General features: G+C 32.4%; 1 non-coding gene across 1 annotated transcript; it reads left to right on the forward strand.

Annotated features, from left to right (window-relative positions):
* Positions 1–31,497: 31,497 nt before the first annotated feature.
* LOC139903200 (small nucleolar RNA R71) lies at positions 31,498–31,604 on the forward strand. The gene has a single exon (XR_011778040.1). It is a non-coding gene; the product is annotated as a small nucleolar RNA R71 (small nucleolar RNA).
* The last annotated feature ends 40,485 nt before the right edge of the window (positions 31,605–72,089 follow it).

A 72,089-nucleotide genomic window follows, 5' to 3' on the forward strand; every position in this document is an offset into this window, starting at 1 on the left:
GTCTTTAATATTTAGTCCAACATCACGATTACTTCGGCTTAAATAAGCATAATAATAACTTAGCTACGAGACATTAATTTAAAAAGGTTGAACATAACTTACAATGATTATTTATCGCGTAGTGTTACACGGACAGAGTTTCGACTTACAAAACCTTAAAACATTCGCTACAATAACCTTATTATTATTAACTTAATATTAAAATTATAATTATAAAATATAAATATAAATATAAATGAGAGAGTGAGAGATCAGTGATGATTGAGGTGTATCAAACTCGGCTGAATTCGTTCCAATATATAGCACTTTGCCAGACATCTGGACTCATGCGATCGCATGAGGTTTCTTCTTCATAGCCATGCGATCGCATGGCCGCCTGGGACAGATCACATCAATTTGTTTTCTAGTTTGCCGACGTTTTATTTAATAATATAATATATAATTTTATATAATTATATATATTATATTATATTCATGTGCATAGTTGACTTGTAATTTTAGCTCCGTTGACTCGCGCGTTGATGCTCGGTTTATGCCTTGGTTCCGGATTTTCGAACGTTCTTTTGTACAATTAGATATCTTGTACTTTACGTCTCGCGGCTTGTACTCTTGTAATTTTTTAGACGTTTCTTATCAATAAATTGAACCACTTGGATTGTAACTCGTACTTTTTAGCGTTTTAGTCATTTGCATCTTCAAATCGTCGATTCTGTCTTTTGTCTTCACCTTTTATTATTTAAACGAATATCACTTGTAAATAGAACAATTGCAACTAAAAGCTTGTCTTTCTTAAAGGATAATGCTATGAAATATATGTTCATTTTTAGCATTATCAAATATTCCCACACTTGAGCGTCGCTTGTCCTCAAGCAATATAGAACTTGAATATAACTTTACATGAATCACTTCTTTATTCTTCAAACTTTGTACATCAGTGATTTTAATACGGTGGTATGAACAATGATAGTAACATTGTGGTTTACAGTCCCACATGACTATGAAAATTTACACCCTTAAGGAAATTAGATCTTTATGAAAACATTTGATCTTTTGAAAATTCATTCTAGCTTTTACCCTAGATAAGTTTTTCGGAATAACCCTTCACCGGTTTTTGCAAAATGTTTCTGTGAGTTGTGGGTTTCAGATTTGAAAATTTTAGCTCAAAACTTGCTGTTTTGTGTCACCCACTTGCTAACCTTGTATTAGGAAAGCAACGCGTCAAGTTTACTTCTTCCGTATATTACCTTTCGGTAAACTACCGTCCGGTTGTAAAGGAAAGCGATGAACAAGCAACTTTTAAGGCAATGTCTAATGACATGCAGATGTTCATGGTCCACAATGTGTCAGATGCAGTTACTATCCTTTGTATGAGCAATAGCAAAGATCACCCTATAGTTTTTCGGTCTGGTACAAGGTCCTGTCTTCGACCATGCTATGCAATCACCGTTCTTACGGTTGACACCCGATTTGGTTCTGGTGACCTAATGAATTCCGGTGAATTCCTAGGATTTTACGTTCAATGGTAATGAACGCATTGAAAATAGGTTTTCAGAAAACAAATCATTTTGTAATTTTGATCAAAATATTTTCTCGTTCGAGCTCGAGTTTAGATATCATTGAATTCCATTAGTTTGTAATTCTCAATCTTTTAAAGTCAATCTCAAGGATTGAGTAATATCCGGCTTAAATGCTGATTTTTAATTTTTAAGGACATTATCCTTTCTAGGGGTCTGATTTATTAGTCTTATCAAGCGAATTTGTACGGTGCCCTCCCCATTTTATGAGACAGATCCTCTCATGGTTAGGATAAGTTTGACCACTTGGCAACCATGTTTGATGCTGAGGTCCGTGGATTTCCTGCTGATTTTAGAGATGACTTTTCTAGATTTTTCGTCAACCTACAGCTGGTCTGGACGACAACTTCCTGACCTAAATCAAGAAGCGCATGTCTTTTTCGGAAGACTTTACTTCCTTATAATGATGGAATTGATTCATCGTGTAGATCCATCTTTCTTTTAAATATATTACAGTAAATCGGGTAAAACTAATTAGTATCATCCAGATCAAAAGTACTTGCAATAATCTTGTACAAATATATGTGATATATGTTTTAAAGAACTTGGTAAATTTTTCCCACACTTAGCTTTTATTTATTTCTTTATTTGCCTTTTTATTCTCTTCTATTCCATTTTTAAATGAATTCTAGCATTTTGGGTTGTTTCTCAATTTATGTCCTTTCCGAGTTAACAATAATTTCGATATTAACACCTAGTTTTATCGTTCATAAATATGTATAAACATGATTTTGAATTCATTTAGTTAAAAAAATTTCAAAATTTCACAAAATTTGGCAATTAAACTAAGTATATAAATTAAATGTTTAAATCAAAAGAATTTAATCTCTTCCCACACTTAAGATCTTGCAATGCCTTCATTTGCAAGAAATCAGTAACAATTTAAATTATTGAGGGTGATTAGCGTAGAAAAATAATCAAATTTTACCAAAGTTTCCAAACATATTGTTGTTTGTTTGAATGATAAATGGTGCATATCATTTATTCATTCCTGCAGTTGTTATTTCACATTTATTTTACATCTTGTCGCCAAAATTAGTTGCTTTTGCTGAACTTAATGCCAGTCTTTGAAAGTTCGCTGTTTAACCATGTTTTGTATAATTCACAATATACATACAATACAAATATAAACATGCATGGTAATTTGAAATGGGACTTAATATCCCACTTTCAAATTATAACTATGAAATATTAGTAACAAAATAATAAAAATGTTAAAAATTACATAAAAATATCAAAATATTAAATGTTTAAACATAAATAGATAAAAATGATAAAAGATAAGAAATCACCAATGGAACTGTATCAATCTGAATATGGATTCCAGTTCATGTTATAGCTTGGGTTCCATGGCTCTTTGTAGGTGTTCTGATAGGCTTGGTTGGGGTCGTATAGGTTATAGGGCGGTCGCATTTCAGGCTGATATGGTGGATAGTATGCAGGTTGAGTCAGAATGTAGTTTTGTGGTACCTGATATGATAGATGGCTCATGATTTGGTGCTGATGAACGGCCCATCTATCATGCTGGCATCGCCTGGATTGTTCGTATTCATCCGTGGCTCTCCACTCTTCATACTGACGATGCCGAGCCTCGTTACTCATTTCCACCTCATCTATACGCTGGAAAACATCAGTATAACTATCCTTAATGACATCCCTAATGTCATCTACTTCCTCCATCTCCTCGTCCGAACCCCTCTCTACCTGTGGTCGAGGACCCTGATATGGTATTGCCCTATTATGTCTCCTTAACAATACATGTGCCCCATGATAAACCGATAAACCTATAGTCTCGGTTTGTTCCTGAACCACGATCATTGGACCTCCTTGTTCCCTATCTACACCTAAATACTCTCTAATGAGAGTAACAAAAATTCCACCTCCTATTATTCCCCCCTCCTGTATACCTTCCACCATTTTGGATAAATAATAACCAACACAGTAGGGGATGTTAACAAAGCTTCTGGGTCTCGAATACACTTAAGGTAAAATAGATCATGTAACGTAATCTTTTCCTTATTTATACCCCGTTGTGTAATCGAGTTCGCTAAAAACCTATGAATTACGAGAAGCTCTGCCCTGTCAATATCTAAATAGGAATGTTTTCCACCCCTCCTAAACTCATTAAATCTTGACATACGCCTCCATATGGCGTTACTGTCAAAATCTCTATCTGCCCTATCACCTTCATAAATCAAAGTTGTACAATCAGGTGATAATAAATCAGTGGGGGTGTAAATTTGTAAGGCCCTAGCCATGTCCATCATGGACATCCTGTACATCCTACCTCCAAGCAAAAATCTAAGGAAACTCTTATCTTCTAATATAGATACATCAGTATTTATTGCTATAGTACTCATTAGTTCAACACACCACTCCTTATATACAGGTCTACGGGTGGTAAATAAACGTTCCCAGTCAGGAAAAGTAGAGTTCCCATACCTTTGGATTAGTAACTACCTAACTGATTTAGCTAGGTTGACTTCTTCCAAAGGTCTCCAATCTATTACCCTTGGTACTTCCACATTTTTGGTGTTCTAACGACCCGTCCTAATCCATTTGAACGAATACATTACATTTGGTTACATCGCGAGGTACTTGACCTCTATATGATACATTTTTACAAACATTGCATTCGTTTTTAAAAGACAAACTTTCATTACAATGAAAGTTGACGGCATGCATACCATTTCATAGTACATCCAAATATAATTGACTTAATAATAATCTTGATGAACTCAACGACTCGAATGCAACGTCTTTTGAAATATGTCATGAATGACTCCAACTAATATCTCTAAAATGAGCAAATGCACAGCGGAAGATTTCTTTCATACCTGAGAATAAACATGCTTTCAAGTGTCAACTAAAAGGTTGGTGAGTTCATTAGTTTATCATAATCATTCATTTTCATCATTTTAATAGACCACAAGATTTCATATATTGTAACGCGTAACTTGCGAATTAAAATTCATTCATATGGATTGAACACCAGGTAACCGATATTAACAAGATGCATATAGAATATCCCCATCATTCCGGGACACCCATCGGACATGATAATTTCGAAGTACTAAAGAATTCTAAATTCCAGAATGGGGCTTGTTGGGCCCAATAGATCTATCTTTAGGATTCACGTCAATTAGGGGTGCACTAATTCTCAAAATTAGTGATGTTCCCTAATTCTTAGATTACCAGGCTAAAAGGGGCATATTCGGCTTCGATCCATTCAAACATATAATGTAGTTTCAATTACTTGCGTCTTTTTCGTAAAACAGTTATAAAAATAGCGCATGTATTCTCAGTCCCAAAAATATATATTGCAAAAGCATTTAAAAAGGGAGCAAATGAAACTCACTTAATGTATTTTGTAGGAAAAATACATATGACGACATTGAACAATGCAGGGTTGGCCTCGGATTCACGAACCTATATCATTTATATATATATATATATATATATATATATATATATATATATATATATATATATATATTAATACATATAATCGTAATTGAACAATTTCACATATTATAACTTATTTTATATATTATATATATTTAATTTGTGTATATATATTTATAATGACAAATATTAATAAATTTTTAGTTAATATTATATTAAAATACTTAATTTGTTCTATATGAGTATCTATAAAAAAAATGTTAATGTGATTAATACTTACTTATAGGTAATATTATTAAAAGTATATTTTTATATACGAAATGTTTATTTGGTAACATAATATCAATAATAGTAATAAGAGTTGTTTTTGATCATCATGATAATACTACTAATAATAATAACTATAAAAATAATAATTTTACAAATAATAATAATACAAATATTTATTTTAATATCTATAATGATAATAATACTACTAATAATAATACTAGTACTTATGATAATAATAATAATAATAATAATAATAATAATAATAATAATAATAATAATAATAATAATAATAATAATAATAATAATAATAATAATAATAATAATAAAAAATAAAATTAGAATACAACCTTTGAAGAACAAACTTTCTAAAAAAAACGCCATAGACCGGGCTCGAACTCGAGACCTCTCGCTCACCCACAACACCCCTAAACCAATGATCTGTCTATTTCTTTTCTGATTTAATTACTATCCAAATCCTTTTAACTCGTTATTCGGCCCAGCTAACAAAATAGGAACTCGACCCATCATCTAAGCCCAAACTAATAGTCTATTAACCCGTTTAAGATTTATGGCCCGTTAAGAAATAAGAAAACCCAAAAAAAAATTCGTGGCCTGTTTGATTCTTACATGGAGCTCGACCGAATACAGCAGCCAACTTAATATCAATTTTTTTTTCAACAACGTGTCACAGTTTCAATTCCATATTGCTAATCATTTATATCTTGTTAATTCATTCTATCGCCACCACCATGATTATCTATCATCTTGTACTAGAAAATATAGGTAGTTTTAAGAGAGTAGCGGTAACATAATACTCACTTGATGGTTTCGTTTGGCAACAGGAAAAATAAATAGATAGCGTGGGGTTTGTTGGGTTTTGGTTTGAAGATGGTAATGGTGGTTTGGTGATGTTTCAATCAAAACAGAAAAAAATAAGGTACGCAACAATCGAAACATACGAATAGAAACTTGTTCTCATGGTAGTTGTGGTTTTCTTTAAACAAAACAGGAAATAAAAGTACGGTAGCTTTGATGATTTACGAGCAAGTTTAGGAGCAAGAGAGAGAGAGAGAGAGAGAGAGAGAGAGAGAGAGAGAGAGATAGAGAGAAGAGTAAGAAGGTGATGGTGGCTGAATAGTGGAATTCAGTAACCGGATTGAAACAGAAGTAAATAGCAGTGGTCGATGGTGTTTTAAAATGGTGACTAAGGTGGTGGTTTTTGATTACTTCTATTCAAAATAGAAACATGGTAGTGATGGTGTTCATGATGGAGATTTAATGAAAAGAGAGAGAAGAGAGAGATGTAGGGTTGTGGTGGTCTTTGGTGGCCGATGTTCAAGAGAAGGGAGTAAAGTGATGGGATATGGTGGCCGCCGGTTGTAGAGTATGGTGGTTGTTCAAGAATGTGAGGTGGTGGAAAGGTGGTTGCCTATTAAGGTGGCTATGGTTATTCTTGTGATCCTTCATATAGTTCATAAGTCTATATATATAATATTGAAAATGATATTGTAGTAGTGAAAGTATACGGTAATGTCAAACCTCAAGTGGAGTGTGGCGTATCAATTAACAAAGGAAAATAAAACAACTTGCATTAAGAAACAAAAGTGATGAGGTTTTTACTGGTTCCTTTCTAATCTATCTACTTATATGTATCTATATATTAGAATTTTATATAATATATTAATAATTATTATAATTATAATATAATAATAAAACTTTAACTCAACGTGCAACTTATAGAGTACAGTATAGCCGCCTTGTACTATGTCATTTACGGACTGAGTATCGTCCACTATTTGAAATTAGGGCGGATAAAAGTTCTCAGAAAAATCCCATATTTTTAAATTAACTATATTTATTTATTTTGGTCATTATGGTATAAAATTCGGTCATTAACTATTAAATAAAAATTACATTAATTATTCACTCTCAACCCCAAGTAAAAATATAAAAAGTTTTAAAATTCAATAAATAGTTCCTAAATACATTTTTAATAAGTCTTTAATTTGTAAAACTCATTTTCGGATCATCGTTTATTTTAAAATAATATAATTTCCTTTTTAATTCGTTTACTATCAATTGAATGACAAATGAGCGTTTCCGTCGTTTACTAAATAACTTCAAAATTTCTTACATATATATATATATATATATATATATATATATATATATATATATATATATATATATATATATATATATATATAACATACTTTATATATTCACTTTTATAATAAATTTTAATATATCTTATATTAATTTATATATTTATTTATAACAAATTGTATATTGTATATAATAGTTTATTAATATTCTTATGCATAATTATTTATATTTACTTATTTATATATATTTATCTATTTACAAATAATGGTTCGTGAATCGTCGAAAATGGTCGAAGTCAAATGATTTCATAAAAAAAAAATTTCAAAATTTTGAGACTCAGTATTACAGACTTTGCTTATCGTGTCAAAATTAAATAAGAATTAAGTTTAAATTTGGTCGTAAATTTCCGGGTCATCACAGTACCTACCCGTTAAAGAAATTTCGTCTCGAAATTTGATTGGAATGGTCATGGCTGACAAAAGGTACGTTTTCATGACGCATACGAGTTAGAAATTAGAGTTTTTATCATCAGTGAGTAATATGAATAAAACAATTCATTTTTGTGAAGAGTACGAATGAAGCTATCACAAAAGAGTGAAATGAATAAATGCAAGTTCGACTTAACTGGTGACGTAGTCACGGTTGATTTTCGGAATTTAAGGGATTTAAAGAAAATCTTTGAAATCTAAAAGATTTGATTTTTCGGCGAATAAGGAAATTAAGATCTCTATAATTAAATACGATGATCTGCCTTGATTACTCTGTCTGATATTTCCATTATAAATTAAAATTTCCCGTTCTATTATTTTCACCATTCCTATACCTTCTTTATTAGTTCATACATCCAAAAGATTGTGAAAATGCTTAATCCAGTTCTAATCCTTGATATTTTCCTGATTATCACCTCTGTCATCCTTCTTTTCAATCTTCCACCAGAAAAATTTGTTTACTTCTACTATTATCTTGGGATGATACCATTCTTAATTCTATCGTCTCTTTATATTGCTATTCGTATTAATATCTATGGTTTGTAACCTCCGTGTTGTTATTGGGCTTTATATTTTCTCTTATATTTCGATGTCCCTGCTTCTGTCTCCTATAATCATTGTCATCCACAGTTAACACTCTCTCCTATTTGCTGCGATTTATACCCCCATTTACACTTCGAAGCCTTATGCTCTATTTTCTCTTATATTCATTAAGCACCTCGTGTAATAGTCCAAAATTCGTGGGTATGGAGTTTCGAATGAACATGGCTAATGTTCTATGAAGGAAATCGTAATGGCACAATCTTGATTTGTCAAATTACCGGAATACCTCGGAAAAGACCGAATCATCAAGAAAAATATTTTTTTGATATGTTTAGAGGTTAAGTAGAATTCAAGAGTCGTATAACATGGAACATGATGACGTTATGATCTGTGAATCATCATGTTCCATTAAAAACTCGGCATGACTTACTGTAATATAATCACATTGATCAAGTGTCATTATATTATACTAACTCATGCTTCAGTTCCCAACACTACTTCAAAAACATTCATATTTTGATTCGAATTTTTCAGAATTTAGAAACAAAAACAGTTTCCTTTCTGATGTAACACTCATAACGCGAGAAGATAAATGATTTTGGATAAGAATAGTTATGAAAATTTCTTCAGAAATATGGAGGATATTTATAATAGAAGATACGATAATATCTTAAAATTTTAGAATCAAATTGTGATGAAGAAATTCATTCACGATGATTTAGAGCAATTAAGGAGCAAGATATTCGCTAAAGATTTCATCAGAATCAGAATCATCAAGATTCTTTATGTATAAGTTTAGTCCTTGTGATTAGGGATGGCAATGGATCGGATATGGATCGGGTGAGGCCGTATCCATATCCATATCCATTTATTTTTTTTACTTTTCATCCATCCATATCCATATCCGTCGGGTGAAGCGGGTTAATGGATAATTATCCATATTCGTTTAAATTTATTTTATTTTTAACAATTATAAGCGGTGGTTCACTAAATATATGATCAAAAGTAATATTTTTAATAGTTTATGCAATCGAAAGTCACATTTTACTAATCTATATAAAAAATATTCAATAGATAACCTATTAAACGTGTAAAGATATCGACATCTAAGTTGCTTACTTTTAGTTACATGGAATCACATTTGAACCACCAAAGTACGATAAATACATTTAATTATTTAAACAAAATAAAATATAAGAAGAAAGTTATATTTTTAGAGAAAATATAAAGAAAGATGAATATGAATATAATTAATAAAATATCACTACATAAATGATACTAATTTGAGTGATAAATTTATATATTTAGTTATTTCGGGTGAAAGCGGGTTCATCCATGGATGAAATTTTTTCATCCACATCCATATCTATATCCATTTAGATCGTCCATATCCACGAATAATCGGGTGGATCGGATGGATATCCACTGGATCGGGTATCCATTGCCATCCCTACTTGTGATTTGTCCACGGCCTCCTTCATGTTTTACTCAATCCGTTTTCCAGTTCCAAACCTTCTATTTTTCTGAGCTTTGCCAACACACTATTCTTTATCATCAAACTTTTTACTGTTAAGGTTGTTTATAGTTTTTGCTGCTTCATCAGCATTTCGAGAACTATTCCGCAGTTTGGGGTGTTTTTCAGAAACTTCACATTCGAAGTATGTAAGTCCGTTATATGTACACATATAACTGTTGGCGTAGACATGCTACGAGATTTCAAAATACTGATTGCTAATTCCCGATGATTCGTATGGCAATTCTCGTTACAAGATGCAGATGAGTATATGATAGGGTTTCAATGAATATAATGGGTTTTCAAAAAGACTTAAGCCAATGAGTAATGAGGTTGCTGGTAAGTTTACTGCTAATGTGGTGGAATATAAACGGTTCCACTGTAACGATAATGAAGGGCGAACTTATATATCAAAGTTATTGTAGAGTTCATTCGAATGAAAAGTCGAAATTGATTTACTGAAGCTGTGACAAAATTGCCTACTTTGGAAAGGGATTGCAAAGTTATTTTCGGTAATAACAACGCCAAAAGAGCTTGCACAGATTCGGGTTAAACGTTTACTCAAGTTTCGAGTGTTTTCAGGTGCATAACTATATGCATAAATCTTTCCTTCCGTAGATGATGTGTGGTTGGTTCATCCTTTCGTTTAAGGTGTTTTCAAGAATCATGAAAGGTTTGAACGCAGATTGTAATCGTCAAGATACAAATGAGGTTTAAGATGAAATTAAGTGGCAAACTTGAAGAGATGTTTAGTTTCATATGTTATAATCAATATTTTAATTCATTTTATTGTCCAATGTTAGTAGTCCACAGTTGATAGTCCACAGTTAACAGTCCAATAATTCATATATAGCTTAATATATAATATTCGAATTAATTAATACGTATCGTGACCCGTGTACATGTCTCAGACTCGATCACAACTCAAAGTATATATATTATTGTAGAATCAACCTCAACCCTGTATAGCTAACTCAAGCATTACTGCATATAGAGTGTATATGGTTATTCCAAATAATATATATAGATGCGTCGATATGATATGTCAAAACTTTGTATACGTGTCCTGATATTTAAAGTGCGTAAAATAAATAACAGAAATTAAATGACGATAAATAAAATTGCGAGAATATAAATTGCGATAAATAAAATGTAATTAGTTAGCTAGGAACAGTTAGCTAGGACTTTGTTAGCGTGGATTCTTAACAGAATTTCTCATAGTTAATTTGTTTGTTTCTAACAAATTTTATTTTGTCCAATGTTTTCTTCATTATGCCACTTGTTGGATTTTGATAAGTCAAAATCCAAATATGAAATTGAATGAAAATGGTTATTCTGTGTTAAACGGATACGTATATCTGTGGATGTAAGTAGGGTGGTAAATGACTGTTGAATCAGATTCGAAGAATGTACAGTGTAACTTATTAAAGTAAAATCTAAATATTCCTCGGGTATTACCTACCCGTTAAAATATTTTCACCATTAACAGTTTGCACAAAAGAATTTTGATTACAACGTTTATGAAAACATATATACATATATATTTTCTTCAAACGTAATCATGGATTTAATGAGTCAATGTGATATTAAACTCATCAGATTTACGATTAGAATTATGATACATAATCTCAAAAACATTAGAGTTTACATAATTGTCATGTAGAATGAAGATAGTCGATGTAGAACGATATGTAAAACGGAGATCATACAACGAAGTACAGATGTTGATATTGAGGCGTGTGATGTTGAAACTTGGTTTATTGGTGGTACTGGTATTAATGTTGGTGGTACTGTTGGTGCCGGTGATGTTGCTGAAGCTGGTACGTTTTGCACCATATTTTCCAAGGCTACAACTCGGGCGCGAAGCTCGTTGACTTCTTCGATTTACTCCGGGATGATTGGCGGTTGGAACAAGCGGATGAATAAGATTTAAATTTTGGGATATCATATAATCGTTGTGAGATATCCTGGAAATGAGGGTGAATATGGTGTTTCGGATTGGTTAGCCGGTAAGTGCTTCAGGTTCTTCACCAAGAGGTGAATTCGGTTGGTGGAAGGGATCGCTTTCTTCGCGTCTCCATTGATTAAGTTGACTACGAACCCATCAGATGAATTGGGATGACTGATTGGTTGATTCATTCTGGTGACGCTGCTTCCGGAGCTTAGGTGAATATCCATGTGGGATTAGATGTCGGCTTCCGAAGAACTTGAACTAGTGACGAGTTCCATTTCGTACGATTGAATAAAGATTTTTCGATATGAAACGATTTTTCAGCTATCGGATGGTATTCTAATCACATAGGATATCTATATATATAGAGCAAAAGATTGCGTAGATTACGGAGAAAATTACGGAATATATCAGGCAAAGTTTACAGTAACAGATACGCTAAGATATGAATTAACAGATACGCTAAGATATGAATTTTGTCTATATACTATTCATGTAATCAATGCAGTAAGATGTGTCTAGACTAAGAATGATAAGCAAATGATTCCCTAAGAATGATAAGTAGGTAATTTTCGACACGAAATGATAAGCACAACTTTTGACATGCAGACACGGTCGAAGTCCAGACTCACTAATGCATCTAAACATCTATCAGTTAGACACACTAATGCAAGACCTGGTTCGCTAAGACCACCGCTCTGATACTAACTCTAACGACCCGTCCTAATCCATCTGGACGAATACATTACATTTGGTTACAATGCGAGGTACTTGATGAAATGTCCCATTCTTATTGATTAAAAACGTTCCATATTAATTAATTTCGTTGCGAGGTTTTGACCTCTATATGAGACGTTTTTCAAAGACTGCATTCATTTTAAAACAAACCATAACCTTTATTTCATAAATAAAGGTTTAAAAAGCTTTACGTAGATTATCAAATAATGATAATCTAAAATATCCTGTTTACACACGACCATTACATAATGGTTTACAATACAAATATGTTACATCGAAATCAGTTTCTTGAATGCAGTTTTTACACAATATCATACAAACATGGACTCCAAATCTTGTCCTTATTTTAGTATGCAATAGCGGAAGCTCTTAGTATTCACCTGAGAATAAACATGCTTTAAACATCAACAAAAATGTTGGTGAGTTATAGGTTTAACCTATATATATCAAATCGTAACAATAGACCACAAGATTTCATATTTCAATACACATCCCATACATAGAGATAAAAATCATTCATATGGTGAACACCTGGTAACCGACATTAACAAGATGTATATATAAGAATATCCCCATCATTCCGGGACACCCTTCGGATATGATATAAATTTCGAAGTACTAAAGCATCCGGTACTTTGGATGGGGTTTGTTAGGCCCAATAGATCTATCTTTAGGATTCGCGTCAATTAGGGTGTCTGTTCCCTAATTCTTAGATTACCAGACTTAATAAAAAGGGGCATATTCGATTTCAATAATTCAACCATAGAATGTAGTTTCACGTACTTGTGTCTATTTTGTAAATCATTTATAAAACCTGCATGTATTCTCATCCCAAAAATATTAGATTTTAAAAGTGGGACTATAACTCACTTTCACAGATTTTTACTTCGTCGGGAAGTAAGACTTGGCCACTAGTTGATTCACGAACCTATAACAATATATACATATATATCAAAGTATGTTCAAAATATATTTACAATACTTTTAATACATTTTGATGTTTTAAGTTTATTAAGTCAGCTGTCCTCGTTAGTAACCTACAACTAGTTGTCCACAGTTAGATGTACAGAAATAAATCGATAAATATTATCTTGAATCAATCCACGACCCAATGTATATGTATCTCAGTATTGATCACAACTCAAACTATATATATATATATATATATATATATATATATATTTTGGAATCAACCTCAACCCTGTATAGCTAACTCCAACATTCACATATAGAGTGTCTATGGTTGTTCCGCAATATATATATATATATATATATATATATATATATATATATATATATATATATATATATATATATATATATATATATATATATATATATATATATATATATATATATATATATATATATATATATATATATATATATATATATATATATATATGGGTCGACATGATAGGTCGAAACATTGTATACGTGTCTATGGTATCTCAAGATTACATAATATACAATATAAGTTGATTAGGTTATGGTTGGAATAGATTTATTACTAACTTTCACGTAGGTAAAATGAGTAGTTTTTATCAATCTTGTTTACTCGCCATTTCTTCGTTTCTAATCCGTTTTGAGTGATTCCAGTGGCCACGGTTTCGTATTGAACTTAAATTTATGAATCTAAATAGAAAAAGTATAAGTTTATAGTCGGAAATACAAGTTACAAGTCGTTTTTGAAAGAGGTAGTCATTTCTGTCGAAAGAACGACATCTTGATGACCATTTTGAAAAACATACTTTCACTTTGAGTTTAACCATGATTTTTGGATATAGTTTCATGTTCATAAGAAAAATCATTTTTCCAGAAGTATAGCTTTTAAATCAAAGTTCTTATTAGCTTTTAATTATCTCAACCAAAACAGCCCCCGGTTTTACTACGACGGCGTATATCCAGTTTTATGGTGTTTATCGTGTTTCCGGGTTTTAAATCATTAAGTTAGCATATCATATAGATATAGAACATGTGTTTAGTTGATTTTAAAAATCTAGTTAGAAGGATTAACTTTATTTGTGAACAAGTTTAGAATTAACTAAACTATGTTCTAGTGATTACAAGTTTATAACGTTGAATAAGACAACTTTTTATGTATGAATTGAATGATGTTATGAACATCATTACTACCTCAAGTTCCTTGGATAAACCTACTGTAAATGAGAAAAATGGATCTAGCTTCAAAGGATCCTTGGATGGCTTGAAAGTTCTTGAAGCAGAATCATGACACGAAAACAATTTCAAATAAGATTTCCACTCGAAATAAGATTGTTATAGTTATAGAAATTGAATTAAAGTTTGAATATGATTATTACCTTGTATTAGAAAGATAACCTACTGTAAGTAACAAAGGTTTCTTATCTTGGATGATTACTTGGAATGGATTTAGAAAACTTGGAAGTAAACTTGCAATCTTGGAAATATTCTTGATTTTATGAAACTAGAACTTTTGGAATTTATGAAGAACACTTAGAACTTGAAGATAGAACTTGAGAGAGATCAATTAGATGAAGAAAATTGAAGAATGAAAGTGTTTTTAGGTATTTTTGGTCGTTGGTGTATGGATTAGATATAAAGGATATGTAATTTTGTTTTCATGTAAATAAGTCATGAATGATTACTCATATTTTTGTAATTTTATGAGATATTTCATGCTAGTTGCCAAATGATGGTTCCCACATGTGTTAGGTGACTCACATGGGCTGCTAAGATCTGATCATTGGAGTGTATATACCAATAGTATATACATCTAAAAGCTGTGTATTGTACAAGTACGAATACGGGTGCATAAGAGTAGATTTGTTGATGAAACTGAACGAGGATGTAATTGTAAGCATTTTTGTTAAGTAGAAGTATTTTGATAAGTGTATTGAAGTCTTTCAAAAGTGTATGAATACATATTAAAACACTACATGTATATACATTTTAACTGAGTCGTTAAGTCATTGTTAGTCGTTACATGTAAATGTTGTTTTGAAACTTTTAGGTTAACGATCTTGTTAAATGTTGTTAACCCAATGTTTATAATATCAAATGAGATTTTAAATTATTATATTATCATGATATTATGATGTACGAATATCTCTTAATATGATCTATATACATTAAATGTCGTTACAACAATAATCGTTACATATATGTCTCGTTTCAAAATCATTAAGTTAGTAGTCTTATTTTTACATATGTAGTTCATTGTTAATACACTTAATGATATATTTACTTATAATTTAACATAATTAACCAAGTGTATCAATATATTAATATGATTCATATGTACCTAGTAAGACGTTATAACGATAATCGTTATATATATCGTTTTCGAGTTTCTTAATTTAATAGTCTCATTTTTATGTATATAACTCATTGTTAAAATACCTAATGAGATACATACTTACAATAAAATCATGTTAACTATATATATAACCATATATATGTCATCGTATAGTTTTTACAAGTTTTAACGTTCGTGAATCACCGGTCAACTTGGGTGGTCAATTGTCTATATGAAACCTATTTCAATTAATCAAGTCTTAACAAGTTTGATTGCTTAACATGTTGGAAACACTTAATCATGGAAATTTTAATTTCATTTAATATATATAAACATGGAAAAGTTCGGGTCACTACACTTGACCTCTATATGATACATTTTTACAAACATTGCATTCGTTTTTAAAAGACAAACTTTCATTACAATGAAAGTTGACGGCATGCATACCATTTCATAGTACATTGATGTTATGCGAGGTGTATACAAAATAGTTATAATTTTTACAAAGAAATACTATTAAATACGATACAATTTTACACAAGATATTTATTTATTTATAGAATGGATATACCTAAACCTTGCTACAACACTTATAGGCAGTGTACCTAATCGTACAGTAGTGTAGTTTTTAGTAAGTCCGGTTCGTTCCACATGGATCTTAGCCAAGTTTAACGCTATATTTTTAAAACTATATTTGTAAAAATATAAATATATATATAAGTAGTATTATTATTATAAAAGGGGGTTTTTACCGTTTAATGACCGGTTTGTGGATTTTAAAACTTTAGTCGCAGTTAAAACCTAATGTAAAATATTAAAAATAAATATAACTTAATTTAAAGCGTAAAGTAAATAACGATAATGAAATTGCGATAAATTATAATGCAATAAATTAAAGTGCGATAACTAAAAAGTACGATAATTAAAATGACAATAAATTAAAGTGCGATAATTAAAAGTGCAATTAAATATGAAATAAAGGAATTATGCTTATTTAAACTTCCGTAATCATGATGTTTGACGTGTTGATTTTAGTTTTATTACCATGGGTTAATTGTCCTTTGTCCTGGATTATTCAATATGTCCGTCTGGTTTTTGTCCATAACAGTCCATAAGTCATAAATATAAAGTGCGAGTGTCCTCGTCAAATTATCCTTATATCCGAAGTCAAATATTCCAACTAATTGGGGACTTAAACTATAATTACACCAAGTGTCCTTGTATATAATTCACCCCTGTTTTAATAAGTCCATTGACTATTAATCCATTCTCGTGTCCGGTCAAATGAACGATTATTAGTACTTATAAATATCCCGCCCATCGTGTCCGATCGAGTGTATATGGTTATTTATAGGTACGTCCAATTGTAAATCTTTATATTAAATTAACAAACTATCATTTAATTAAACAAATATAAAGCCCATTAATAGCCCATAGTCTAATTTCCACAAGTGTCGTTCTTTTGTCCAAACCCTAATTATGGTACAAAGCCCAATTACCCCGTCTTAAATATTTAGCCCAACATCACGATTACTTCGGCTTAAATAAGCATAATAATAACTTAGCTATGAGACATTAATTTAAAAAGGTTGAACATAACTTACAATGATTAATAATAGCGTAGCATTACACGGACAGAATTTCGACTTACACCCTTACAACATTCGCTAACATACCCTTATTATAAAAATTAAAATTATATAATATATATATATATATATATATATATATATATATATATATATATATATATATATATATATATATATATATATATACGTGAGATTGAGAGATAGAGAAAAAGGTGTAAACATTTGATCAAAAACTGCGAAATTTATAGGATGTCACTTGATTCTGTTCACCATGCGATCGCATGGGTTTATAACTGCCAGGCCATGCGATCGCATGGTCCCCTGGGACAGCTCACATTTGGTTGTTTTCTTCTTGCCGACAGTTTTATATAATATATATATATATATATATATATAATTTTAAGAATTAATTATATATTATATTATATTCATGTGCATAGTTAACTTGTAATTTTTAGTCCGTTGCGTCGAGCGTTGAGAGTTGACTCTGGACCCGGTTCCGGATTTTTGAACGTCCTTTTGTACAATTTAATATCTTGTATTTTGCGTTTTGCGGCTTGTACTCTTCTAATTTTGAGACGTTTCTCACCAATAATTTGAACCACTTTGATTATACTTTGTACTTTTTAGCTTTTTAGTCGTTTGCGTCTTTAATTCGTCGAATCTGTCTTTTGTCTTCACCTTTTATTATTTAAACGAATATCACTTGTAAATAGAACAATTGCAACTAAAAGCTTGTCTTTCTTGAGGGATAATGCTATGAAATATATGTTCGTTTTTAGCATTATCATACATCCAACTATAATTGACTTAATAATAATCTTGATGAACTCAACGACTCGAATGCAACGTCTTTTGAAATATGTCATGAATGACTCCAAGTAATATCTCTAAAATGAGCAAATGCACAGTGAAAGATTTCTTTCATACCTGAGAATAAACATGCTTTCAAGCGTCAACCAAAAGGTTGGTGAGTTCATTAGTTTATCATAATCATTCATTTTCATTATTTTAATAGACCACAAGATTTCATATATTGTCACGCGTAACTCGCGAATTAAAATTCATTCATATGGATTGAACACCTGGTAAGCGACATTAACAAGATGCATATAGAATATCCCCATCATTCCAGGACACCCATCGGACATGATAATTTTGACGTACAAAGCATTCCAAATTCCAGAATGGGGCTTGTTGGGCCCAATAGATCTATCTTTAGGATTCCCGTCAATTAGGGGTGCACTAATTCTCAAAATTAGTGATGTTCCCTAATTCTTAGATTACCAGGCTAAAAGGGGCATATTCGGCTTCGATCCATTGAACCATATAATGTAGTTTCAATTACTTGTGTCTATTTCGTAAAACAGTTATAAAAATAGCGCATGTATTCTCAGTCCCAAAAATATATATTGCAAAAGCATTTAAAAAAGGAGCAACTCACTTAATGTATTTTGTAGTAAAAATACATATGACGACATTGAACAATGCAGGATTGGCCTCGGATTCACGAACCTATATCATTTATATATATATATATATATATATATATATATATATATATATATATATATATATATATATATATATATATATATATATATATATATATATATATATATATATATATATATATATATATATATATATATATATATATATATTAATACCTATAATCGTAATTGAACAATTTCACATATTATAACTTATTTTAAATATTATATATATTTAATTTGTGTATATATATTTATAATGACAAATATTAATAAATTTTTAGTTAATATTATATTAAAATACTTAATTTGTTCTATATGAGTATCTATAAAAAAAATGTTAATGTGATTAATACTTACTTATAGGTAATATTATTAAAAGTATATTTTTATATACGAAATGTTTATTTGGTAACATAATATCAATAATAGTAATAAGAGTTGTTTTTGATCATCATGATAATACTACTAATAATAACTATAAAAATAATGATTTTACAAATAATAATAATACATATATTTATTTTAATATCTATAATGATAATAATACTAGTAATAATAATACTAGTATTTATGATAATAATAATAATAATAATAATAATAATAAATAAAATTAGAATACAACCTTTGAATAACAAGCTTTCTAAAAAAAATGCCATAGACCGGGCTCGAACTCGAGACCTCTCGCTCACCCACAACACCCCTAAACTAATGATCTGTCTATTCCTTTTCTGATTCAATTACTTTCCAAATCCTTTTAACTTGTTATTCGGCCCAACTAACAAAACAGGAACTCGACCCAATCATCTAAGCCCAAACTAATAGTCTATTAACCCATTTAAGATTTATGGCCCGTTAAGAAATAAGAAAACCCAAACAAAATTTCGTGGACTGTTTGATTTCTTACATGGAGCTTGACCGAATACAGCAGCCAACTTAATATCAAATTTTTTTTTCAACAACGTGTCATAGTTTCAATTCGATATTGCTAATCATTTATATCTTGTTTATTCATTCTATCACCACCGCCATGATTATCTATCATCTTGTACTAGAAAATATAGGTAGTTTTAAGAGAGTAGTGGTAACATAATACTCACTTGATGGTTTCGTTTGGCAACAGGAAAAATAAATATATAGCGTGGGGTTTGTTGGGTTTTGGTTTGAAGATGGTAATGATGGTTAGGTGATGTTTCGATCAAAATAGAAAAATAAGGTACGCAGCAATCGAAACATACGAATAGCAACTTGTTCTCATGGTAGTTGTGGTTTTCTTTAAAAAAACAGGAAATAAAAGTACGGTAGATTTGATGATTTACGAGCAAGTTTAGGAGCAAGAGAGAGAGAGAGAGAGAAGAGTAAGAAGGTGATGGTGGATGAATAGTGGAATTCGGTAACCGAACTGAAACAGAAGTAAATAGCAGTGGTCAATGGTGTTTTAAAATGGTGAATAAGGTGGTGGTTTTTGATTACTTCTATTCGAAACAGAAACATGGTAGTGATGGTATTCATGATGGAGATTTAATGAAAAGAGAGAGAAGAGAGAGATGTAGGGTTGTGGTGGTTTTTGGTGGCCGATGTTCAAGAGAAGGGAGTAAAGTGACAGGAGATGGTGGCCGCCGGTTGTAGAGTATGGTGATTGTTCAAGAATGTAAGGTGGTGGAAAGGTGGTTGCCTATTAAGGTGGCTATGGTTATTCTTGTGATCCTTCATATAGTTCATAAGTCTATATATATAATATTGAAAATGATATGGTAGTAGTGAAAGGATACGGTAATGTCAAACCTCAAGTGGAGTGTGGGGTATTAATTAACAAAGGAAAATAAAACAACTTGCATTAAGAAACAAAAGTGATGAGGTTTTTACTGGTTCCTTTCTAATCTATCTACCTATATGTATCTATATATTAGAATTTTATATAATATATTAATAATTATTATAATTATAATATAATATAATAATAAAACTTTAACTCAACGTGCAACTTATAGAGTACAGTATAGCCGCCTTGTACTATGTCATTTACGGACCGAGTATCGTCCACTATTTGAAATTAGGGGCAGATAAAAGTTCTCAGAAAAATCTCATATTTTTAAATTAACTATATTTATTTATTTTGGTCATTATTGTATAAAATTCGGTCATTAACTATTAAATAAAAATTACATGAATTATTCACTCCCAACCCCAAGTAAAAATATAAAAAGTTTTAAAATTTAACAAATAGTTCCGAAATATATTTTTAATAAGTCTATAATTTGTAAAACTCATTTTCGGATCATCGTTTATTTTAAAATAATATAAGTTCCTTTTTAATTCATTTACTATCAATTGAGTGACAAATGAGCGTTTCCGTCATTTACTAAATAACTTCAAAATTTCTTATATATATATAACATACTTTATATATTCACTTTTATAATAAATTTTAATATATCTTATATTAATTTACATATTTATTTATAACAAATTGTATATTGTATATAATAGTTTATGAATATTCTTATGCATAATTATTTATATTTACTTATTTATATATATTTATCTATTTACAAATAATGGTTCGTGAATCGTCGAAAATGGTCGAAGTCAAATGATTTCATAAAAAAAATTTCAAAATTTTGAGACTCAGTATTACAGACTTTTCTTATCGTATCAAAATTAAATAAGAATTAAGTTTAAATATGGTCGAAAATTTCCGGGTCGTCACCGCTGTAAAGCTTATGTTTGTTGCGTTGGTACTTCGGGTAATCTTTTCAGTATCGCTCAAATCTGAGATTGGGATGTAATTCGTGTTCATGAACTCTTGAGTGTATTATTAACTCGTGAGGCTGAAATTGTCTGTAGACAGTAAAAAATTGTGGTTTCGGTTCATAATATGGCAGGTGTTGATCATAATGTTGCTGCTCTTGTTGTGGTTCAGGTTGCAGCTCAGGTTGTGGCTTTGGATCAGCTTGTCTGGACGATGATGCACCGTCAGTATCTGTATTTCTCTGCAAAACATATCAAATACAAAATTTTGTGCATCCAAATATGCATTAGTGTTAGCAAAATAACAAATTAAAATAATTACAATAACATGTTTAATCCATATTAAACTTATACACATTTTCATAATTTTAACAATTCTACACTTTTTCAATAAGCATATATGAAAATGTATACAATGTTCATAAGCATTCAACTCAAATATCATGTTAAAATAACCATTATTAGTAATTAAACAAGTTTCAAATGGCATTTATATCAAAATAATCAAGTTCATGAATTTTACACTTTGATGCTCAAAAATCATGTTTAGGATCAAAGTTTGGATCATTTAGCAACTTAAACATGTTACACTACTTAATTTAGCAATAATTCATAACAAAAATTGGCCATAATCTATTTATATCAAAAAGGCCCAAATTGCTCAAGAACACTAACCCTAGATTGCTAAAAATTTCAAGTTTAAAGCTTCTAATCATGTTAAATAGCATCAATCTAGGTTATACAAACATAATATACTAACAATTTAACTATAATTAAGCTAGAAATTATCAAAATCAAATAAGGTAAAAATTGCTCAAGAACACTAAAAATTCGAAATTAAAGAGTGTATTGTGTAGAAATTTACCCCTTTCCTTGACAAACTTCTTGGTAGGAATCTCCTCATTGTGTTTTTAGTGAAGATTTGGTGAAAAATTGCGAATTTTGTGTGTGTTTTTGAGAGTATTTTCGTGTTTGTGTGTGTATTGTGTTATGGATACAGAGACAGACGACTGGATTTTGTAACCTACCCAGTTTTTTTATCTCCATGCGATTGCATGGTATACATGTACAAACCCCATGCGATCGCATGGGGTTTAATTCTCTATTTTATTTACAACCTTTAACTAATAAAATAATTAATTAATTAATTTTTAAAATTTTTTTTCTTTTTAGACTGAGGTCGTTTCGGTACGTTTACCTAGTTCATCCCTCAATAAAATTTTAAAATTTGTCATTTTAAAGTGTTTGTTTTAAAAGCAAAGATTTTTTTGTATTTTTTAATGTTTTTGGCATACTTTAGATTAATAAAATAAAAAATAATGATAACAAAATTTCTCGTCCCGCCCTCAGGTAAAGCAATTTCGGTTCAACGACCTAGTCTTTAACTCACGACGAATTTTAGAAATCAATTTTTTAACTTATTGAAATAAATTATATTTTGTTTTTAAATTCACACAAAACTTAAATTTAAAATGCATATTAATAAAATTTCAAATAAATATTATTAATATTTATATACATTAGTTTTATAAAATTATATTAAATTATATTTAAAATAGTATAATTGTTATATTAATTTAGAAAACAAGGTAAAAATAAAAATAAAAATGAATAAAAATCTTTTTGGTCTTTTTATCCCACTTTAATCAAACAAATATTATCAAAAATATACGTTCCTCTTTTGGGTAAAGTAATTTCGGCTATATTACCTAGTTTTACTCCTGACGAATTTCTGAAATATTTTGGATTGATTGATTAAAGATATTTATACCTTATGAATAAATGGTAAATTTCACAGCAATGAATTAAATTTTTGCCTGATATCAATAATTTCGGTTTAATATACCTAATTTTATTGAATATCAATTTAATACTTTATAGCGAACGATTCAGGGTTTATTAACAAAAGGTTAAAAGCAATAAAAATAAAATAAAAACTATACATACTTACTTATGAGATAAAATTCTCAGAGACCTGCTTTAGTCGACTCATAGGAGAGTCATTCGATTTGGTTTTCCATAGCTACATAAGCGTATCCACGAGTTTTCAATAACTTTTCTTCTAAACATATGAACGGTCCTTCTCTGCATAGAGTAACGAATTCAGAATTGGAATGTGTTTGATTGTTCAAACATTTCCCTTTGTGACATACCATTTTCCACATTTATGACATCTTTCAAGGTGTCGTGCTCTTCTTTTTGTTGTGGATTTTGATTTTCCTTTACCAAAATATATCTTATTATGATTGTTCCTGAGTTCCTTTCTCACTTCGTCCATTTTTCCTCTTATCTCCGACACCAATTCACTCGGGAAGGTGTTATTATTACGTTTAGTAATCATAGCATGTTGTAGTAGACCATGGTTCAAATCAAAAGAATTCTTCATCTCGTAAAACCTAAAAACACAAAAATTCATAATGGGGGGAGAAGACTAGTTCTTTAGGGTCTGCTAGGGAAAGACCATTCGGATTCCATTCTAGGAAACTACACGAAAATAGAACTTCTAACTTTAGACAGCATTATATTAACCTTAAAAGATTCGAATCTTCCCACACTTAGTTAGCTGTGGTGTCAAAATTATGATTAACTTCATCTTCAACTTCCATTGGACTATCTATGTAATGTTTAACTCTGTGACCATTAACTTTAAATTCAATCCCGTTTGAGTTTATCAACTCTATTATTCCCTATGGGAAAACTCTTTTGACTATGAATGGTCCAGACCATCTAGATTTCAACTTCCCAGGAAATAGCTTAAATCTTGAATTGAAAAGAAGAACTCTGTCTCCTTCCTTAAATTCTTTTGAAATTTTGATTCTTTTATCATGCCATTTCTTCGTTCTCTCCTTATAGATTAATGAATTTTCATATGCATCATGTCTTAATTCTTCTAATTCGTTTAGTTGACTTAACCGTAGACGTCCAGCTTCATGTAAATCAAGGTTACATGTCTTCAAAGCCCAAAATGCTTTGTGCTCAATTTCTACTGGAAGGTGACATGCTTTTCCGTAAACGAGTTTAAAAGGTGTGGTGCCAATTGGAGTTTTGTAGGCTGTTCGAAAATCCCAGAGTGCATCCTCCAATTTTATGGACCATTCCTTTGGATTTGATCCTACAGTTTTCTCTAGAATACGTTTTAATGCTCGGTTGGTATTTTCAACTTGTCCACTTGTTTGTGGATGATAAGCGGTTGAGATTTTATGAGTTACTCCATATCTTTTGAGAACTTTCTCAAGTTGATTATTACAAAAATGAGTACCCCGATCACTTATTAAAGCTTTCGGTGTTCCGAACCTTGCAAAAAGATGTTTTAAGAAGTTGACTACAACTCGTGCATCGTTAGTTGGGAGAGCTTGTGGTTCCGCCCATTTAGATACATAATCAATGGCAACGAGAATGTAGTGATTATTATGAGATTTTGGAAATGGACCCATAAAGTCAATACCCTAAATGTCAAATACTTCACATACTTGAATGACATTTTGCGGCATTTCATCACGTTGACTTATTTTTCCGGCCCTTTGACATGCATCATAGGATTTACAAAGAAGGTGTGCGTCTTTAAAAATTGTAGGCCAATAGAATCCAGTATCGTAGACTTTCCTTGCTATGAGTTGAGGCCCATAATGTCCTCTTGTGGGTCCTGTGTGACAATGGTTTAAGATTTGACTAGCTTCATCCCCAAATACGCATCGGCGTATTATTCCATCAGGACAACTTTTAAACAGATGTGGATCTTTCCAAAAATAGTGTTTTATATCACTGAAGAATTTCTTTCGTTTTTGGTACGACAACCCTTTTTCAAGGAATCCACATACTAAGTAGTTTGCAAAGTCTGCAAACCATAGAATTTCATTATAATCGATTTTCAAGAGATATTCATCAGGAAAGTTGTCTTGTATAGCCGATTCATTTAGAACTTCTAATTCAGGATTTTCAAGACGAGAAAAATGATCAGCTGCGAGATTTTCTGCTCCCTTTTTGTCTCGAATTTCAATATCGAATTCTTGTAAGAGTAAGATCCAACAGATTAATCGTGGTTTGGCATCTTGTTTTGAAAATAGGTATCTAAGAGCAGAATGATCAGTATAGAGCACCGTTTTAGCTAGTACGAGATATGAACAAAATTTGTCAAAAGCAAAGACAATAGCAAGGTGTTCTTTTTCAGTAGTTGTGTAATTTTTTTGTGCTCCTTGTAACGTCTTACTAGCATAATAGATAGGTTGAAATCGTTTTTCAATTCTTTGACCTAAAACGGCTCCCATTGCAAAATCACTTGCATCGCACATGAGTTCAAATGGTAGATTCCAATTTGTAGTTATCATGATCGGTGCATTAGTGAGTTTTTCTTTAAGAATATTAAAAGATTTAATGCATTCCTCCAAAAAGATGAATGAAGCATCTTTTTTAAGGAGTTTATTCATAGGAGTGGCAATTTTAGAAAAATCTTTTATGAAACGTCGGTAAAAACCGGCATGCCCTAGAAAACTCCTAACTCCTCTAACATTGGTGGGATGTGGGAGTTTAGCAATTACATCTACTTTAGCTCTATCCACTTCAATTCTTTCACTTGAAATTTTATGACCAAGAACGATGCCTTTTTAACGATGAAATGGCATTTCTCCCAATTAAGAACTAGATTTGATTTCTCGCATCTAATAAGTATTCGTTCAAGATTAACTAGACACGTTTCAAAAGTATCACCGAAGACTGAAAAGTCATTCATGAAAACTTCCATGCATTCTTCTATCATGTCGTGAAAAATCACCATCATGTACCTTTGAAAGGTTGCAAGGGCATTGCAAAGTCCAAATGGTATGCGTTTGTAAGTAAAAGTACCATAGCATTGCAAAGTCCAAATGGTATGCGTTTGTAAGTAAAAGTACCATAAGGGCAAGTGAAGGTGGTTTTCTCTTGATCCTCGGGTGTAATTGGAATTTGAAAGTATCCGGAGAAACCATCAAGAAAACAATAGTAAATGTTCCCAGCTAACCTTTCCAACATTTGATCAATGAAAGGTAAGGGAAAGTGATCTTTTCTGGTGGCGTCATTTAATTTTCTATAATCAATACAAACACGCCATCCTGTTATAGTCCTAGTAGGAATAAGCTCATCTTTTTCATTTGTGATGACAGTGATGTCACCCTTCTTAGGTACATATTGAACTTGGCTTACCCATGGACTATCAGAGAATGGATAAATTAAACCTCATCGAGCAGTTTAATAATTTCTTTCTTAACAACATCTTGTATATTAGGATTTAGTCTCCATTGGCATTGCACATATGTTTTATGACCTTATTCCATAAAGATTTTATGTGTGCAATACGAAGGACTTATTCCTTTAATGTCATGAATCTTCCATGCAATAGCTGGTTTATGAGCTTTTAACACAGAAATGAGTTGAGATTTTTCATTTTTCGTAAGAGAAGACGAGATTATTACAGGTAATTCAGATTCACCATGTAAATAAGCATATTCCAAATGGTTTGGAAGTGGCTTTAACTCTAAAATCGGTGGTTCTTCTATCGATGATTTGTATCGATATATGTCTTCCTCTTTCAGCATTTGAAGTTCTTCTATTGTTGGTTCGTATTCATTTGCCATAAGTGTGGCTATCATTTAAGCTTCATCAATTGGTTCAGTTCCTTCTCCTAAAGAACATTCTCCTGTTCCTTGTAATTCTGGAAATTCTTGTAACAATTCTGCATGTGAATCTATAGTTTGAATATAATAACATGTATCATCTGCAGATTTCGGTTGTTGCATGGCTCTATCCACAGAAAAGGTAACACTCTCGTCCTCTATACTTAGGGTCAGTTTCTTACCAAACACGTCTATTATTGCTTTAGCCGTGTTTAAGCTTCCTAATATAAGAGGAACTCAAGAATCTTCTTCCATGTCCAGAATAACGAAGTCTACTGGAAATACTAAAGTACCAACTTTAACTAGCATGTTCTCCATTGTAACATCCCACATTTTTCCGTTAATTCATTTTAACGCCCGTCTTTTTTTTAAATAATCTTTCGTCATCTATATTCGTACCTTCCATTAACTAACGTTCTTAACATCTCCATTATTGGATTGTAACATCTCCCGTTTACTCTCGCGTATTTAAAATAATTCGTTTGGTTAATTCCCGCACCCTGCTCTAAACTTGAGGGACTAATCTTGTCACATGGAGGAACTTGGTTAACTAGTCACCCACCACCACCACTCATTCATTCATCACCTCCTCATTAATTCCATCTTTTATCTCAAACCCCAACATCAAAGATTTATCATCTATTTCGAATCTAGGAAGCTCACAACAAATCCGATTGCATATTTGGAATCCTCTCTTCATCCTCTTCAATTTGATACTAACTTCATCACTTTTGGGTAACTTTCTAAAAATTCTACATTTCTCAAATTCATTTTATAGACTTGAAATTGTGTTAGTTAGTGTCTATGGCTCGAGTCTAGCATGAATATGTGATTTATTTGCTCGATCTTGTTATTTTGCATAAACTAGCATAAACTTGAAATGAGTGTGTTTAATCTTGAGTTTTGAATGAGTAAACGTTGTTTAAATGTTAAAATTCATGTATTAGATGTGTTACTAGCATCATTAGTTTCATTTTGATGTGTAGGTTGATTTAGAAAAGCTTCATTTACAAAATGGTTGAATTCATGATTTTGGTTAGGGTTTGATGAACTTTGAAAAGAACTTTTGATGCATTGAATGCTATGAAATGTTGTTAGTAGGTGTTTAGTTGTATTGTATGTTTAATTACCTTCGAAACGGCATATCTTATGTGTAGATTGGATTCCCGAATCATGAAATGCATTTTAAGAACTTGGAACTTTGATTATAAACATTTAATGACTATTCGACGAGGTTTTTGTTGCTTTAAATGATGAATTTGATTGATGATATGTGTTTAGTTGTATTCCTCGTTAAATTACCTTTCCAACGATATAAGATACGTATTTTGAATGTTCACGGTTCATAAGTTGAATTTAAAAAGAGTTTTGGTTCGTGCACTTGACTTTTCAGCAATCAGCATTTTTTATGTACAAACGCGCGGTGCGCACTTTTATGCGCGGTGCGCATTTGGCCTGATCAGTGGGCTGTCCAAAATTATCAATTTTCGTTTAATTCTAAATATGCTACGCAACTCCGATTGACATGAAACTTGTTCTAACATGCTCATATATGACTATGAAACTTAGAAAAATTGTCCGGGACCCGACCCGAACATGTTGACTTTTCGTTGACTTTGACCAAAGTTTAACTTTTAGTCAAACTTAACCAAACACTTATGCAATCGTTCTAACGTGCTTTTATACTTATATCCTGCATGAAACTTGACAACGTGATTCACATGCTATATATTCGAGTAGTAACGAGCCATAGGACTAATTGAACACATTTCGCCCGACCTTGTGTCTTACCCGGTAATTGATACAACTTACTTATTTAGGTCAAGGCTAAGCAACTTTCATGCACACATTTACTTTGTGAAGTACATTTATACTCGTGCACTCGAGGTGAGATCATAGTCCCATCTTTTCAACAACTTTTATACTTTTAAATCATGAGATGAGAAACATTTACAGTTTTATACTACATACTTTTATGCTTTGAACACAAGTACGAAAATAAACATTCCACAGCGAGTTAGAACAAAAAGCCTCAATTCAATTATCATTAGTTACACTTGCAGGGTGTAAGCGAGAACTTATATTATGTGATCACATGGGCTTGACGAGCCTCATTCGGACGGTTCGCTACCGTTAGCGGATGAAATATATTTTCGGGTTTAGTGTATGCTCTAACACTACGTAATAGGGTACAAAACAGTTAAGTCTTGATAATTGGGTGCTCGCGAACGTACTTTTGGAATGCAAACGATTTGGATAATCAACGTTATGGAAACATTAAATCTTGTGGTTCAAAAACAACGTTTACAAATACACCTATGATTTCACCAACGTTTTTCGTTGACAGTTTTCTATATGTTTCTCAGGTTCATGAATGGCTATTTGATACATGCTTCCGCGTACACTCATACTTGCTTGGGGTCAAGCATACATGCATACACTCTGATTACTTGCTTAGAGTCAAGCATACATACATACTTACGCTATTTATAGCAACCGTGATTTTAAACTAATTATGTCGCAAGTTATTTCATTTATACTTTATAACTTTTGTAAACTTAAACTTGTTGTCGAACCGTTTAGTAAACTAAACTTTGCAAGTCTTGTACGTTTGAAATGAATGCGACATAATTTTGGTCAAACGTGTCTCATTTAGGGACTATGACCACGCAACGGGACCTAAGTTAACGGCGCCGTCAATGATGATTTTGTCGGGTCGCTACATCCATTATCCCTCTAGGATATTTTATTGATCGATCGGCTAGTTGTATACTTATTCGTGTTGGATTCAATTTTCCAAGGTCTAGTTTAGCGTATAGTGAATACGGCATTAAATTTATACTAGCACCTAAGTCTGCCAATACTTCTATTGAACTAAGACTACCCAGAAAACATGTAATTGTGAAACTTCATGGATCTGATAATTTTTCTGGTATCTTATTCAACAGCACTGCAGAACAATTAGCATTCATTGTAACAGCTGAGAGTTCTTCCATTTTTCTTCTATTTACGATTAGCTCTTTCAGGAATTTAGCATATCTTGGCATTCCTGAAATCACATCAATGAAAGGAAGATTTACATTTATTTGTTTAAACATATCCAAGAATTTGGATTGCTCGGCTTAAGTCTTTCTTTTTTCATTTTACTCGGGTAAGGAAGCGGTGGTTGGTATGGTTTAACATAAGGCTTTGTCTTAACTGTGTTATCTTCCTTAACCTTTTAAACTACCGGTTATGTTTCCTTCTCTTGCTCAGGCTGTGGTGCATGTGTAGTAGGAATAGAGTCATCAGAAATTACAGGCATTTCAGGTGGTTTAAGTGTAATACCACTTCTTGTGGTAATGGCTTTAGCTGTTTCATTTCGGGGGTTAGCATTTGTATCGCTAGGTAGACTCCCCGGTTTTCTTTCACCAATTAACCTTGCTAGGTTACTCACTTCTTGTTCCAGATTTTGGATAGAAGCTTGTTGATTTCTAAATGCTTAAGCATTTTGTTCATTAGTTTGTTTCTGAGATGTGAAAAATTGAGTTTGAGATTCAACTAGCTTCAACATCATATCTTCTAAATTTGGCTTTTTATCATCGGTTTGTGGTGGTTTATTAAAATAACCAGGTCTTTGCTGATTGTAAGTATTGTTATATACTTGTTGATTGCTAGGACCTTGTTGGTTGTTGTGCTGAGCATTTGAATTGTATGGAATGTTTCAATTATAGTTTGGCCTTGGCGGTTGATAATTATTTTGATAATTATTTCCCGGCCTTTGGTTCATGTATGAAACATTCTCCCTTTGTTCCATTGTTTGTTCAACACTGAGAAAATCTTTTATCAAATGTGGTCCTCCACACTGCTCACAACTAATACGTATTGCGTGAATATCTTTTGTCATCTTTTCCATTCGTCTCTCGAAAGCATCTATCTTTGCGGAAATGGAATCAAAGTCATGGCTAGAATCGGCTCTAGCCGCTTTAGATGAATGAAAAATATCTTTTTCTTGATGCCACTCATGTGAGTGGGAGGCTGTGTTATCAATAATTTTGTGAGCTTCAGTTACGGTTTTCTTCATAATGGAACCACCAGCTGCTGTGTCGATGTCTTTTCATGTAGCAACGTCGACACCTTGGTAGAATATTTACACTATTTGATAAGTGTCTAAACCGTGTTGAGGACATCCTCTCAACAACTTTTCGAATCTTGTCAACGCTTCATATAATGTTTCATTTGGCTTTTGTGCGAACGTAACAATTTCTCCTTGAAGTCTCACGGCTTTAGATGCCGGAAAGAATCTTTTAAGAAATTTCTCAACTAAAACATCTCATGTATCAATCGCTCCTTCGGGTAACGATTCTAACCAATCTTTGGCTTCTCCATTTAAAGTCCAGGGAAACAACATGAGATAGATCTGTTCATCCTCAACTTCTCTGATTTTAAATAGAGTACAAATCCTATTAAAGGTTCGAAGATGTTTGTTTGGATCTTCTTTTGGCGTACCACTAAGTTGGCATTGATTAGTTGCCATGTGTAGGATTTGTCCTTTGATTTCATAATCTGGCGCATTAATGTCTGGTTGAGTAATGGCATGACCTTGGCCGTGTGTGTGGCTCTCATTCGGTCTTCCATACTTTGAGCTTCCGTTTCTGCCATATCTGATTTTATTGAATCTGAATCACTAGAAGATTCTGATTTAACGGTTTCTTCCTCGATAATCTTCGGATGAATAATTTGTGGTTCAGGAGGAATGATTAGTGATTCAGGATCTCTGAATTGTCCTCGAATATCCTCCGAGTTCTCAATTGTGAAGTCGGGCTCAAAGAATGGATTATTGGAAATTTGAATTGGAGTACTCGTTCAACTAGATGATGATTCTAAAGAAAAATCAATGGCGACAATATTGGCTAGATGTCTTGATCGAGTTATAGGAGGTGAACGTATGAAAGGTGGTGAACGTTTTGCTCGGTGCATTCAATGAATATCCTATTAGTTATAAATATAAAAAATATATAAGTTATCAAATTAATAGACTTTTCTGATTTTGCCCACATTTCGAATAGCCAATAGATGCAGCAGGTAGCCAGAACCCTTTAAATCGGAAATCCACAACTCGCCACTAACAAATCCAACTATTACTACGAACCAGAAAATTTTGGATGTCTATCAATTTAACCGCTTAAAATAATATTTCGTCGAAATTTTAAAGAAGATAAAAATCTATGTCCTAAAAACTAGAGCGTAGAAATGAGAAAGAAAAAGCGCGTCGCAAAATAAGAGTCGAAAAACAAACATCGAAAAACAAAAAGTCGAAAAATAATAATAAGAAAGTAAAGCGTCGAAACTTAAAAGTCTAAAACTAAATCTAAAAAGTTGCGCCTAAAGGTATTAAGGCTTAAAAGAAATTCTATTTCAAAAACGGAAATAAACTTAATTTAGGCACTAAAATATATAAACGGCGTCGCAAAATTCTAAAACGCCTAAATCTTAATTTAAAAAAAGCACTTAAGGGATTTTACGGCAAAGCCTAAAAATCTAGAAATATAAAATAACTAAGGCAAAAACTAAGTTTAAAACTAATTGCGAACGACAAATATTATGAAATAAACTATAAAAATACAAATTTTATAAAAATATTATATTTATATTATTATTTTATAAAAATATTAATTTATATAATTACTAATAATAATTAAACTTAATATTACAAATTATATATTAAAACTAGAAATAAATATATATTAATTAACTAAAAACCCTAATTAGGTTTAATAATAATAATAATTAATATAAAACCCTAACTGCGTAATTAATGCGTACTATGTTTCGTCAGTTATAGCACTCATGCGATCGCATGATTTTTGGTACTCGGGTTCATGCGGTCGCATGGACAGGAAGTCCCGAAATGATTAGGGCTTTTAACAGACTCGGCCCAAATTTTAATTTTATTAATATTAATAAATTTTTTTCTGATTTTAATTTATATAAAATATTTATATAAAAAAACTTATATGTTAAAAAATTAAAATAGAAATATTTTTATATTTTATAAATAAAATTCTTAAAAATAATAAATATATATTTTTAAACACTTATATATAGATATAAATATATATTTTTATATTTTATATATATATATATATATATATATATATATATATATATTTTATATATATATATTAACACTTATAATAAATACAAAATATTTTTAGAGATAAAAATATAGCTGATCAAGCATATTTTCACGAGGTCAATGTGAACTTACGCTTGAGTGCATAGTAGGGTTTAAGGACTAACAACATTCGGATCTCCGACACTTAGTCATGGATAACCCACATCGGTATCGTTTCGATTCCGACAGGGTGGCCGATTTGAGAGTCCACCAACAACCTAGCATACGAGGTTGAGTGGCCCAAAGACATGAAGGTTTTATAGTTTGAGACATACCTGATGTAGTGACCCGAACTTTTCCATGTTTATATATATTAAATGTAATTGTTATTTACATGATTAAGTGTTTCCAACATGTTAAGCAATCAAACTTGTTAAGACTTGATTAATTTAAATAGGTTTCATATAGACAATTGACCACCCAAGTTGACCGGTGATTCACGAACGTTAAAACTTGTAAAAACTATAAGATGACATATATATGATTATATATATAGTTAACATGATATTATGATAAGTAAGTATCTCATTAGGTATTTTAACAATGAGTTATATACATAAAATTGAGTTTATTGAATTAAGAAACTCGAAACGATATATATAACGATTATCGTTATAACAACGTCTTACTAAATACTTATGAATCATATTAAGATATTGATACACTATGTTTAATCATGATAAATTATAAGTAAACATGTCATTAAGTGTATTAACAATGAACTGCATATGTAAAAACAAGACTACTAACTTAATGATTTCGAAACGAGACATATATGTAACGATTATCGTTGTAACAATATTTAACTGTATATATATCATACTAAGATATATCAATATATCATAATATCATGATAATGTAATAATTTAACATCTCTTTAGATATAATAAATAATGGGTTAACAATATTTAACAAGATCGTTAACCTAAAGGTTTCAAAACAACATTTACATTTAACGACTAACGATGACTTAACGATTCAGTTAAAATGTATATACATGTAGTGTTTTAATATGTATTCATACACTTTTGAAAGACTTCAAGACACTTATAAAAATACTTCTACTTAACAAAAATGCTTACAATTACATCCTCGTTCAGTTTCATCAACAATTCTACTCGTATGCACCCGTATTCGTACTCGTACAATACATAGCTTTTAGATGTATGTACTATTGGTATATACACTCTAATTATCAGCTCTTAGTAGCCCATGTGAGTCACCTAACACATGTGGGAACCATCATTTGGTAACTAGCATGAAATATCTCATAAAATTACAAAAATATTAGTAATCATTCATGACTTATTTACATGTAAACAAAATTACACATCCTTTATATCTAATCCATATACCAACGACCAAAAACACCTACAAACACTTTCATTCTTCAATTTTCTTCATCAAATTGATCTCTCTCAAGTCCTAGCTTCAAGTTCTAAGTGTTCTTCATAAATTCTATAAGTTCTAGTTTCATAAAATCAAGAATACTTCCAAGTTTGCTAGCTTACTTCCAATCTTGTAAAGTGATCATCCAACCTCAAGAAATATTTCTTAATTATAGTAAGATATCTTTCTAATACAAGGTAATACTCATATTCAAACTTTGATTCAATTTCTATAACTATAATAATCTTATTTCGAGTGGAAATCTTACTTGAACTTGTTTTCGTGTCATGATTCTGCTTCAAGAACTTTCAAGCCATCCAAGGATTCTTTGAAGCTAGATCTATTTTTCTCATTTCCAGTAGGTTTATCCACAAAACCTGAGGTAGTAATGATGTTCATAACATCATTCGATTCATATATATAAAACTACCTTATTCGAAGGTTTAAACTTGAAATCACTAGAACATAGTTTAGTTAATTCTAAACTTGTTCGCAAAAAAAAGTTAATCCTTCTAACTTGACTTTTAAAATCAACTATACACATGTTCTATATCTATATGATATGCTAACTAAATGATTTAAAATCAGAAAACACGAAAAACACCGTAAAACTGGATATACGCCGTCGTAGTAACACCGCGGGCTGTTTTGGGTTAGTTAATTAAAAACTATGATAAACTAAAGTTGTTCTTCTGAGAAAATGATTTTTCTTATGAACATGAAAATATATCCAAAAATCATGATTAAACTCATAGTGGAAGTATGTTTTCCAAAATGGTCATCTAGACGTCGTTCTTTCGACTGAAATAACTACCTTTACAAAAACGACTTGTAACCTATATTTTCGACTATAAACTTATAATTATTGTGTATATATTCATAAACTTAAGTTCAATATGAAACCATAGCAATTGGATTCACTCAAAATGGATTTAAAACGAAGAAGTTATGGGTAAAACAAGATTGGATATTTTTACTTGTTGTAGCTACGTGAAAATTGGTAACAAATCTATATTAATCATATCCTAGCTAACTTATATTGTATAATACATATATTCTAATATATTATGTAATCTTGGGATACCATAGACACGTATGCAAATGTTTTGACATATCATATCGATCCATCTATATATTATTTGGAACAACCATAGACACTCTATATGCAGTAATGTTGGAGTTAGCTATACAGGGTTGAGGTTGATTCCAAATATATATATACTTTGAGTTGTGATCTAGCCTGAGACGTGTATACACTGGGTCGTGGATTGGGTCAAGATAATATATATCAATTTATTTCTGTACATCTAACTATGGATAACTAGTTGTAGGTTACTAACGAGGACAGCTGACTTAATAAACTTAAAACATTAAAATGTATTAGAAATGTTGTAAATATATTTTGAACATACTTTGATATATATGTACATATTTTTTTATAGGTTCGTGAATCGACCAGTGGCCAAGTCTTACTTCCCGACGAAGTAAAAATCTGTGAAAGTGAGTTATATTCCCACTTTTAAAATCTAATATTTTTGAGATGAGAATACATGCAGCTTTTTAAATGTATTACAAAATAGACACAAGTACATGAAACTACTTTCTATGGTTGAACGATCGAAGCCGAATATGCCCCTTTTTACTTGGTAACCTAAGAATTAGTAAACCAGTCTACTAATTGACGCGAATCCTAAAGATAGATCTATTGGGCTCAACAAACCCCATCCGTTGTAGCGGATGCTTTAGTACTTCGAGTTTTTATATCATGTCCGATGGATGTCCCGGAATGATGGGGATATTCTTATATGCATCTTGTTAATGTCGGTTACCAGGTGTTCACCATATGAATGATTTTTATCTCTATGTATGGGATGTGTATTGAAATATGAAATCTTGTGGTCTATTATTATGATTTGATAATATATAGGTTAAACCTATAAATCACCAACATTTTTGTTGACGTTTTAAGCATGTTTATTCTCAGGTGATTATTAAGAGCTTCCGCTGTTGCATACTAAAATAAGGACAAGATTTGGAGTCCATGCTTGTATGATATTATGTAAAACTGCATTCAAGAAACTTATTTTTGATGTAATATATTCATATTGTAAACCATTATGTAATGGTCGTGTGTAAACGGTATATTTTAGATTATCATTATTTGATAATCTACGTAATGCTTTTTAAACCTTTATTGATAAAATAAAGGTTATGGTTGTTTTAAAAATGAATGCAGTCTTTGAAAAACGTCTCATATAGAGGTCAAAACCTCGTGACGAAATCAATTAATTATAATCAATATGAACGGGACATTTCACCTTAAAGTCTTAGAGATCATATGAAGCTTTGCTCGTACGACGAAGATTTGTATGTTGTGGTTTACGTATGAGAAAAACGAATGAATGTCCCTTTTAGGGTTTATGAGCTATGTATTTATAGGCTCATGAATTAGGGTTTCGGTAGAATCTATTCCCTCGTTAAATGCAATCTTATCCCAACTAACTTTCGTTATTTAAGGAAAAGAATCCAAATTGATTATACCGTACATTCTTCTAGAATGTACTGAACCCTTATGCAAGTATACGAAACTCGCATCAGATGGTATAGGCGCACGAGATGCGGTTATACCCGTGTCAAATAATGGCAACTCACGTGTGCTCTAGGGCTTTAGATGTGCAATCTACATAGTCTTGCGGATATGCGTATCATTAAGTCCCCCAGTTCGATGTTATATACAATGAAAATTAGTGTATGACATCGAACTAAGAAGAAGAAATGTACACATAATGAACCTTAACAACACCTTTGAACCAAATTAGCATGCTTAATAGTTCCAATACAAATCCTAGTTGGATTTCAAATGTAACCGGACAGTGCATGAAGTTATTTAAATATATATGCGTAACCGGATACTGTATTAGCATTAAATACAATGTATGCATGCAGTCACTAAACTGTCTTTTCGGCTGCATTTCCTGCACCCGAGGTGACAACTGTCACTGTATACCGAAAAGGTAATGATTGTAATTATGCAACCGCCTGTTGATGCTAACGTGCACCTGACCTCTTAACAAAGTATTTTAGCTTAAGATTGATACACGTGTACGGCTATCATTATACCCTTGTTACTTTTCGACTCACGTATTTTCTCTATAAATTGCCTTTTGGCTTTTTCGTATCTCACAATCTTTTCCTTTTTAAATCATTCAACCCTTTTCATCTTCTCTGCAAAAAAACTAAATAGGGTATATCTCGTACTCTTATACTTTGCATTTACACTATGTAACCCTAGTTACAATTTTTATTCATCACTCATTTGTTGTTTTGATTTTTGTCATTGTAGATGAAGTTGGAATCGTATGCACCCAATCCAACCACTGATTCCAGTAACCCTTCGAGTTCACCGATTAGTCATTCAGACACACGACCTTCACTATACCAAACTCCCGGTGCTAGGGATCAGTGACCAGAAAAGGTTACATGACGAAGGTACTAATTTCAGCCGACGGATTTGTCATTTGAATATCGACGTTATGTTTTTATACGCCATGTTTATCTTTTTGCAGGTCCAAGTGGTGTAGCTCATCCTTCCAAACGCATGTGCCCAAATCCAGATGATTTGTCTTTACAGATTCCGAATGCCAGTGAGTTCATGAAGGTTCCTCCTCCAGTGTTTGCACAACAATTTTCTTTTTTACAATCATGTGCCCCTCAGCAATTGATGCAAAAGTTTTCTGCACTTTCACCCTCCGAGGAACTTTATATTGACACATAATTGACACAGTTCAACTTTGCCAAGGACCTCAACTGTTTGCAACTCAAATCTGCTGCGCTCGCTCATCCACCACCACCGTCACCGACAGAGGCTTCCAAGAAACATGCCTTGCAACAGGAAAATGCAAAACTAACTGCCCAGCTTGCTGTTGCGGTAACCGCGCATGTGCAAGCAGAAGAGCGGATCAATGTTATGATGTTTAAAAGGCAACAGGAATAAGATCAGCATGATGCAGAAAAGAGGTTTATGGAGTCCGAGATTACATCTCTTTCTGCAAAACTGAAAGAAGCAGAGGGCCATGTTGTGTTTTTAAATGAAATCTTTAGCGACTGGATCTCAGCCCAAGAATCATGGGGTGCCAAGCATGGTGCTATAAAGGCGCAATATGAAATTCTCCGTCAGGGCCTTCCAATAATAGTCCAACATGCGCTTGACTGCAAAGCAGTGGAGCAGCGTTTTGGCGCAGCTATGGTTGCTGCTCGCGCCTATGAGCGCACCCTTTTCTGGAATGTCATTTGTCGGGAAATGTCCGTACCCCCCTTGATTCCCCCCAATATTTCCGAGTTGCTCATCGATGGAGCCAAGGAAAAATGTGAGGAATCTTGTTCCCAACTTCAACAAATCTCGATCCCCCGTCTTCAATTTCTCGTTAACGATCCTACCATCTCCGCGCAGGAGATAATTACTGACAAACTCGATTGAGTTTGTTAAGCTACCCTGGATGGATACTATTCATCCATCCTTAAGTGGCCTGTTATTTGATAGTGAGGGATGGGCCTTGAAGTCTTGGAGGTTTCGCATCCCTATATTATATTATCCTTTTCTGTTTATATTGGAGTATGCGTCTGATCGCTGCGTGCGAGGATGGCTGATATGGCCAAAACGGACGGTTTTTATTTCGCGGTGTCGTTAGGCCACGGCTCACCAGGATCAGCCACTCGTGGGAGAGGGTACAGTTTTAAATTTATTTTTAGCGGGGCCTAAATCTTACTACTCCTTATAAGTAAGGGAAGTATGACCTAGAGTCGTATTGTTGAGATATCAGTAACATCGAACCTATATTTTAGCCTAAGATAGTTAGGGAGTAGTGAATATTTATTTTGAGATTTTCTAATTTATAAGATAGATAAAGTAAATGCGATAAAATTTGTAATTCAGATAAGGTTAAAGTAAGCGCATACTATGATTTCATCAATTATTCTGCCGAGATTATGGAATGCTGGCACGTGAATAGGCAGAGGCCTTGTATTCATTACACTGGTCCTAAACGCCCCTGTCATAAGACATGTCACTGGGTACTGTGTTAGGCTTGAAGATTCTAAATAGACATCAACGTCCCTTACCCCCGACGCCCGTGCAGTCTGACTACAGGCATACACGTTCAGACGGCTCATCCAATTGAGCGACTCGGTTGGGTGACGTATTAACATTCCAAAATGGTTTAAACTTTCTTAAGCATAATAGAATACATGGTTTACCATATCCGAGAGACGTGATGCGTTTCAATGCTTTCGTTAATGATTGGTAAAAGATAGTTAGGCCCATAAAAAGAGTTTAACCATAAAGAACACCATGGCCAAGTCAAGATGACTTCCATGAACACGTTCGGTTATCCTAACGGTCCAATCCTTTATGTGTCTAAACAAACAGTTCCTTAATTAACTAAGAATCCCTCAAGCGGGGTGCAATGCTTAAGACCGCGTTACGGTGCAGTGTACTAGTCAACACTAACCGTGTTCCATGGCCTTACTTAGCAGAGGTACAGCTTACAACAACCGCTGTGCTTCAGCGTGCACGTACGAAGTTTATATGCTTGGTGACTACACTAGCATGGTCTGGGACCGACAATGTACTAGGGGTCTAGTTAGATGTTTCACTATGAAAGAGTCCTCAGTCGAAATCCAAAGCTTGATAGACTTACTACAACCGGTGTGCCTCAGTCGATCTCACGTTGTATTCGATAGACTTCTCTTACCAAGGAATGACATAGATAGTGTACTCTGGATCGGGGTTCGCGACTTCCTAATAACAGAGCCTATAACTACGTTCTATTAGTTGGAAAATCGATTGAGTTTAAAGCATAATCGGAAAGCATTTCGACAGCATACACAAACCATAATATCATTTCGGCATTATAACTGCTTACATCATAGCATACACTAAAGATAACTACTCGCTAATCATGGCAACAATATAATAAAACATTATATAAGATAAAGGATAGAGGTACCAGTAGATTAAACGAGTTCCGAATACAAAAGTGACAAATTCAAGACTCCAGACCGCTCCTAATACAATCTTCAGCGTTCTTCTCTGGGTACTAGGTTTCCCGCACGGAGTCGAAGGCCTTGAGAGTATGACTAATACTGCCTCCGTCTCATTCCAATAGTCCACAGATAAAAAACACACAGTTTTAGAAAATCCCACTAACTTCATTTCTCCACCAATGAAATATCTTCTCTCTCTAGATCCACCAATGAAATATCATCTTTCCTTTCTATTTATGGAAGTGGACTATCAGAATGGGACAGCCCAAAATGGAATACTGCCCTATTGGAATGAGACGGAGGTAGTATTGTACAAGAGAGAGAAAGAAGTGAATTGAAGTGTGTTTTGGAATGAATGACAAAGACCCATTAAATAAACTAGGAAAATACCAAAATACGGCAGGCAGGCCGTATGGCAGGCCGGATGGCAGGCCGTATTGCTGGCAGGCCGTATGGTGAAGGCACTTGGTGGGGCGTATCTCGCAGGCCGTATCCATATAGGCAGGCCGTATGGTAGGCCGTATGGCAAGCCGTATAGTGTGCTGGTCAGCCTTGATTCCCTGGATCGTAACTTGATTTCTTGTCTTTCACCGTTTTCGCTCTAGAATCTTCGTTTTAGCTCCAATTCTCTTGATTCTTTTTGCACCGCCTTCATAATTACTTGTTCTTCAATTCTAGCCGACGAAGTGGGTATTTTGCTGATAAAGTTCGAATCTTTCTTGTTTTTGGGACTTAATACCGGGGTGAAAACGTGACTTTTTAGCCGATATCAAATATCCCACACTTAGACTTTGCTTGTCCTCAAGCAAACTCTCATTCTTAAGAATCTTTTCGGTATTTCTTTTCTAATAGCCTAAGCAGTTTGCTTTTATTATAAGAGCAAAAAGATAAGGCGAGTCATATATGTTAGGATTGAAATTATCTCTGCAAGCATACGAGGAGGTTACATGACATAGGCTAGCTTTCACGGGTCACTCAAATCACTCAAGTGTTTAGGGTTCCCTATAGATCTAAGAAATGAAGTACGCTCATAGCCAGTCATGCTGTACCCATCGTCATAGGCTTGATAAAGACTCAAATCCTTGCTGCTAATGCGAGAACGGTAGTAATCTCAGCTTTATAGGTCATTTGTCAATGATGGAGAAGGAATTTTGGAGTGGTAGTGAAGTTGTTTTTGAAAGGTGAGAAAAGGGTAGTGTAGTCTTTATACAGACTTTTATTCAGATAGGTAGGAGTGCTGAAGTATTTTAAGAAGCACTTCTGAACTTTTTCTTCATTTGATAATCATTTTCGGTCGAGTTCTTCTTCGGTATTTCTCTTATTTAGTTCTGCTCCTTTTTTCAGAACTTGAAAATATCATCAAATTTTTTTTTTTTTTTTTTTGGAGACTTCATCTCGAGAAACTTTTTGCCTGTAAACTTTTTCAAGACCTTTGCCATGATACTTGAGAGGTTTATAACATCGGGTTTTCGGAATGAATCTCATTTTCTGGAGTTTTCGAGTAAATAGTAAAGGTGATATGGATGTGGTGGTGGAGTAGAAGTAGTGGAGGTGTGGAAGGTTTATGTATGACAAATGGGTAGCTATTTGAGTACAACCGAATCGCGTTTAGCTGCTTGGATATGTAGATCTAAAGCAAGTTCTGATTCTGAGCACATACATCGGCACTCTCAACGGAAAATAGTGAAGCATTAAAGATGAATGCTGGTCTTATTTGGGGTACCTTACCATAACCAATTTAGGTCGATAATGCCTTAGTCATGCAATGCTCTATTAGAGATTTCAATCTAACAAGAATTCCACCTTACTTAAGCCTTATTTTTATTAACAAACGTTTTAGGTTTTCAAAAATACTCTTTCGAAAAGGGTTTTTTTTTTGCAAAAATTTTGGAATTTGGCTTAAGGACTTGGAATCTTCGTAATGGTTTATTATAATACATCATAAAAAGATACCAACATCCCACACTTAGACGAACATTGTCCTCAATGTTCCTAGTGTATCCCACACTTAGGAGATTTAGTTGAAGATTTTGGAGTATTTGTCTAGTGTTTTGATTTGGGTGTTATCCCACACTTAGTGATAAGATAGGATGTGGCATATTTTGAATCTTGAGCTAGTAGCGAAAAGAAAGAAATACCCCTAGCAGATGCGGCTAGTTTTCTTGCTTCTTTATCGGCTCATTTGTCATCCTTTATTCTTCTACTCTTACTTTATTGCACGGGTTGCCTCCCGAGAAGCGCTTTTGTTTAAGGTCGTTGGCTCAACCGTAGTGATGCTTCAAAAAGCAAACATTCCTCGCTGATGGTTGTGATCTTGGTCTTCTCGAGGGAATGTAAGTCTTGGTGGATAAGTCCTGAGAAAGTGTCGGACCAATAGTGGTAACAAGTCCGTTACTTCTCTTGAAGATCTTCTGAAAGATAAGTAGTGTGCAGTTTCGGCTCTTGATAAGTCTTGAAGTCCGATGAGAATATGATCCACAACCCTGCTGGTTGACCCATGAATGTCAATCATAGAAGAAGTGCTGGTGTTGATGATTTCTCTGATGGGATGCTCATTTCGGAGGTCTTCAAATAATGTCAGAAACTGTATCTTTAGAATTTTGAAGTCTTCGGAACGGTGATCTCCACAGTAGGAGTCGCTAGCTTTGCACAAATTAGTTAAGAGACGAATCTGGAAAGAAGTGAACAGCAATCCTGATTCGAGTATTAATTTCACCGTCTTTGAGTATATCTCCCGACATCCAGCTTTAAATGTGAAACTAGGATCTGTGGACTCGTGAAAGATACGTGATAGCTGCTTCGTAACATAGGTGGCAATGTTGACTCGATCTGGTTCAAGATGAGAGAATGGATTGTTTCGCCTTGCTTCCTCCATAACAGCGTCTTGTAACTCTTTGATAATCAGATCAGCATGGTGATCAATTGTTACGTAAATCACTAGTCTGTCTGGTGTGCTTTCGAAATTATCTCTATCCAGAAGGGCGAAAAGACTGTGAATATCCTCGATCATCTGCAAATCAGAGTAATATCCTCGATCATCTGTAAATCAGAGTGATAAGTTGGGCGGCCGGTGGAAAGATCCATATGCTTCCGGATGAGAGTCAGTAGTGCTCGTTGGTTTCGTGAGAACGGAAGTGCAGATCCGGCTAAGGCGTTATAAACCCTAGAGTAAATGATCTTCTGATCTCAACAGAATCTTGTCTCAAGAATAGTGCGAACTACTAAATTATGCTCTCGTTGCCTTTCTTCGTGATAGATATGATCGTGAAGAGAATTGATAAAGTCTTGAATGCATTCTTCTAGGATTTCAACATCATTTTCTTCTCTTCGGAGATAGAGGTGGTGCTCTTCTCTGATAGCCATAATTCGTTCTGTTAAGCGTAGCAAAAAGTCAATGGTTGACTTTCGGATGGCTTCGAGAATGTCTTCAAATTCATCAGTATCATTGATGAAGGTGATCATGTCTGCGTGTGTGGATATAACTGGAATTCGATCTGAAGAAGTGTCCGGCTCCCCTTGATCTGATTCGGTTGGAGAGTGTGAGTTAGTCAGAATGTCTTCATGATGCTCTTCCTCATCATCATCGGTATCTTGCTCTGATGAACTGGTTTCTTCAGTATTCTGATTCTCCACTTTGATACTAACAGGATCAATTTCTATATCCTTAACCTCAGCCTTGTCGGTCTTCTTCTTGAAGCGAATAATTAAACTGTGATCTTCTGTCTCAAGCCTCATTATTTCTTCATGATGCTCAGTGCTTGGAACGGGTACTGTCGCAGTTTCTTTTACGTCTTCCATTTCCTCTTCCTCCTTAGATTCTTCCTCTTCCTCTATTTCTTCGCTGGGATCCTCTTCTTCCATTTCTGGGTCGTTTACAGACTGTGATTCGACACCCATTTCGATATTATCGGCTGGTGGTGACTCGTCATCGGAAGTGATCCATCTAGTGGAAATAGCAAACATCTCTGCCTGTCCAGAAAGATCGGTTGGTCGGTCAATTTTGAAGGTAACGGTCTCCCCATATGATCGTAAGATCATGGTTTGATTGTACACATCAATGACAGTCCTAGCCGTATTCATGAAAGGTCTTCCTAACATTATTGGGGTGTGTAGGTCTTCCTTGATATCCATCAGTACGAAATCCGTAGGATACAAGAATTTGTCGACTTTCACCAAGACGTTCTCAACTATGCCCTTAGGATATCGAATTGTATGATCGGCAAGTTGGATTGTCATTTTGGTTGGTGACAAGTCTCCTAACTCTAATCTCTTGTAGAGAGAGTAGGGGATTAGGTTGATACTTGCTCCTAAATCTGCTACCGCATGAATGGTTCCAGATTGGTAGATTGAACACGGGAAAATGAATCGGCTCGTATCTCCTAGCTTTGGTGGTAGAGAGTTTCTGAGGAATGCAGAGCATTCTTCATTCAGTGGAATTTTGTTAGAGTCTGGTATCCTCTCCTTTGTAGAAAGAAGCCTTCGGATGTATCTCTTCTGGTTGGGAACTTTGGACATGGTGTCCAAGAATCTTCCATCAAGTTTGAAGGAATCAAGCTTGGATGGTTCTTCTTGTAGCCTTCCAGGATAAGGTATGCGAACTGAAGTTTCAGGAGTCAGCTTCTAAGTATATGTTGATTTGTTCTTGAGCCTAGCTGATCTTCTCCTTGGTTCTTCCTCTGGGATTACGGAATCCATTTGCTTTGCTTTTTCTATGTGGGGATTCTGGATAGTATTACTTGGCAATCTTCCCTGTGGTCGGGTTTCAAGGCGTTGTGATAACTGTCCGAGCTGCGTTTCCAAACTTTTGAGTAGAGCCAATTGATTTCTCATTAGTATCTCCGTCTGATCTTGTCTGGTTACAGTTCTCTGATTTAGCTGTTGTTGTCCTTGAATGAACTGAGTTAACTGATCATCAGCTCCAAAAGTCGGGTTAGCTGCTTTTGTAATCTGGGTGGTAGGGGAATTTTCCTCAACTGGGGGACTAGTGAGTGGAAGTGGTTGATCGTAGGTCAATTGAGATTGCTGGGATGGATAAGGTGGATAGCGATAGAGGAAAGGTTGATTGTTTCGCTGAAATTGATTAACCCTAGGTGGTTGATTGAATCCGGGATTTGGTGGACGAGCTGGGTATTGGACGTAACAGACTGAATCGTCATGGTTTTTGTACTCAACTTGATAATCTTCAGTGGGTTGCGGGTTGGTACAATTAACACAAGCCTGATCTTGGTTAACCTTGAGACGACCCGACCCAATCCATAGGGACGAAGTCATCAACATTTGGTCCCACAGCGAGGTTTTCCCCTCTATATGATACGTTTTGATAAACATTGCATTCATTTTTAAATGATATACTTTCTATACATATAAAGTTTACCAAAAATATAGACATTTCCCAAATATACATGTCAAATTATACAGAATGACTAAATCGTCAAATTATTTATTAATAGATTATAACAATAATTTTTGAATGCAATGTCTTTTTGAAAAAATATGGCATGAAAGACTCCATGCAGCACCTTGAGCAAATAGCAAGCAGACAGCGGAAGCATTTCAATACCTGAGAATCAACATGCTTTAAAGTGTCAACCAAAAGGTTGGTGAGTTCATTAGTTTATAGTAATCATTTCATTTTCATCATTTTAATAGACCACAAGATTTTAAGTATTATAAAAATCGTGCAGAAGTCCCATTCCAACTGCACAAACAAAATATCATTCATATGAAGAACACCTAGTGAGGATTCCAAAATATATTAGTAACCATCTGTGCCGGTCTTACACCCCACGGCTGAATACATGTGCCTTCAAAATATAGAACCTCTATGCCGGTCTTTACTCCCCCACGGCTGAACACATGTATATAAAATATAGGACAACCGGTGCCAAAATACAAAACCATTCATTCAACTCGGGAGCTCATTCACTCTAACCGAAATAAACCATTGATAATACGTGCCATAATAATCAATCCCAACCCTAGATAATTCTATCATAGAATGCAGTTCGATTACTTGTGTCTATTTCGTAAAACAGTTATAAAAGTTGCGCATGTATTCTCAGTCCAAAAATGCAAAGGGTAAAAAGACAAATGAAACTCACCTGACAACTTCAGAAATAAATCACAGAGATGTGACCGAATATCGAAATGCAAGTAACCGTAGACCTTAACCTAGAGAATATATGTTGGTCAATAAGTGTCTAATAAGCTAGGTCGGTCCATAGGGTTCGTATAGTCCTATTGCTCAAGTCCGACTCATAAATTTAGCAAAATTTAGCAAAAGTCAACAAAAGTCAACGCAAGTCAAAGTAAGTCAAATGTAAGTCAAACGCAAGTCAAACACAGTCAACATGGTTAACACAAGTCAACAACCGCATAAAATTACACAAGTTGGTCAAATAGTCAAACATAGGTTAAACTTAAGTTACTCATTTTTACCTAGAAACATTTATATTATATACATATATGTATTTTTTAGTATTTTTCAGCTGATTTCGGGTCCCACCAAATTAGATATAATACCTTAGGTCGTGACCATTGAAAAGTATGTCATCCCACCTTTCTATAGACAATTTATTTGACAAAAACGGAGTTACGGTTTTAAAGTTATGACCTCGCAAAAATAGTCTCCCGAAACATAAAATGCTGATAAAATTTTTGGTCAAGTGTTCAAAATTCAGCAGCGATTGCCCATTTTCTCGCTTGTCTTATACCTGTTTAAACTAGGTAATATTATACAAATAATGTATCGTTTTAAAGCTTGTCGCAAATACTTTCAATAACAAATAATAGTTTTTATCTAAACTTAACTGATTTCAACTTACGAGTCCTCAAAGTAGGCCCGAGAGTCATTTTGACAATTTTGTTAAAATACTAAAATTTTCAGTTGACGATTCAAATTTGAATCCGGCTGACCTGACTTTTCCGAATTTTTGTCACAGCTCAAAAATGACATTTTATATGTGTTGGTGACTTTCGTTTTCCAAAATTATGCATATGGGTCAATTTATGCACGTTTGACCCGAATGAGTCATAAAACTTTCTTTAAACCAAATTTGACCCAAACTCATTTTTAAAGCACCAAAACTTGCAAACATATTTAAATCAATATACGGGATGTGTTACATACCTTTGGTTCTCAAAATTTTGCATATGGGTCAAAGTAGGCTCGTATGGCCCAAATGAGTCATAAATACCCATTTTGACCAAAACTCGGCAAAACTCATTTTTAAAACATTATAATCTTAAAACTTACTTAAATCAATATATGTGACGTGTCCACGGTGCCCGTTACCCATTTTGACACTTTAAACCCATTTGGTCAACAAAGTCAACTGCACATCATTTTTAGTTTAAAAAAATGCAGTCAACTTCTGAAATTTTTATAAAAATAAGTACAGGTCCGTTTGACTTGAAATACGCGTCAAAATCTCCGTAATTTAGTCGACTATAATATATCCAAAGCACAACCTCTAACTCCAAACAGAATGATCGGGGTGACTGAAAATGTACCAGGCTGTACATGCTGAAACGTTTCAGCACTTTTACCTAAAATGTATAAACTTTGAAAAATCATATCAAATCCAAAAAGTATCCAAATGACGCGTTTCTGGAGTCTAAACTTATTAATTTTTCGATACGCACGCAACCGTGAACCCAGAAATTTGAGATCGGGTTGCACGCATCACGAGGCAACTGTTCTGTTCGGTTTTACATAATATAAATTTGTAACTTTGATTTGGCCATAGATTTTGACTCGTTTATCGGAATTTGACAATATCTAAATGAAAACCAAATATTTTTTCGCAAGGAATACAACTATGTACCTCTCAAGACCTGAATATATAACATACTTTTCCAAATTCTCAGTTTCAATTACGAATTCTTTTTAAACCGAAATCAATTTTTAAGCAACAAAATCACAAACCTTTAATTAATCATAACAAGGGCTTTACATATCCGATTAACATGAATCTTAAGTCTATCTTGGGTGTTTTTCAATTATCTATACATCTAACATCAGTTCATAAACTCAATCATAAAGCATTCATCTCAGAAAATTCGGATTCATAGCAAGATCACATGAAAACTTCAATTTAACATATCATGAGCATACGATAACGAAATCAATTGATTCTTGAGCCTAAAATTAATAGTTTTTCAATAGTAATCCATCTACATACTTATATTTACAGATAATAAAATTAAAATTCCAGAAACATGGCAAAACAATTCGGATTTCATGTAATATCATGTTAAACTTCAATTAATCATACCGGAAGCAATTCTAAACGAAATCAAGTGATTCTTGAGCCTAAAATTAATAGTTTTTCACAAGGATTTCATTTATAAGTATTTCATAAACTAAAAATATCATGTTCATATCAGTAACATACTATTCAAATTCGTGATTCATCAACAAGTCAACAAATGATCAAATTAACGAACAATATCATGCATACATACAAGGACTTGAGCACTAGACACTATATCTACCCTAATATGTAACAAAATATGAAAACTATAAAATTGGAGTTTTTAAAACTTACTCAAATCAAGAAATTGTTGGTATGGATGTGTAGAGCTTGATGAGAGGAATCCGAATATGTAAACAATTTTATGATCCATCAAGTTTTTAGGGTGTTCTTGAGTAATAAAAGCTTGATGATGATGATGAATAGTAGTGGGTGTTAAGAATATGTACGTATGTATTTTTGATGAAATGAAATTAGGGTTATAAATAGATAGATATGTCACGGGTATATATCTATCTCAATAATAGATATCACGGATGTAATAATAAATATACACGGGTATTATTGTGTAGTGTAACGACCTGGAAATTTCCGACCAAATTTAAACCTTAAGCTTTATATGTTTCCGATACGATAAGCAAAATAAGTAATGTTAAGTCTCGAAAGTGTTAAAATCAATATTTATGTTACCAGTTACCTTTCGACTGCTCACGACGATTCACGAACCATTACTTGTAAATAAATATGTATATATATAGTATATGAACATAAATATAAGAATATATAATGTTATGATTTAATAAATAATACTTTAATTAATTGGAATGTAATAACTAGGATAATTAGATTATTGATAAAATAAATACATGTATAAATATATATGTTATTATCAAACTATATAAAATCTCTAGTAAATAAATACATAAAATATATAAATATTAACTACTCAGTAAATGACATCACGTAATACAATATTTGAATAATAAATAATGATATATTGAAAGACAAGTTTGAATATCATTCATAATATTAATATTAATATTTGTAATATTATTACTTCAAATATTAAATATGAATATGTATAAAAATTTGATATGTTTAAATTGTGTTAGTATTATTATTATTACTATTATCTGTATTACTAATTATTTGTTATTCTTATTAATAAAATTGTTATTATTATTAAATTAACTAGTATTATTATTAACTTAGCTAGTATTAACTATTAATTACTAAAATTATGGATATAATTATCATTATTAATAATATTATTATTATTATTTATTATTAATATAAATTCAGGTATATTTTTTTTTAAACAGATAGATATATATACGCATATACAGTAATTTGTAAAAAAAAATTAATATTTACAATGATATAATTATGGATATAAGGAGATAATGATATATATAGATTTACATTTAACTATTTAACAAATCAGTTAACTATATATAAAAACTGTTATTAAACGTGTGAATTCCTATCTGTATTATTTTTTTTTTTTTTCTAATACTGTGTTGCTCGTGATGTTACAGTGGGAGTCATTGTCTTCTTTTATTGTTTTTATTTTTTTTTTTATTTTTTTTTCTTTTTTCTTTCTGCTATATAATTCGGTTTTGCTATAAATCTATCCAAGACCTCTGTACTACTACAATATTACTTCAACAACGAATCACAAAACAAGATACACACCACTAATCCCAGTTTGTATCCGGAACTCAAACCAAATTACAGGAAACAAACCCGTCGACCCTGTTTCTGCTCCTTTAAATCAAAAACTCAAATTCCAATTTTATTTCGAAAAGTAAAAAAAACATGATTCTGTTAGGATTAGTTTATGTAAACTTTCTTCAAAACCTCAAATCCCAATTATTAATACTGAGCTTTAATTTTGGAGTCAAATTGTTTATCTAAAAAGTTAACCTTCGAGTTCATCACAGAAATTCGCTTTTGTTTTAATGTTTCTGTTAAGATTTATAATCTAGAAACTTTCTATGAATGTTTTAAAAATTATTTCATGTTATAACCTCAGGTAAATAAGCGACCAAACTCGAAAGGCTATTTTTTTTTTTTTTCCTTTATTCAGCGGCGACAGGAGAACATTGGGTTAAATTATTTTTGTTGTTTTCAAATCATTCAAGAGCAATAATCTAGTTCCCTGATTAGATTACAAGTGTTAATTGAATTTGCTAATTCGCTACTTTGATTTTGGAACTTTTATAGTCGATGTGTTTGTGATGAAGATGATGAATATGGGAATAAATAATACGGGTTAAGATGTTTAGTTTAGTATACAAATCAGAAATAAAACAATAGCGCAGATGGTTTAAAAGGTTGACGGGTATGTAAGGGGTCGGGGGTTCGAACCCCTAATGAAGCATTTCTTTTTAACAAGCCTTTTCATATAAGGTAGTTCATATTTTTATTATCATTTCAATTATTAATATTATAATTATTATTATTATTGTTATTATATGACAAGTAATATTATTATTATCATTATTCTGATATTATTTATTGCTTTTATTAAAACCATTACTTTTACTAAAATTAATTTTTTTAAATAACATCCTCATTAAGATATTACTACTAAAATTAATAATATTATTAACAATATTACTATCAATTTTGCGACTATCACTCTTATTATTCTTAGTATTATTACAAGTAAATATTTTTATGAAAAGCTACACTACGATACTATTAATATTATGTATCATTATATTGGTATCAATCAATACATAAATATATATCGATATCATATATGAACCTAATATAGAAATTTTTCTTATTATTAATATACTAAAGAATGATAAATAATAATTATATAAGATATATAATTTAGATATATTAAACTATCTATATCTATATAAGGTATAATATAAAGAGTATATTATTAATAACAAAAATATATAAACTTACTCGATTACGATTACATATATATTAATAAATATACAAATGATATAGGTTCGTGAATCCGAGGCCAACCTTATACGTGTTCAATGATGCTATATGTATTTTTACTACAAAATACATTAGGTGAGTATATAGTCCCCTTTTAAACTTTAAATATTTTTGGGCTGAGAATACATGCGCTATTTTTATAAATGATTTACGTTATGGACACAAGTGACTAAAATTACGTTCTACATGGGTTTGAATCAAAAATCCCCTAGCTTGGTAACTTTAACTATTGGTTTATGAACTGGTAGGCGCGAATCCTAAAGATAGATCTATCGGGTTTTACACCCCCACCCAGATGTTTTTCTAGTTACTACTAAGCTAGAAGAACGGGTGTTTAGTACTTCGAGGTTAACGGAACGCACTTGATTCGGTGCACATATTATTATAACTCAGGGGTACACACTTTTGTTAAGGCTAGTTACCGGGTGCCCACTGCTTGGAATGCTTTTCATACACTTGCGAGTGTATTATATTTTTATATATGAAATCTTGTGGTCCATAGTTATAACGCTGCTAGCATCAAACCTATATATCTCACCAACTTTATGTTGACTTTTTAAAGCATGTTATTCTCAGGTACAAATTAAGTCTTCCGCTGTGCATTTGCTCATGTTAAGGACCTAACTTGGAGTCGATCATCGCAATGGGATCAAATGTCGAAGATTTCGTCCAGACGGATAAGGACGGGTTTTTACATTTGGTATCAGAGCGTTGGTCTTAGTGAACCAGGCCTTGCATTAGTGTGTCTGACTAGTAGTTGTTAGGATACAGTAGTGAGTCTGGACTTCGACCGTGTCTGCCTGTCAAAAAGTTTTGCTTATCATTCTAGTCAGAAATCATCTGCTTATCATCCCTAGGGAATTTCCTGCTTATCATTTCATAAGTCTAGACACGTCTTACTGCATTTAGTGCATCGATAGTGTATAGACAAGATTCATATCTTAGCATATCTGTAGACTTGCCTGATATATGCCGTAAATTCCTCTGTAATCTACGAAATACATATAGATATTCTATATAGTTATAATATCATCCGATATCCGAAAATTATTTCACGTCGAAGATCATTTCCATCCACTAAATTGCCCTTTTCAACCTGAAGCGCTTACTGGCGAACCTGTTCGAGAAACCATTTTCTCTCCCCTTTTTCCGAGTACCCCATCACGATTACATACTATCCCATAGTTCGAATCTTATTCATTCACTCGCTTCAACCGTCAATCATTCCGTAGTACTAGAAGAAGTTAACGAACTACGCGCTCGTGTGACGACTTTGGAGAACCTGGTGCGAAGGTTACGAACACCGGCAGCAGCACCAGCAGCATAATCAGTACCACCATCATCGACGTCGACAGTACCCTTATCATCTCTAAACCATAACCGCGCCGTAACTCTCAATATCATAATCTGTACCTCGAATATCAACATTACACGCCTCAATATCACCATCTGTACTTCGAGTATGAACTTCGTTCTACACATCGATCTACATCGGCTATCTTCGCTTTACGTATCATTCTACCTCATTTTTCCTCGTTCGACATGGTGAATATGTAATTTCTAAAGTTTTAGAGATTATGTAATCTAGTATTAACGGTAAATCAGATGAGTTTTTGACTCATTAAATCCATGATTACATCCGATGAAAATATATATGCAAGTATATTTTCAAAAAGATTGTAATTAAAAATTCTTTTGTACAAACTGTTAATGATGAAAATATTTTAACGGGTGGGTAGTACCCGAGGAATACTTAGAATTCACATTAATAAGTTACACTGTATATTCTTCGAATCTGATTCAACGATCATTTACTATCCTACTTACAACTACCGATATACGTATCCGTTCACCATAGAATAACCATTTCTATTCAAATTTCATATTGGGATTTTGACCTATCAGAATCCAACAAGTGGCATAACGAAGAAAACATTGGACAAAAATAAAAAGTGTTAGAAACAAACGAATTAATTAATTGGAATTGTGATAGGATTTCACGCTAACTGTTCCGGCTAACTGTTCCCAGCTAACTGATTAACATTTAATTTATCGCAATTTACATTCTCGCAATTTTATTTATCGTCATTTAATTTCTGTTATTTACTTTTACGCACTTTAAATAACGGGACACGTATGCAAGGTTTCGACTTATCATATCGACCCATCTATATATATATTTCGGAACAACCGTAGACACTCTATATGTGAAGGTGGGAGTTGGCTATACAGGGTCGGAGTTGATTCCAAAATATATATATACTTTGAGTTGTGATCGACACCGAGACCGGTACACGGGTCACGATACGTATTATTTAATTCGAATATTATATATTAAATTATATATGAATCATTGAACCATCGAACTATTGGACTGCTAACTTTGGACAATTAAAATGAATTAAATTAAAATATTGATTATAACATATGAAACTAAATAATTCTTCAAGCTTGCCACTTGATTTCATCCTAAACCTCATTTGTATCTCAAAAATTACAATGCGTGTTCAAATCTTTCATGATTCCTGAAAACCCCTCAATCGAGAGGATGAACCAACCGCGTTTCATCTACGGAAGAAAAGACTTATGCTCCTGTAAGACTCTCGGGGACTGAGTCAACGTTTAACACGCAGTAGTGTTAATTTCTTTAGTGTTATTATTACCTAAAATAACATTGCAATTTCTTTCCAAATTAACCACTTTTATCACAGCTCCACTTTGATTTCTCAGTAAAACTAGTCTTATTATCATCTCGATATAAATATGTATCCTTTTGATGTCGTTATTGGAGAACCTTTTTCCACCATACTACCATCCGCGCTTAATCATCTAAAAACACAAATCTCTTAAAAATCACCTCGGTTTGAAAACCAATGACCCAAATTCGTTAACTTTGAAAATGCTGACGAAGCAGCGTATTGAAGATGGTCTTAATGACCAAAAGTTGATGATAAAGAAGGAGGTGTTGGAAACACCCGATGGAAAATTTGGTATTGAAAATCGGATTGAGCTAACCATAAAAGAGACCAAGGACAAATACAAGGACCAAACTCTGTATTTAAGGAATCCAGATGAATCTGTTTCTAATGAAATCTTTAGTGAACACTTTGCTTCCGAATCTAAACCCTTACGGGTCAATCTTCATCCTCATCCTTCGACATTAGAAATCCTAAGATATTATCATATCTTTCATTATAAATATCCTCAATATTTCTGAAGATGTTTTCACAGCTATCCTTATAGGAAATCATTTATTCCTCCGTAATATCTGCGTTACAATATAAAAGAAACTATGTTAGTTTCTAAGTTCTAAAACCTTCGAGTTTAAAATAGAAATATTCTGAAGCAGTGTTGGGAACTGATGCGTGAATTAGTATAATATAATGAAACTTGATCAACTTCATTATATTACAGTAAGTCATGTTAAGTTCCTAATGGAATGTGATGATTCACAGTACCGTCATCATGTGCCATGTTACACGGCTCCTACATTCTATTCAATCTCCAAACGTATTAGGAACATATCATCTTGATAGTTCTATCTTTCTGAATATTCTGGTAATTTAACAAATCAAAATCGTGCCATTACCATTTCTTTCTTAGAACATTAACAATGTTCACTCCGAATTTCATACCTACGAATTTCGGACCATTGTTCGCTTGACTCGAAATCGGGAAGAGAAAACAAAAGCATGAAGCTCCGAAAAATAATGAAGAACATAAAGCCCGATAATAACCCCAAAATTTCAAACCATGTATATCAATACTTATGGCAACGTAAAGACACGGGAGAATTAAAAATATTATAATCCCAAGGAAATGAAGGGGTGAATCTATAGTGAAATATCCGACAAAGCAATCGAAACAGATTATTTCATTTAATCAAGAAGATTCTGATTTCCTAGATCGTCGAATAACCAAATCTTATTACGTAAGATTTTCTTTAAATCCCGTGAATTTCGGAAATTCACTGTGACTACGTCAAAAGTTAAATCTCTATATCTTGTGACAGCTTCACTCGTACGCTTCACATAATCGAATTGTTTTACCACTGTTACTAAATGGTGATAAAACCCTAGTTATCAATTTATATTCGTCATAAAAACATTTTATTGTTAGTCATGACGATCTCGATCAAATTTCGGGGACGAAATTTTTTTAACGGGTGGGTACTGTAACGACCTGGAAATTTCCGACCAAATTTAAACCTTAAGCTTTATATGTTTCCGATACGATAAGCAAAATAAGTAATGTTAAGTCTCGAAAGTGTTAAAATCAATATTTATGTTACCAGTTACCTTTCGACTGCTCACGACGATTCACGAACCATTACTTGTAAATAAATATGTATATATATAGTATATGAACATAAATATAAGAATATATAATGTTATGATTTAATAAATAATACTTTAATTAATTGGAATGTAATAACTAGGATAATTAGATTATTGATAAAATAAATACATGTATAAATATATATGTTATTATCAAACTATATAAAATCTCTAGTAAATAAATACATAAAATATATAAATATTAACTACTCAGTAAATGACATCACGTAATACAATATTTGAATAATAAATAATGATATATTGAAAGACAAGTTTGAATATCATTCATAATATTAATATTAATATTTGTAATATTATTACTTCAAATATTAAATATGAATATGTATAAAAATTTGATATGTTTAAATTGTGTTAGTATTATTATTATTACTATTATCTGTATTACTAATTATTTGTTATTCTTATTAATAAAATTGTTATTATTATTAAATTAACTAGTATTATTATTAACTTAGCTAGTATTAACTATTAATTACTAAAATTATGGATATAATTATCATTATTAATAATATTATTATTATTATTTATTATTAATATAAATTCAGGTATATTTTTTTTTAAACAGATAGATATATATACGCATATACAGTAATTTGTAAAAAAAAATTAATATTTACAATGATATAATTATGGATATAAGGAGATAATGATATATATAGATTTACATTTAACTATTTAACAAATCAGTTAACTATATATAAAAACTGTTATTAAACGTGTGAATTCCTATCTGTATTATTTTTTTTTTTTTCTAATACTGTGTTGCTCGTGATGTTACAGTGGGAGTCATTGTCTTCTTTTATTGTTTTTATTTTTTTTTTTATTTTTTTTTCTTTTTTCTTTCTGCTATATAATTCGGTTTTGCTATAAATCTATCCAAGACCTCTGTACTACTACAATATTACTTCAACAACGAATCACAAAACAAGATACACACCACTAATCCCAGTTTGTATCCGGAACTCAAACCAAATTACAGGAAACAAACCCGTCGACCCTGTTTCTGCTCCTTTAAATCAAAAACTCAAATTCCAATTTTATTTCGAAAAGTAAAAAAAACATGATTCTGTTAGGATTAGTTTATGTAAACTTTCTTCAAAACCTCAAATCCCAATTATTAATACTGAGCTTTAATTTTGGAGTCAAATTGTTTATCTAAAAAGTTAACCTTCGAGTTCATCACAGAAATTCGCTTTTGTTTTAATGTTTCTGTTAAGATTTATAATCTAGAAACTTTCTATGAATGTTTTAAAAATTATTTCATGTTATAACCTCAGGTAAATAAGCGACCAAACTCGAAAGGCTATTTTTTTTTTTTTTCCTTTATTCAGCGGCGACAGGAGAACATTGGGTTAAATTATTTTTGTTGTTTTCAAATCATTCAAGAGCAATAATCTAGTTCCCTGATTAGATTACAAGTGTTAATTGAATTTGCTAATTCGCTACTTTGATTTTGGAACTTTTATAGTCGATGTGTTTGTGATGAAGATGATGAATATGGGAATAAATAATACGGGTTAAGATGTTTAGTTTAGTATACAAATCAGAAATAAAACAATAGCGCAGATGGTTTAAAAGGTTGACGGGTATGTAAGGGGTCGGGGGTTCGAACCCCTAATGAAGCATTTCTTTTTAACAAGCCTTTTCATATAAGGTAGTTCATATTTTTATTATCATTTCAATTATTAATATTATAATTATTATTATTATTGTTATTATATGACAAGTAATATTATTATTATCATTATTCTGATATTATTTATTGCTTTTATTAAAACCATTACTTTTACTAAAATTAATTTTTTTAAATAACATCCTCATTAAGATATTACTACTAAAATTAATAATATTATTAACAATATTACTATCAATTTTGCGACTATCACTCTTATTATTCTTAGTATTATTACAAGTAAATATTTTTATGAAAAGCTACACTACGATACTATTAATATTATGTATCATTATATTGGTATCAATCAATACATAAATATATATCGATATCATATATGAACCTAATATAGAAATTTTTCTTATTATTAATATACTAAAGAATGATAAATAATAATTATATAAGATATATAATTTAGATATATTAAACTATCTATATCTATATAAGGTATAATATAAAGAGTATATTATTAATAACAAAAATATATAAACTTACTCGATTACGATTACATATATATTAATAAATATACAAATGATATAGGTTCGTGAATCCGAGGCCAACCTTATACGTGTTCAATGATGCTATATGTATTTTTACTACAAAATACATTAGGTGAGTATATAGTCCCCTTTTAAACTTTAAATATTTTTGGGCTGAGAATACATGCGCTATTTTTATAAATGATTTACGTTATGGACACAAGTGACTAAAATTACGTTCTACATGGGTTTGAATCAAAAATCCCCTAGCTTGGTAACTTTAACTATTGGTTTATGAACTGGTAGGCGCGAATCCTAAAGATAGATCTATCGGGTTTTACACCCCCACCCAGATGTTTTTCTAGTTACTACTAAGCTAGAAGAACGGGTGTTTAGTACTTCGAGGTTAACGGAACGCACTTGATTCGGTGCACATATTATTATAACTCAGGGGTACACACTTTTGTTAAGGCTAGTTACCGGGTGCCCACTGCTTGGAATGCTTTTCATACACTTGCGAGTGTATTATATTTTTATATATGAAATCTTGTGGTCCATAGTTATAACGCTGCTAGCATCAAACCTATATATCTCACCAACTTTATGTTGACTTTTTAAAGCATGTTATTCTCAGGTACAAATTAAGTCTTCCGCTGTGCATTTGCTCATGTTAAGGACCTAACTTGGAGTCGATCATCGCAATGGGATCAAATGTCGAAGATTTCGTCCAGACGGATAAGGACGGGTTTTTACATGTAGTCACGGGTATAATTAAATTTTTTTATCCGTTAGCTAACACCCAATGTATTTTATGTTAATATGATTCAATGATTGGTTTATTTTTTTTTTAAAAAATAAATAAATAAATCTATATTGTTTGAAATCTTTTAAACTCTTGACGTCATACCTAGTTTGTGTGTTTCATAAAATACTTATTTACTTTATTTAACATTAAATAAATATTTGTCCTTTATTTAAACATGAATGTTTAAACTTATTTTTTTTTTCAAGTTTAATTTAAAAATGATTTTTAAAACTTAATTATTACATAAAATAATACTTAAAATAAATATTCATATGTTTCGTTGTCTGAAAAGTTATTTTATTTTATTATTATTTTATTTATTTATTATTTTATTTTTATTCTGGTTACACTAATTGTAGTGTTTTATTTAACACCTATAAAACTTATGTAATAATATATATATTTTTTTAAAAAAAAAATTAGCGTGGAAAAACGTTGAATTTAAGAGACAGTTGTTAAGTTTTTAACGGAAAAAGTCGGGTTGTTACATTACCTACCCCTTAAAGAAAATTTCGTCCCGAAATTTTGGTTGGTGTGATTAAACGGCGTTTAGGAAACAAGTGAGGATAGGAATGTTCGTCTTGACATAGAAAGATCGAGCATCTTGTAGTTAAGTATGGAAATTAGCTAAAACGAGATCATATTCCTTTGATGACGAATACATTTAAATAAACTGTTCGGAGTGCAAGTATGATATGATAAAGATGAGGGGGAAATTATGTGTGATCCAAATGATGTCAAGTATAGAGTGTCATTATATTCAGATGTCAGAAGAGAAAATAAAGGATTCATGTAACATGGTACGTGGTGAAGGTAAAATTGATCAAGCATTACCACCATCATGTTCCATTAGAACTTCCGCATGACTTACCGTAATATAACCACGTTGATCAAGCGTAATTATATTACACTAACTCATACTTCCATTCCAACATTACTCCAAAATATTTATGGATATGAAACAAGTGTCGTTTTCAAAATTTATGAATCAAAATGATTTCAAAAAGAGGTGTACTAAAAATAGTATGGGAATATAATATTATAATTAATAATATTGAAAGGGAATGTGGTAAGAATGTCTTTGAAACTACTGAGAATCTTCGTGAGTCGAAAAAGACTTCTTCCGATTCACAATTTGAGACGTCCGAAATTTCTTAATCGAAGCACATAAGCACATGTTATAATACAAATGATATCTATAAAATTATATAAGTAATAACTCACGTAGGAATGTCGGAAATTTCGAAAGTCCTGAATAACACTTCCTGGTTTTTCAATGACCGGGGTGTTGAAAATGAACTCGCTTGAGCAGGAGAAGGCTTGTAATCAAAGGGAGAAATACTTTCTCACCGATAGTAATAATATTATATTAATATCAGAGTATGCACATAGTCACATATAAGTATAACGACACGGTTCTAGACTAGATCACTAATGTATCCTAACGGTCCAAGTCAGACACATTAATGAACCTAATTCCCTAGAACCAACGCTCTAATACCACATGAGACGACCCGACCCAATCCATAGGGACGAAGTCATCAACATTTGGTCCCACAGCGAGGTTTTGCCCTCTATATGATACGTTTTGATAAACATTGCATTCATTTTTAAATGATATACTTTCTATACATATAAAGTTTACCAAAAATATAGACATTTCCCAAATATACATGTCAAATCATACAGAATGACTAAATCGTCAAATTATTTAATAATAGATTATAACAATAATTTTTGAATGCAATGTCTTTTTGAAAAAATATGGCATAAAAGACTCCATGCAGCACCTTGAGCAAATAGCAAGCAGACAGTGGAAGCATTTCAATACCTGAGAATAAACATGCTTTAAAGTGTCAACCAAAAGGTTGGTGAGTTCATTAGTTTATAGTAATCATTTCATTTTCATCATTTTAATAGACCACAAGATTTTAAGTATTATAAAAATCGTGCAGAAGTCCCATTCCAACTGCACAAACAAAATATCATTCATATGAAGAACACCTAGTGAGGATTCCAAAATATATTAGTAACCATCTGTGCCGGTCTTACACCCCACGGCTGAATACATGTGCCTTCAAAATATAGAACCTCTATGCCGGTCTTTACTCCCCCACGGCTGAACACATGTATATAAAATATAGGACAACTGGTGCCAAAATACAAAACCATTCATTCAACTCGGGAGCTCATTCGCTCTAACCGAAATAAACCATTGATAATACGTGCCATAATAATCAATCCCAACCCCAGATAATTCTATCATAGAATGCAGTTCGATTACTTGTGTCTATTTCGTAAAACAGTTATAAAAGTTGCGCATGTATTCTCAGCCCAAAAATGTAAAGGGTAAAAAGACAAATGAAACTCACCTGACAACTTCAGAAATAAATCACAGAGATGTGACCGAATATCGAAATGCAAGTAACCGTAGACCTTAACCTAGAGAATATATGTTGGTCAATAAGTGTCTAATAAGCTAGGTCGGTCCATAGGGTTCGTATAGTCCTATTGCTCAAGTCCGACTCATAAATTTAGCAAAATTTAGCAAAAGTCAACAAAAGTCAACGCAAGTCAAAGTAAGTCAAATGTAAGTCAAACGCAAGTCAAACACAGTCAACATGGTTAACACAAGTCAACAACCGCATAAAATTACACAAGTTGGTCAAATAGTCAAACATAGGTTAAACTTAAGTTACTCATTTTTACCTAGAAACATTTATATTATATACATATATGTATTTTTTAGTATTTTTCAGCTGATTTCGGGTCCCACCAAATTAGATATAATACCTTAGGTCGCGACCATTGAAAAGTATGTCATCCCACCTTTCTATAGACAATTTATTTGATAAAAACGGAGTTACGGTTTTAAAGTTATGACCTCGCGAAAATAGTCTCCCGAAACATAAAATGCTGATAAAATTTTTGGTCAAGTGTTCAAAATTCAGCAGCGATTGCCCATTTTCTCGCTTGTCTTATACCTGTTTAAACTCGGTAATATTATACAAATAATGTATCGTTTTAAAGCTTGTCGCAAATACTTTCAATAACAAATAATAGTTTTTATCTAAACTTAACTGATTTCAACTTACGAGTCCTCAAAGTAGGCCCGAGAGTCATTTTGACAATTTTGTTAAAATACTAAAATTTTCGGTTGACGATTCAAATTTGAATCCGGCTGACCTGACTTTTTCGAATTTTTGTCACAGCTCAAAAATGACATTTTAGATGTGTTGGTGACTTTCGTTTTCCAAAATTATGCATATGGGTCAATTTATGCACGTTTGACCCGAATGAGTCATAAAACTTTCTTTAAACCAAATTTGACCCAAACTCATTTTTAAAGCACCAAAACTTGCAAACATATTTAAATCAATATACGGGATGTGTTACATACCTTTGGTTCTCAAAATTTTGCATATGGGTCAAAGTAGGCTCGTATGGCCCAAATGAGTCATAAATACCCATTTTGACCAAAACTCGGCAAAACTCATTTTTAAAACATTATAATCTTAAAACTTACTTAAATCAATATATGTGACGTGTCCACGGTGCCCGTTACCCATTTTGTCACTTTAAACCCATTTGGTCAACAAAGTCAACTGCACATCATTTTTAGTTTAAAAAAATGAAGTCAACTTCTGGAATTTTTATAAAAATAAGTACAGGTCCGTTTGACTTGAAATACGCGTCAAAATCTCCGTAATTTAGTCGACTATAATATATCCAAAGCACAACCTCTAACTCCAAACAGAATGATCGCAGTGACTGAAAATGTACCAGGCTGTACATGCTGAAACGTTTCAGCACTTTTACCTAAAATGTATAAACTTTGAAAAATCATATCAAATCCAAAAAGTATCCAAATGACGCGTTTCTGGAGTCTAAACTTATTAATTTTTCGATACGCACGCAACCGTGAACCCAGAAATTTGAGATCGGGTCGCACGCATCACGAGGCAACTGTTCTGTTCGGTTTTACATAATATAAATTTGTAACTTTGATTTGGCCATAGATTTTGACTCGTTTATCGGAATTTGACAATATCTAAATGAAAACCAAATATTTTTTCGCAAGGAATACAACTATGTACCTCTCAAGACCTGAATATATAACATACTTTTCCAGATTCTCAGTTTTAATTACGAATTCTTTTTAAACCGAAATCAATTTTTAAGCAACAAAATCACAAACCTTTAATTAATCATAACAAGGGCTTTACATATCCGATTAACATGAATCTTAAGTCTATCTTGGTTGTTTTTCAATTATCTATACATCTAACATCAGTTCATAAACTCAATCATAAAGCATTCATCTCAGAAAATTCGGATTCATAGCAAGATCACATGAAAACTTCAATTTAACATATCATGAGCATACGATAACGAAATCAATTGATTCTTGAGCCTAAAATTAATAGTTTTTCAATAGTAATCCATCTACATACTTATATTTACAGATAATAAAATCAAAATTCCAGAAACATGGCAAAACAATTCGGATTTCATGTAATATCATGTTAAACTTCAATTAATCATACCGGAAGCAATTCTAAACGAAATCAAGTGATTCTTGAGCCTAAAATTAATAGTTTTTCACAAGGATTTCATTTATAAGTATTTCATAAACTGAAAATATCATATTCATATCAGTAACATACTATTCAAATTCGTGATTCATCAACAAGTCAACAAATGATCAAATTAACGAACAATATCATGCATACATACAAGGACTTGAGCACTAGACACTATATCTACCCTAATATGTAACAAAATATGAAAACTATAAAATTGGAGTTTTTAAAACTTACTCAAATCAAGAAATTGTTGGTATGGATGTGTAGAGCTTGATGAGAGGAATCCGAATATGTAAACAATTTTATGATCCATCAAGTTTTTAGGGTGTTCTTGAGTAATAAAAGCTTGATGATGATGATGAATAGTAGTGGGTGTTAAGAATATGTACGTATGTATTTTTGATGAAATGAAATTAGGGTTTATAAATAGATAGATATGACACGGGTATATATCTATCTCAATAATAGATATCACGGATGTAATAATAAATATACACGGGTATTATTGTGTAGTCACGGGTATAATTAAATTTTTTTATCCGTTAGCTAACACCCAATGTATTTTATGTTAATATGATTCAATGATTGGTTTATTTTTTTTTTAAAAAAAAATAAATAAATAAATCTATATTGTTTGAAATCTTTTAAACTCTTGACGTCATACCTAGTTTGTGTGTTTCATAAAATACTTATTTACTTTATTTAACATTAAATAAATATTTTTCCTTTATTTAAACATGAATGTTTAAACTTATTTTTTTTTTCAAGTTTAATTTAAGAATATCCTAATTATTTAAAATGATTTTTAAAACTTAATTATTACATAAAATAATACTTAAAATAAATATTCATATGTTTCGTTGTCCGAAAAGTTATTTTATTTTATTATTATTTTATTTATTTATTATTTTATTTTTATTCTGGTTACACTAATTGTAGTGTTTTATTTAACACCTATAAAACTTATGTAATAATATATATATTGTTTTAAAAAAAAATTAGCGTGGAAAAATGTTGAATTTAAGAGACAGTTGTTAAGTTTTTAACGGAAAAAGTCGGGTTGTTACAAACCTGTTGCGGATGCTTCTTCAATTCTCCGAGTTGTTTGGCAAGAGATTCCATCTTATCCGTGAGGGATTTGATGGCCTCCGTTTGATTGTTAAGTGCGGAGAGTAGGGCAGATGATGAAGTTGTTTCAATACTGTTCCATTCATGATGATGCATCGTCATGTTCTCGAGCAATTCCCATGCTTCGTCTGTGGTTTGGTTCATCAGATTCCCTTGAGCTGCTGCATCGATCGTCGTCCTATGATTTACCGTAAGACCATTATAGAAGGTGCAGATTTGGGCTGACCGTTTTAGCTGGTGATTAGGGCATTTCTTCAGCAGGGTTTTGAAACGCTCCCATGCGATGTAAAGAGATTCATCGTAACTTTGTTTGAAGTTAATGATGTCATTCTTCAGTTTGGTTTGTTTAGAAGGAGGGAAATATTTGGTAAGGAATTTAGTAGCCATCTCCGTCCATGATGTGATGGAATCTTTTTCCAATCCTTCAAACCAAGTTTGAGCATGATGAGTGAGAGAATAGGGGAACAAGTATAGCCGGACTATATCTTGTCCTATCCCTGGCTGTTTGTAGGAGTTCGAAAGAGATATGAATTTATCAAAGTGAGAATTAGGATCGTCATTCGGTAATCCATGAAACTGACAGCTATTCTGAATGAGCTGGATGATGTGATGTTTTAACTCGAACGAGTGTCCTTGAATCTCTGGAAATCTAATTGGTCCTCCTCGACCTTCAATCGAGGGTTTGGTATTTTCTGCTAAAGTAACGCGTAACGCCATTTGGTTTCTGATTCTTGCTTCCTTGCGTGCTTTAGAGATTATTGCGTCTGGATCAGGTACGAATAACAACGGCCCTGGTCTATATCGGGTTTGGGTCATACACTAGGTATGCCTTTTTGTTTTTAATTTTTCGCAAATAAGCTAAATTATAATAAGCTAAACTAAACTAATCTAATCTAATCTAAGATAATCTAATTTTAATCTAAGGTAATCTAAGGTAATCTAATCTAAGGTAGTCTAAAGTAATCTAACGTTCTCTAGCTAATTAACTAACTATCCTATGGTGGAATATGTTTTTGGTTCTGGCTACTGATTCCCTGGTATTTCGGTAACAGAGCTCCGCATGAACTAATCAACAAACCAAGTGGACAGGCCGACTACGAAGAGGCAGGATCCTTTTGGTCCCAATATAATTGGCGACTGTTCGGAAAATCCAATAACCAAGTCCGTGTATAGTTGTCTTTCTTAGACACCACTAAATGCTTGTGAATAAGTTTGATAGAGAGCAATATTGCCTGATACCAGTTCCCCGGCAGCGGCGCCAAAAACTATGTATCTCTCCTGATATGGTCGAAACGGACGATTTTTTTACGCGGTGTTGTTAGGCCGTGGCTCGCCAGGATCAGCCACTCATGGGAGAGGGTACAGTTTTAAATTTATATTTAGCGAGGCCTAAATCTTACTACTCCTTATAAGTAAGGGAAGTATGACCTAGAGTCGTATTTTTGAGATATCAGTAACATCGAACCTATATTTTAGCCTAAGATAGTTAGGGAGTAGTGAATATTTATTTTGGGATTTTCAAATTTATAATATAGATAAAGTAAATGCGATAAAATTTGTAATTCAGATAAGTTTAAAGTAAGCGTATACTATGATTTCATCAGTTATTCTGCCGAGATTATGGAATGCTGGCTCATGAATAGGCAGAGGCCTTGTATTCATTACACTGGTCCTAAACGCCCCTATCATAAGACATGTCACTGGGTACTGTGTTAGGCTTGAAGATTCTGAATAGACAGCAACGTCCCTTACCCCCGACGCCCGTGCAGTCTTACTACAGGCATACACGTTCAGACGGCTCATCCAATTGAGCGACTCGGTTGGGTGACGTATTAACATTCCAAAATGGTCTAAACTTTCTTAAGCATTATAGAATACATGGTTTACCATATCCGAGAGACGTGATGCGTTTCAATGCTTTCGTTAATGATTGGTAAAAGATAGTTAGGCCCTTAAAAAGAGTTCAACTATAAAGAACACCATGGCCAAGTCAAGATGACTTCCATGAACACGTTCGGTTATCCTAACGGTCCAATCCTTTATTTTTCTAAACGAACAGTTCCTTAATTAACTAAGAATCCCTCAAGCGGGGTGCAATGCTTGAGACCGCGTTATAGTGCAGTGTACTAGTCAACACTAACCGTGTTCCATGGCCTTACTTAGCAGAGGTACAGCTTACAACAACCGCTGTGCTTCAGCGTGCACGTACGAAGTTTATATGCTTGGTGACTACACTAGCATGGTCTGGGATCGACAATGTACTAGGGGTCTAGTTAGATGTTTCACTACGAAAGAGTCCTCAGTCGGAATCCAAAGCTTGTTAGACTTACTATAACCGGTGTGCCTCAGTCGATCTCACGTTGTATCCGATAGACTTCTCTTACCAAGGGGTGACACAGATAGTGTACTCTGTATCGAGGTTTGCGACTTCCCAATAACAGAGCCTATAACTACGTTCTATTAGTTGGAAAAGCGATTGAGTTTAAAGCATAATTGGAAAGCATTTCGACAGCATACACAAACCATAATATCATTTCGGCATTATAACTGCTTACATCATAGCATACACTAAAGATAACTACTCGCTAATCATGGCAACAATATAATAAAACATTATATCAGATAAAGGATAGAGGTACCAGTAGATTAAACGAGTTCCGAATACAAAAGTGACAACTTCAAGACTCCAGACCCCTCCTAATACAATCTTCAGCGTTCTTCTCCGGGTACTAGGTTTCCCGCACGGAGTCGAAGGCCTTGAGAGTATGACTAATATTGTACAAGAGAGAGAAAGAAGTGAATTGAAGTGTGTTTTGGAATGAATGACAAAGACCCATTAAATAGACTAGGAAAATGCCAAAATACGACCGGCAGGCCGTATGGCAGGCCGGATGGCAGGCCGTATTTGGCAGGCCGTATTGCTGGCAGGCCGTATGGTGAAGGCACTTGGTGGGGCGTATCTGGCAGGCCGTATCCATAGAGTCAGGCCATATGACAGGCCGTATGGCAAGCCATATGGTGTGCTGGTCAGCCTTGATTCCCTGGATCATAACTTGATTTCTTGTCATTCACCGTTTTCGCTCTAGAATCTTCGTTTTAGCTCCGATTCTCTTGATTCTTTTTGCACCGCCTTCGTAATTACTTGTTCTTCAATTCTAACCTATGAAGTGGGTATTTTGCCAATAAAGTTCGAATCTTTCTTGTTTTTGGGCCTTAATACCGGGGTGAAAACGTGACTTTTTAGCCGATATCAATGGCATACTCTCCTTAGTGTAGGGCAAACGTTCCAGCCAATGCCACCCCTTTTTTTTGTTTTTATTTTTATATTAGCTTATATTAGGTCAAATTTTGGTATATGTCCCGCTTTTATGCTAAGCGGTTGACTTTATATTCTCTAACTGTAATTTGTTAGCTTTTGATTGAATATAATTCGACATCTTTTTTGGTTAAAGTGCACTTATTGTGTTTTTATAAAATCACTACGGCGGTTATAATGATTTGTTACAATATTATGCATTCAATAACTCTTATGTAGAATAAATGCCATGACTTCATGACGGGAGCGACCCTTCAATCATTTCATGATCTTTTTATTCTTGTGCCAACAGTTCAATGTTGTACGCACCATTAAGCAAACCAATGCTTATAAGTTTATACTCAAGACTTTTATAAAAAAAATTTATAAGTACGTACGCGTATACAATCCAATGCAAATTACCCGTACTATAGACAAACCAATGTCTATTGATAATGCTAAAAACGAACATATATTTCATAGCATTATTCCTCAAGAAAGACAAGCTTTTAGTTGCAATTGTTCTATTTACAAGTGATATTCATTTAAATAATAAAAGGTGAAGACAAAAGATAGATTCGACGAATTGAAGACGCAAACGACCAAAAAGCTCAAAAGTACAAAATACAATCAAAGTGGTTCCAATTATTGATAAGAAACGTCTCAAAATTACAAGAATACAAGATTCAAAACGCAAAGTACAAGATATTAAATTGGATGCAAGGACGTTCGAAAATCCGGAACCGGGACCAGAGTCAACTCTCAACGCTCGACGCAACGGACTAAAAATTACAAGTTAACTATGTATATAAATATAATATAATATATAATTAATTATATAAATTATATATATATATTATATTTATATATTAAAACCGTCGGCAGACTAGGATCCAAACTTGTGTGAGCTGGGTTTACGAACTCCGAGACTTGCGGAGTTTGTAGTGCAAAGGGACCGCGACTCACGGAGATACCCTGGACAAAAATGCCTATAAAAGCTAACGCATTTTGATCGTTTTATATATCTTTTTCTTTCTCTCTATCATACGATAGATATATATATATATTTATATTTTAATTTTAATTTTAATGTTAATTTTAATTTTAATTTTAATTTTAATTTTAATTTTAAATCCTAATAATAAGAGTGTGTTAGCGAATGTTGTAAGGGTGTAATTCGAAATTCTGTTCGTGTAACGCTACGCTATTTTTAATCATTGTAAGTTATGTTCAACCTTTTTAATTTAATGTCTCGTAGCTAAGTTATTATTATGCTTATTTAAATCGAAGTAATCATGATGTTGGGCTAATTACTAAAATTAGGTAATTGGGCTTTGTACCATAATTGGGGTTTGGACAAAAGAACGACACTTGTGGTAATTAGTCTATGGGCTATTAATGGGCTTTATATTTGTTTAACTAAATGATAGTTTGTTAATTTTAATATAAAGATTTACAATTGGACGTCCCTATAAATAACCATATACACTCGATCGGACACGATGGGCGGGGTATTTATATGTACGAATAATTGTTCATTTAACCGGACACGGGAATGGATTAATAGTCTATGGAATTATTAAAACAGGGGTGAAATTATGTACAAGGACACTTGGCATAATTGATAACAAAATATTAAAACCTTGGGTTACACGCAGTCGATAACCTGGTGTAATTATTAAACAAAGTATTAAAACCTTGTTACAGTTTAAGTCCCCAATTAGTTGGAATATTTAACTTCGGGTATAAGGATAATTTAACGAGGATACTCGCACTTTATATTTATGACTGATGGACTGTTATGGACAAAAACCAGACGGACATATTGAATAATCCAGGACAAAGGACAATTAACCCATGGGCATAAAACTAAAATCAACACGTCAAACATCATGATTACGGAAGTTTAAATAAGCATAATTCTTTTATTTCATATTTAATTTCCTTTATTTTATATTTAATTGCACTTCTAATTATCGCACTTTTATTTATTGTCATTGTATTTAATTGCACTTTTAATTATCGTACTTTTTAATTATCGCAAGTTTATTTTATCGCACTTTTATTTATCGCAATTTCATTATCGTTATTTACTTTACGCTTTAAATTAAGTCTTTTATTTATTTAATATTTTACATTAGGTTTTAACTGCGACTAAAGTTTTAAATCGACAAACCGGTCATTAAACGGTAAAAACCCCCTTTATAATAATAATATTACTTATTTATATACTTGTATTTTTATAAAATAAAACTAATATAGCGTTAAGCTTTGTTTAAAGATTCCCTGTGGACGAACCGGACTTATTAAAAACTACACTACTCTACGATTAGGTACACTGCCTATAGTGTTGTAGCAAGGTTTAGGTATATCCATTTTGTAAATAAATAATTAAAACTTGTGTAATATTTTGTCGTATTTCGTATTTAAATTAATATTATTTCATATACACCTCGCATAACATCAAGTATTTTTTGGCGCCGCTGCCGGGGAACGACGAAGCGAAACGCCACACACATAAAAAAAAAGAGAATTTTTATTAAGTTTTATTTAGTTTTTGTAAAAATACATCTTAAATATTAAAAAAATTTAAAAATTTAAAAACCGAAAAAGAAAAAAATATATATATATAAATCTATTTTTAAGATTTTTATTTATAAAATTATAAAGTATTTCTATTTTTTTTATTTTAGTTTTTAAAATATAAGTTTTTATTTATTATATTTTATATAATTATTAAAACAGAAAAATATATAAAATATAATTTAAAAAAAAACTACAGAACCTGTTGAACGATATTTGTGAATTTAAAATTTTAACCTTCGCGACTCGCGGGGTTTTCTGGTACGTGGCACCGCAACTCGCGGAGCCACCCTGACACGAGCAGAAGCCCTAATTCTGCATTAATTACGTGTAATTATTATTATTATTTATTTAAAAACCTTAATTAGGTTTTGTTAATTAATTAATTTACTTTAGTTTTAATTATTTTATATATTTAGTTTAATTAGTTTAATTAAATTGTAAAATTAATAGTTTTAATAAATAAATAATATAAAAATAATATTTTTATAAAAATTGTACTTTTTACAACTTTTAGTATATTTTTATATTTTGTCCCTTTTTAATTGTTTTAGCGTAATATTTGTATTTTTCACTCATATTTAGTTTTAAGTCATAGTTTTTACCATAGTTATTTTTATTTCTAGATTTTTAGGCTTTGCCGTAAAATCCTTTAAGTGCTTTCTCTTTAGACTAAGATTTAGGTGATTTAGAATTTTGTGACGCCTTTTTAAGTTTTAGTACCTTTTTAAGATATTGCCATTTGGGATATAGTTTTTCTTGTAAGCTTTAATATTTTTAGACGCAACTTTTAATTTTTAGTTTTTAGTTCCTTTTTAAGTTTTGACGCACTACTTTCTTATTTTTATTTTTCGACACCTTTTACCTATGTATCAATTATCACTCCAATTAGTAATCTCAAATTGCAATTTTAATTTTAAGATAGTGATAGTAATAAGGTTGAGTTAGTCGAGTGTTTTAAAGTTTTATAAGTCACTCTTTTTCTTTCTTATTTTTCGACGCCTTTTATTTTTCAACCCTTTTCTTT

Source organism: Rutidosis leptorrhynchoides, chromosome 3, assembly GCF_046630445.1.
Source record: "Rutidosis leptorrhynchoides isolate AG116_Rl617_1_P2 chromosome 3, CSIRO_AGI_Rlap_v1, whole genome shotgun sequence".
Lineage (NCBI taxonomy): Eukaryota > Viridiplantae > Streptophyta > Magnoliopsida > Asterales > Asteraceae > Rutidosis > Rutidosis leptorrhynchoides.